This window comes from Littorina saxatilis, unplaced genomic scaffold (genome assembly GCF_037325665.1).
Source record: "Littorina saxatilis isolate snail1 unplaced genomic scaffold, US_GU_Lsax_2.0 scaffold_166, whole genome shotgun sequence".
NCBI lineage: Eukaryota > Metazoa > Mollusca > Gastropoda > Littorinimorpha > Littorinidae > Littorina > Littorina saxatilis.
The window spans coordinates 92,510-164,598 of record NW_027126670.1 but is presented as its reverse complement, the minus strand read 5'-3'; the positions used below and the strand labels follow the sequence as shown (position 1 = coordinate 164,598).

The 72,089-nt window shown below is 43.0% G+C and overlaps 1 protein-coding gene across 1 annotated transcript; it reads left to right on the top strand.

The window, feature by feature from the left end:
* The first annotated feature begins 28,384 nt into the window (after positions 1–28,384).
* On the top strand, positions 28,385–70,303 carry LOC138955164 (sodium- and chloride-dependent glycine transporter 2-like). The gene is made up of 13 exons (XM_070326828.1): positions 28,385–28,472; positions 29,350–29,574; positions 33,212–33,383; positions 33,757–33,889; positions 35,778–35,912; positions 36,537–36,640; positions 39,152–39,276; positions 39,846–39,958; positions 42,457–42,594; positions 50,059–50,158; positions 53,308–53,408; positions 66,561–66,740; positions 70,193–70,303. The coding sequence occupies exons 1-13, from the start codon at positions 28,385–28,387 to the stop codon at positions 70,301–70,303; spliced, it is 1,725 nt and encodes a 574-aa protein (XP_070182929.1).
* Positions 70,304–72,089: the final 1,786 nt, after the last annotated feature.

Here is a 72,089-nt window from a genome sequence, read left to right as displayed (position 1 = left end):
AACAAAAGTATAAGTTTCAGACGCCTGTTTATGTATAAACTCTCCACCTCCCTCGAGCCTTCACTCAAAATATGTTCCTTTTACGTTCTCAACACGTAAAAACCAGTGTTCACTGACAAAATGCCAGTACTATGTAGAAAATTATAGTAACACGCTGAACCCGTGTAAATACAGTCAAAATGAGAATGTTCTGTTCGAAAAGCTCTAGTTCGTGCAGGTGTCACACCCCACGTTGTCACTACTCCAATGAAATCATAGATACGAAAAGACAACGGTGGTCAACGGGGTGCGTACGACATGGTGCACTTAGCTTTATCTCTGCTGCTGCTGCTTAGCCGGTATGCTGGTTAGTCGGTTCGCTGGTTAGCCGGTCCGCTGGTTAGCCGGTTCGCTGGTTAGCCGGTCCGCTGGTTAGCCGGTCTCCTGGTTAGCGTAGCCTCAACAGTTCCCGCCAGAGTCAGCCGTGCCGATGTTACGGGAACGTAACGAACGAACGAAACGAACGAACGAAGGAAGGCTGCAAACAGAAAGCATCGGTGCACTAAACATGTCAGCTACCCCTCACCCACCACCTTAAAACATGTCATCTTTAAATATCTCATCGAGCACGTGGGCCTGCACAAAACTGACTTTTTACAACAACAAAACAGCCATTTTCCGTCCTTCTCTCCCTATCTGCAAAAACCATATACAGATTAGTATTTTAGCGTCACAGAGAGTAAATTATGCGCTAACCTGGAAAGAACAACAGAGAGTATTTCATTCCACAACACAGACTCATCAACAGCGTTAAATAATGATTTATTACCTCAAAAGCCTATGATTGTAACTCTCAATGGAAGCAAAGTCCGCCTCCTCCCTGGAACAGTCTCTGTTCGTCAACAGTGACCCAAAACGTCCAGAACCCCTTGTCGAATCCTTATGCGAAAGCCATCGCCGACGAAGGAAATGTGACGACTTGTCCTCAGCAAAATACGTGGCAGAGGAAAGGAATAACTTGTGGAAGTTCCCCTAGAGTGCCGAATATGATACTCGGTGAAAAACCATCATACTCTAGTAACTGTGTGTTAGGTCCTTCCCCTTCTGCCGCTGGGTGTCAAGTGTGTCGTCCTTGAGTCTCTGACAGACCACCTAGCCAAATACACGTGACTGACCTTGTCACCAAACCAGTCCAGCTATACACAGTTTTGCCTCCCCAAGCAGGAAAAAAGACACGAGAAACTCAATCCCTGAAAATCCCGTGCGCGCTGTCAGCGAAAAAAACCGTCAGCCCTATGACAGCAGAAACCTGCACTGTGAAGCTCGTGCGTTTCAAAACATCCGTGCTCGGGAGCACTGTCAGCAAAAACTCTGCTGTGTCCAATATCACGCACAGGCGCTTTCTATCATACATTGACCCAGAACAGGCACTCCACTGAGTGACGCTTTCTTGGTCTCTGTCACCCGATCGTGACACACCTCCCCTCTTCAAGACGAAACCTCGGTTTCGCTCACAGTCATGTTCTCCTCTACAGCCCGAGAGAGAAAGTCAGCTCCAACATTGTTGGCGCCCGGAATGACGCGTACCGTGAATTGGTACGGTTGGAGAATCAACGCCCAGCGCATAAGTCTGGCGTTTGCCAACCTTGCAACCTGAAGATATTGCAGAGGTTGATGGTCCGTCTCCAGACAGAAAGGTCGTCCGTACAGGTACGCTTCGAACTTCTGGATGCCCCAGACAATGGCGAGACACTCGCGTTCAACCGTTGCATACGCTGCCTCGGCCGAGGTCAGCTTACGGCTGGCGAAGCAAACAGGGTGCAAAAACCCCTCTGTCTCCTGAAGCAACACTGCCCCAAGTCCCTTCCCTGAAGCGTCTGTCCTCAGCACGAAGTCCTTGTTCAGGTCTGGTAGTCGGAGAATAGGCTGACTGGTGAGTCGCCTCTTCAGGGTGTTGAATGCGGAGCTACATTCCTCAGTCCACACTACAACGGTCGGTTGTAGTTTCTTGGTAAGGTTGGTCAGTGGTAGAGCGATTTCGGCAAAGTGCGGGATGAAGCGTCTATAGAAGCTGGCTAGGCCCAGGAAAGACCTGACTTCTTTCTTCGTGCGCGGTGGCTCCGCCTCCCGAATCTTCTGGATCTTGTCGTCCTCTGGAACGAGCAATCCCTCGCCGACAACATGACCCAGGAAAGACAATTCCCGGAATCCCAAGTAGCACTTGGACGGTTTAGCTCCCAGATTTCCGTCCTTCAACCTTCCGAACACGTCGCGCAGGGCGTCGAGATGTTCAGTCCATGTCTCTGTCGCGATCAGCACATCGTCGATGAAACTGCTGATGTCCTCGCGCTTCAATGGTTCCAAAAGTTTCCTCATCATGCGAGTGAAGACGGCACCTGCATTCTGTAGACCAAAAGGCATGACTGTCCACTGGAACTGGCCGAATGGAGTGGTAAATGCAGTCTTTGGGCGGTCTTCCTCGGCAACTGGGATTTGCCAGTATCCCTTGGTGAGGTCCAGTTTGGAAAAGTACTTGGCCTTGGCCAAGTGACTGAAGAGGTAGTCCACATCAGGCATGGGTTCCGCGTCAAACGCCGTAATCTTGTTCAGCTTCCGGTAGTCAACACAGAACCTGACGCGTCCATCCTTCTTCTTTACAAGCACAATTGGTGAACTGTAGGGAGAGTTCGCTGGCTCGATGACGCCCAACTTCGTCATGTCGGCGATTTCCTTCCTGACCACCTCCTTCTGGGCATGAGGCATGGGATACTGCTTCGTCCTCACTGGCTGTTTCTCCAGCAAGTCGAAGGTAAACTCCTCTAGATGCGTCTGAAGTGGTATGTCTGTAAGGACCCGTGCTGCATCCTTCAGGATCTCTTGCAGGTCCGCCTGCTGGTCGTCCCCAAGATCAGGTGAGATGTGCACGTCCGTGAGATCCTCACTAGCCTCCAGCGGACAAACTGGTACCCGTCCTCCTCCCTGTTCTTCCGTTGTCTCGTCCATCACGACAGCAACTGCTTCTGTCACTTTGTCCTTTTCCCCGTAGGCAGTCCTCTCTATGTAGGCGCGCAGCAGGTTGGCGTGGTACAGGCGTGCTTTCCCGTTCATGACGATCCTGTAGTCGTTTTGGCCCACTTTCGCTGTCACCTCAAAAGGTCCTTGCCACTGCAGTTGTAGCTTGTTGTGTTTGACAGGTAGAAGTAGCAACACCCGTTCTCCAATCTTGAAGCTGCGCGGCCGTGCCTTGCGGTCGAATCCTCGCGCGTAACGCTGTGCTGCTCTTCCCAGGTTCTCTTGAGCCAATTTGCAGGTCTCTTCAATCCTGTTCCTGAGTTCTACGATGTAGGTCGCTGTCGTCTGCACCTCCTCGTCAGCTTCTTCGTCCGTCCAAGCTTGACGCAGGATAGCCATGGGACCGCGTACCTGTCTGCCGTACAACAACTCAAATGGGGAAAAGCCCAAGCTCTCCTGAGGAACCTCGCGGTATGCAAAAAGCAATGCTGGGATGTACCTGTCCCACGTGCGTGGTTTCTCCTGAGCTAGTTTCCTCAGCATGGTCTTCAAGGTGCCATTGAACCTCTCCACCAGTCCGTTGCACTGAGCATGGTAAGGAGTGGTGAAGTGCTGCTCCAGTGATAGCAGTCGTGCTGCCTCCGCCATCACTCCTCCCGTGAACTGCGTGCCTCTGTCGGTGAGTACCTCTGATGGAATTCCCAGCCGGGACCACATAGTAACCAGAGCCTCAGCTACTCGCGTGGCTTCAATCGATTTCAGAGGGATCGCCTCTGGGTATCGAGTAGCGTAGTCCACCATGGTCAAAATGTATCTGTTTCCGTCCTCAGACGCAGGCAAGATGGGCCCGATGATGTCCACTGCCACCCGACGAAAGGGTTCGTCGATGAGCGGCATCTTCTCTAAGGGGACCTTCCTCACCCTTCCTTTGGCAACCACCTTCTGGCACTTATCGCAGGACGCACAGAAACGTCGGACATCCGTGCAGATGCCTGGCCAGTAAAAGTGGCGCCAGACACGATCCGTGGTCTTCTTGGTACCAAGATGACCTCCCAGAATCGAGTCGTGTGCCGTTGCCATGACACCCTCGCGAAACTCGCGAGGCACGACAACCTGTTTGAATGTACCTTCTTGGTTGCTGAACTCACGGTAGAGCAACTTCTTGTCCCTGAGGAACTTTGACCTCCCATGCTTCCCGCTCAGCTTCACCTTCCCCGACTTCGCGTGCTCCCGAGGAGTAGCTAAGGTCGGGTCAGAATCCTGAGCCTTCGCGAGAAGCGCGGGGGTCACGTTCCCCAGGGCAGCTCGTGCAGCAGGTAGGGGTTTGAGAGGTTTGTCCTCTCGCTCCGCCTGTGCCCGCGTGAGCACTGAAATGACGTCGGGAGACCGATAAACGGGAACCTCCCTGGTGACGCCGTCCACAAACTGAACCCGGTTTCCAATGAGCAGGTCGCATGGAGGATCGTCCATGACGACGGCCACAATGGTCCCCGTGAACAACGGGGTTACGACCTTGATCACTGCCGTGTTCAAGTCGTAAGCGTGAGATGCCTCGGCCATTCTCACCCTGATGCTGTCTCCTGTGTAGGCCATAGCTGGAACTAGACTCGCCCGAACCACTATCATGTCTGCCCCTGTGTCCCGCAGACCTTCGCCCTTCACTCCGTTAACGTAGACGTTGCAGTGGGGCTGGAAATGTTTCCTGGAGCACGGAACGCAGAGTTGTGGGATGGTGCATGAGCTCGTGACGTCCCTGAACTCCTCACTGCCAACGAAGTGAACGCCCTTCTGGTCAGCCTGTCTCTTGTGGCAGTCCTTCTTCACGTGGCCCCGCTTGTTGCAGTAGTAACACTGGATGTCAGTTCTGGAACTCGATCCCTTGTGTCCCTGATCGTCCTTCCCGTCCTTGGGTCCTGAAGAACCCGAATTTCCCGTTTTTCCTGGCCGTGAGCCTGAAGATTTGCCGGAGATCGCCTGGGCGTCCTCGTGCACTCTGATCCAGTCGGCTGCCTCCTGAGTAGTCTTGGGCTGGTGCTCCTGCACGAAGGTCACCACCTCAGGTCGCAGGCTGGACATCAGTTGTTCCATGACTATGAGGTCGGCAAGGTCGTTGACGGTCCAGTCCTTTTCGGCCATCTCCACCCAGCGCCGCAGGTAGAGATTAAGGCGTGCCACAAACTGATGGCTCAGCTCGCCGCTCAGTCTCTTGCTGTTACGCAGACGTCGTCTGTAGGCTTCCGCAGTCAGGTTGAAGCGCTGGAGTAACGCCTTCTTAAGTGCCTGATAGTCTCTCGCCTCGTCGTCATCCAAAGCGTTGTAGAGCTGCAATGCGCGTCCTTTCAAGCAGGTGCTAAGGCGGCTAGCCCACGTGGCCTCTTCCCACTTCTGGTCTGATGCAATGCGCTCAAACCGGCGTAAAAAGTCGTCGAGCTCGTCCTTGTCATCGTCGAACGTCGGCAGTCTCGTACGGTCGGCAACAAACGTCGGCGCGCTAGCCTGAGTAAGCGTACCCTTCTCGGCCTGTAGCCTAGCTAGCTCCAGCTGGTGTTCGCGATCCGCCTGCTCTTTCCGGTCTAGTCTGTCACGTTCGTCTCTCTTTTCCTGTCTGTCAAGTTCGTCTTTCTTTTCCTGTCTATCTCGTTCGTCTTTCCTTTCCTGTCTGTCACGTTCTTCTTTCCTTTCCTGTCTGTCTCGTTCAGCCTGTCGTTCCCTTTCTTGTCTGTCAAGTTCGTCCTTCTTGTCCTGTCTGTCACGTTCTTCTTTTCTTGTCAGTCGCTCAAATTCTTCCTTCCGTTCCACTTCTAAGCGTTTTAGAACGCTTCGGGCTCTAACGCGTGCGTCTCGCTCAGTCGGTTGCTCACTACCAGGAGTCTCGAAAGTTATTCTCCTCGTCGGAGATCCCCCTGTGGCCATGGTTAGTTTTAGCAAAGCTTTATCACAAAAGTAAGTCTAACGCAGCTATAGCTAGAATACGCGGTGACGAAAGCGGTGGATACAAAAATCCAGCAACCGGAAAATGCAGAAGAAAAATCCAAACGGTGTAGAACAAATCGCGTAGCCTACTTTATGGCTGCTTTTTGCGGTGAAACAAAGTGTTTCCCACAGCCGTGGCCTACTTTATCGGCTGCTTTTTGCGGTGAGACAGAGTGTCTCCCACAGCCTTGGTTAGGACAGAAGTCCTCGGACCCTTCCCCCCCAAAATTCCAACAAAGTCAAAATATGGAGAACAATCCAAGTAAAACAAGACGGTAGAAATGTAACCTGTTACAGAATGCGAAACAACAATGTAGAGAAAACTGAGTAAAACGAATAACAAATCCGCTAACCCCGCTCAGCTCTCTGCAACGGAAAACTCTGAACGTACAACAACAAAGATTCACAAACAAAGGAAAGGGAGATAATCACAGTTAGCCTATACAATAACTCACAAATTACAATTTACATTTCCTGCAAGATGTGAATCGCTTAAGGTGTGGTATATGATCAAAACTATACAAAAAAGGGTAGCACCAAGCAGAAAATAAGTCGAGCACTGACGAGATTATCTGCTCTTAGTTATCCTTAATTGGTGGGTCTTTATCAGTTGGAAATTAACTGAGTAAATCCCGGCTTGGCCCCCACGTGTCACGTTTCAATATATCACTCAAGGTGATTATGAACCGGTTAATTACTACTAATTAACTAACCACACCACGATCCACTCTCGCAGGCATACAATTAAATAGAGTCAACAAAAGTATAAGTTTCAGACGCCTGTTTATGTATAAACTCTCCACCTCCCTCGAGCCTTCACTCAAAATATGTTCCTTTTACGTTCTCAACACGTAAAAACCAGTGTTCACTGACAAAATGCCAGTACTATGTAGAAAATTATAGTAACACGCTGAACCCGTGTAAATACAGTCAAAATGAGAATGTTCTGTTCGAAAAGCTCTAGTTCGTGCAGGTGTCACACCCCACGTTGTCACTACTCCAATAATAATAATAAAGTGTATTTATATTGCGCCTATCCCTTACAAAAAACAAAAATATTTGGCTCTAAGCGCATTACAACATGTGAAGGACTTGGTACAATCAAGTCTGACAAGTACAACAGCACAATATACAGTCGGTCTCTTAGGTAAAAGCAGCTTCGACAGTTAAACACTTCTACTAAAAGATCCTCTAACAATTTACAAACATAGTTAAAGAACATCGAGTTAATAGGAATTAAAAAAAAAAGGTTCTTATAATAAAACTATCTAGCGAACGACGAAGAAGAAGAAGAATAAAACTATCAATGTCAATGTATAACAAGTCATTCAACGTAAATGGCCAAAGAACAACAATAAAACAATGGTGATAAAACAGTTATACTCAATGGCTAATAACGAGGCAGAGTTAAATAGTATCGACACAAGATTAAAACAAAACATATTTCTGGAGACGAATTAACAACAATAAAGCAATGGTGATAAAACAGTTTTACTCAATGGCTAATAGCGAGGCAGAATTAAATAGTATCGACACAAGATTTAAACTAAACATATTCCTGGAGACGCATTTAATAATTATACATGTATCAAATAATCAATGTACAAAATACAGCCCTCGCAAGCAACCCGCCCCCAGCCGGCCCACAGCGCGCTACGATGGCAAGCGACCCCTCTCCTTAATGTGGCAAATACTGAACAGTGCACACAACCAATTACTCGCATATACTCGTGTCGCTCACTCGCACACACACACAAACACACACACGGACAACATCGAATCACTCGCACAGGCTAGGGGTTGAAGTATTCCCGGAAGAGGTGTGTTTTTAGAGAGGACTTGAAGGAAGGGAGAGAGGTAGAAAGGCGGACAGACATGGGCAGAGAGTTCCAAATAGAGGGAGCTGTGTAGGTAAAGGCGCGCTTGCCGAAAGCGTTCAGTTTGACGCGTGGGACAACAAGGTGCCCTGCGTCAGCGGATCTGAGGTTGCGTGTGGGGACGTGTGGCTTTAAGAGCGAAGACAGGTAAGAAGGGGCAGAGTCTTGAAGGCTACGGTAACACAGGGTAGCTATTTTATATGTAATGCGTGCTTTGATTGGTAGCCAGTGAAGGGTCATGAGGAGAGGGGTGACATGGTCGCGCTTGCGCTTGCGCAGCACAAGACGTGCTGCATTGTTCATGATGCGCTGTAGGCGGTCTAGCTTGGCGTCTGGGAGGCCGGCTAGGAGCGAGTTGCAGTAATCCAGTCTCGACAAAATAAAAGCCGAAACCAGTGTCTTGGTTGCGTCGAGGGAAAGAAGGTGTCTGATTTGGCTAATCCTCCGCATTTCAAGAAAGGCGGTTCTGCAGAGTGAGTTGATGTGGGCGTCCATTGACAGGTTACTGTCAAGGTGGACACCCAGGTTTTTTACTTTGGTGCTGAATGTGACTGTGGTATCAGAAAGGGTAAGACTGGATGTTTCTGAAAGAAGCTTTAACTTTGATTGTTTGCCAACTGGCATGATCTCTGTCTTATCATCATTCATCTTGAGCTTGTTGACTGTCATCCACTGTTTGATGGAATCGCTGCATGATTCTATTGACTGCACTAACTCTGTAAACTGTTTGGTGTGTGCGGATTTTTGTAGTTGAGTGTCGTCTGCGAACATGTGGTACAGGACATTGTGGTGCTTTATGACTTTGCTTAACGGCTGCATGTACATAGTGAATAACACTGGGCCTAACACAGATCCTTGTGGGACACCATACTTTAATATGGTGTCCTCGGAGTGCTTATTCTGGATCACAACAGCCTGAGTGCGTCCAGTCAGGTAGGAGCAGAACCACCCCAGAGCCGTGCCTGTTATGCCGAATGTGGTGTTCAACCTTGCCAGCAGTATATCGTGGTCAAGGGTGTCGAACGCTGCGGATAGGTCCAACAGGGCCAGAAGCGAAACAGAGCCGCTGTCACAAGCAGTGAGAAGATCATTCGCTACCTTAAGTAGGGCTGTTTCAGTGCTGTGATCTGCGCGGTAGGCGGACTGTAATGGTTCAACCGTACCTGTCTTAGCGAGATGCTCTGACAATTGGGCCAAAACAACTTTTTCAAGGACTTTCGAAACAAAAGGCAAATTGGAGACAGGGCGGTAGTTCTTGAAAGTGTTGATGTCAAGGTTAGCTTTTTTCAGGAGGGGAGTGACTACTGCATGCTTAAAAGAAGGGGGTACTTGACCGGATGTGAGGGATTGATTTATGATGTCAGTAATGACAGGGAGTAATTCCTCTAGACACTCATTTAATAGCTCTGAAGGAATTGGGTCGAGAATACAGGATTTGGGTGGAGCTTTTTCAATGATCTTCTTCACTTGTTCTTTAGTGACAGGAGAAAAATCGGTGAGGTGGGCGCCGTGAAATGGCGCATGCTCTGGATGCCCAGGAGCAGCATCAAGCTCGACTCGGATCTTCTCGATTTTTTCGGCAAAAAAGTCCCCAAACTTATCTGGAAGGTCGTCAAGAGGGACGGAGTTTGGTAGCTTTTTATTTTGAACTTTACCGAGGAGCTGCCCTGTGATCAGAAAGAGTTCTTTGCTGGAGGTGCTGTTCTCGATTTTCTGAGAAATAAACTGGTGTCTGTTCTTATCCACCATCTCTTTGACGGCCTCTCGGTGAAAAGTAAAGATTTGCCTGTGGACCGTGAGAGCCGATTTCCTCCAATGAAATCATAGATACGAAAAGACAACGGTGGTCAACGGGGTGCGTACGACATGGTGCACTTAGCTTTATCTCTGCTGCTGCTGCTTAGCCGGTATGCTGGTTAGTCGGTTCGCTGGTTAGCCGGTCCGCTGGTTAGCCGGTTCGCTGGTTAGCCGGTCCGCTGGTTAGCCGGTCTCCTGGTTAGCGTAGCCTCAACAGTTCCCGCCAGAGTCAGCCGTGCCGATGTTACGGGAACGTAACGAACGAACGAAACGAACGAACGAAGGAAGGCTGCAAACAGAAAGCATCGGTGCACTAAACATGTCAGCTACCCCTCACCCACCACCTTAAAACATGTCATCTTTAAATATCTCATCGAGCACGTGGGCCTGCACAAAACTGACTTTTTACAACAACAAAACAGCCATTTTCCGTCCTTCTCTCCCTATCTGCAAAAACCATATACAGATTAGTATTTTAGCGTCACAGAGAGTAAATTATGCGCTAACCTGGAAAGAACAACAGAGAGTATTTCATTCCACAACACAGACTCATCAACAGCGTTAAATAATGATTTATTACCTCAAAAGCCTATGATTGTAACTCTCAATGGAAGCAAAGTCCGCCTCCTCCCTGGAACAGTCTCTGTTCGTCAACAGTGACCCAAAACGTCCAGAACCCCTTGTCGAATCCTTATGCGAAAGCCATCGCCGACGAAGGAAATGTGACGACTTGTCCTCAGCAAAATACGTGGCAGAGGAAAGGAATAACTTGTGGAAGTTCCCCTAGAGTGCCGAATATGATACTCGGTGAAAAACCATCATACTCTAGTAACTGTGTGTTAGGTCCTTCCCCTTCTGCCGCTGGGTGTCAAGTGTGTCGTCCTTGAGTCTCTGACAGACCACCTAGCCAAATACACGTGACTGACCTTGTCACCAAACCAGTCCAGCTATACACAGTTTTGCCTCCCCAAGCAGGAAAAAAGACACGAGAAACTCAATCCCTGAAAATCCCGTGCGCGCTGTCAGCGAAAAAAACCGTCAGCCCTATGACAGCAGAAACCTGCACTGTGAAGCTCGTGCGTTTCAAAACATCCGTGCTCGGGAGCACTGTCAGCAAAAACTCTGCTGTGTCCAATATCACGCACAGGCGCTTTCTATCATACATTGACCCAGAACAGGCACTCCACTGAGTGACGCTTTCTTGGTCTCTGTCACCCGATCGTGACAGTGTGTGTGTGGGGGGGGGGGGGGGGGGGCGGTGCGAGGGTGCACTCGCCCATACGGCAAAAGTGTACCCGGGGGCCCGGTAGCTCAGTTGGTAGAGCACTGGACTTGTGATCGTAGGGTCGCAGGTTCGAATCCATGTTCCACCACCGTGTTGCCACTGTGGCACGAAAAAGACGTCGGTCATTCTAAAGAAATGAAAAGAAAAACAAAAATAATAGATCCCTTGACTTTGGGGTAGCGTGACTCTGTTGCTGCTAGCTTTCCACTGGGAGGAAGCGACCCGAATTTCCAAGCGATGGGACAATAAATAAATGAAAAAAAATCTAATAGATCCCTTGACTTTGGGGTAACGTGACTCTGTTGCTGCTAGCTTTCCACTGGGAGGAAGCGATCCGAATTTCCCAACGATGGGACAATAAAGTAATGAGAAGAAAAACATTATAATAGATCCCTTGACTTTGGGGTAGCGTGACTCTGTTGCTGCTAGCTTTCCACTGGGAGGAAGCGACCCGAATTTCGCAGCGATGGGACAATAAAGAAATGAAAAAAAATTCCCAAAAATCTAATAGATCCATTCAATTTTAAGGTAGCGTGACTCTGTTGCTGCTAGCTTTTCACTGGGAGGAAGCGACCCAAATTTCCCAGCGATGGGACTATAAAGAAATGAAGAAGAAAATCAAAAAAATCTAATAGATCCCTTGACTTTGGGGTAGCGTGACTCTGTTGCTGCTAGCTTTCCACTGGGAGGAAGCGACCCGAATTTCCCAGCGATGGGACTATAAAGAAATGAAAAAAATCCAAAACATCTAATAGATCCCTTCATTTTGGGGTAGCGTGACTTGTTGCTGCTAGCTTTCCACTGGGAGGAAGCGACCCGAATTTCCCAGCGATGGGACAATTATAAAGAAATGAAAAAAAATCTAATAGATCCCTTTACTTTGAGGTAGCGTGACTCTGTTGCTGCTAGCTTTTCACTGGGAGGAAGCGACCCAAATTTCCCAGCGATGGGACTTTAAAGAAACGAAGAAGAAAATCCAAAAAATCTAATAGATGTGGGGCGGGGATGTAGCTCAGTTGGTAGCGCGCTGGATTTGTATCCAGTTGGCCGCTGTCAGCGTGAGTTCGTCCCCACGTTCGGCGAGAGATTTATTTCTCAGAGTCAACTTTGTGTGCAGACTCTCCTCGGTGTCCGAACACCCCCGTGTGTACACGCAAGCACAAGACCAAGTGCGCACAAAAAAGATCATGTAATCCATGTCAGAGTTCAGTGGGTTATAGAAACACGAAAATACCCAGCATGCTTCCTCCGAAAACGGCGTATGGCTGCCTAAATGGCGGGGTAAAAAACGGTCATACACGTAAAATTCCACTCGTGCAAAAAACACTAGTGTACGTGGGAGTTTCAGCCCACGAACGCAGAAGAAGAAGAAGAAGAAATCTAATAGATCCATTCAATTTGGGGTAGCGTGACTCTGTTGCTGCTAGCTTTTCACTGGGAGGAAGCGACCCAAATTTCCCAGCGATGGGACAATAAAGTAATGAAGAAGAAAATATTCGAATAGATCCCTTGACTTTGGAGATGACAAGAAAAAATATCGCGGGCATTTACGTGATTTGTAAAACATTTTACAAATCGCGGCGCCCCGTGATCTGTAAAATGTTCTACATTTTTACAAATGACGGGTTAACAACTCGTCTTTGACACTGACTGGCCGTAAACGTTGGTTCTGCAGCTGATTACATTGTAGTTAATATCGCAAGTAATATCAAAACGTGTCACAAACACTTCGCCGCTTTGTCACGTTCCACATGTTTATGCAAGTTTAGATACGCCTGTCACGTTTCACTATATCACATAAGGTGATTATGAAACGGTTAGTTACTTCTAACTAACTAACCACACCACGATCCACTCTCGCAGTCATACAATTAAATAGAATCAACAAAAGTATAAGTTTCAGACGCCTGTTTATGTAATAACTCGCCACCTCCCTCGAGACTTCACTCCAAAATGTTCTTTTACGTTCAAAACGTAAAATACCAAGAGGTCACTGACAAAAATACCAGTTAAAGTATAGAAAATTATAGTAACACGCTGATCCCGTGTATAGCTAGGAAAGTTAGCTGATCTGCTAAAAGCGCTGGTTAAAGCAGGTGTCACACACCCCACGTTGTCACTACTCAATTGAAATCACTAATACACAAGATGACAACGGTGGTAAAAGGGCGCTATGACATGGTACACTTAGCTTTTTGCCACTGAGTGGGCGACCCGTACACAGTTCAAAGTCTCCTCAACTGCTCCGTCGAACGTAGTGCCAGTTAGCGTGACAACGAAGCAGGGAATAGTGGAGACATCGGACGCCACACCCAGTCGCTGAAGATCCTGTCCGTAGTCTACCAGAAGATAGAAGTGTAGATTGGCAGGATGACAACAGCGACAGCAACCACCAGTACACCAGATCACCAGGTTAGCAGGTTACAGCTCCGACGTAGACGTAGAACGTAGGAATACGTAGGAGAAGAAGGCTGCAACAAAAAGCATTGGTGCACTAAACATGCCACGCTACCCCTCACACTCCACCTTTAAACATGTCATCTTTACATATTTCATCGAGCACGTGGGCCTGCACAAACGAACTTTTATAACAACAAATCAGCTATTTTCCTTCCTTCTCTCCATATCTGCAAAAACCATATACAGATTAATATTTTAGCGTCACAAAGAGCAAATTATGCGCTAACCTGGAAAGAACAACAGAGAGTATTTCATTCCACAAACACAGACTCGTCAACAGCGTTAAATAATGATTTATTACCTCAAAAGCCTATGAATGTAGCACTCTCATGGAAGCAAAAACCGCTTCCTCCTTTGAATGGCCTCTGTTCGTCAACAGCGACACACCATTCACCCTCTTGCCGAATACTTTATGTGGTGAAGAACCATCCCCGCACAGCGAAGAGAATTTGACGACCCGTCATGTCAGCCAGCATGTACAACAGAGAGAAAGTGGTATCTAACTGAAGTTTCCTGAAGCCCTACTGTACTTTAGCAGAACGGCACGTTGACAAACAGTGCAGAAGTCAACGCGTTGAAGACCATCAAACTTGCAGGAGAAATGAGACACCGACCGCTCTCAAGAGCCGCTGAGTTTCCGAGTGTGTCAATCCTTGTCTCACACAGACAACCTTGACAGAATCACGTGACTAACCTTGTCACATATCAAGTTCAGCTATCCAGTTCTGCCTGACAGCAGAAATCACCCCCGTGAAATTCGTGCAACACAAAATACCAGTGTTCGCTAAAGCGCTGTCAGCAAAACCCACAACCGTTGACAGAAATTACAACAGGCGCTTTCCGTCGCAATTCGAGAAAGGCACCCGACAGAGTTACACTTCCTCGAACCATGTCACTAAATCGTGACCATGTCACTAAATCGTGACAACGCCCTTACGGGACAGTTTTGACTATTGACAAACCATAACAATACATTTAGCTTAAAAAAATCCACTAATTTGTTCTGGTTATAAACCCGCCTGCTTCTGCATAAAAAAACATGCGCCGAAAAGATCCATCTCCGAACATTTCTTTTTGATTCACGAGTTCTGTTGAATCTGTGTCTGATTTTGTCCCACAAAAGCCACGTATGTCGAAATAAGTGGTTTTTGCTGACCATTGCGAGTTAGTTGCAGTCAGAAAGGCTCCAGCCAGAATCCCGTATCTCAAGATACAGGGTTCTGGCAGGGAATGTTGTATGATTCTAAATGCAGTAATGCCAGCCAGAATCTCGTATCTCAAGATACAGGGTTCTGGCAGGGAACGTTCTATGATTCTTACCGCAGTAATGCCAGCCAGAATCCCGTATCTCAAGATACAGGGTTCTGGCAGGGAACGTTCTATGATCCTCACCGAAGTAATGCCAGCCAGAACCCCGTATCTCACTATACAGGGTTTTGGCACGGATGGTTTGTGTACAACAAACGATACTTGGTTTCGGCACTGATCAATAAATCGATCCTTTTTTAGTTTTTGGTTCAAACTCAATATTTACATTGAAGAGGAAGTCATTAACTATATTTTGGTGTAAAAAAAATGAAATCACCAAAAAGTCGAGATACTGGGTTCTGGCAGGGAACCCTCGGTATGATACATGTGCATCTTTGTGCCAAATATTAGGAATTTCTGATGTATGATGTCGCTGTTAAACTGTTTCCTAGAAATCCAATGTAACGACTGTTTCCATAGCAACGGCACTCTATGTCGATCAGTATTCACAATCCTCCGAAAGCGGCGTATGGCTGCCTAAATGGCGGGGTAAAAACGGTCATACACGTAAAAATCCACTCGTGCAAAAACATGAGTGTACGTGAGAGTTTCAGCCCACGAACACAGAAGAAGAAGAAGAAGTATTCACAATTGTTCTATTATTTTTATGTCACTTCCCAGAAAACCAGGTTATTCCATGTATTCTCCAAATTCAATTTTACTGCCGCACATTTCCTTAACAAAATGTAAGATTTACTGTACTTTGACCGAGCAGTTTTTGTAAGTGGACAGGCCTTAGTTTTATTTCGGTGGCATAATTCAATGCGCTTCGTCAAAATGTCTCGAACTGAAACCAAAAGCAGACGCAAGACTTATGGTCAGTTGGAGTTGTCTCCCGTACTCCTAACTTTAATGTGCTGCAGACAGGTGTACCCAAACAGCCCATATCACAAACGGTTTGGAATTCCCGAAAACACAAGATCCGCACTGCACAACTTCAGTGCACATGTACGCGAGAGTGCTCGGTCGCTTTTTGAAAATGTGTATCTTGAGAGAAAAATATAGAATAGTGCGCTGTCCAAAGGAATGGAGTTCTTATCGGACAATGACAGCGCTCAGTTCAAAATGATAGGACATCTGACCGCCATGCGGCTATGTGAATCAGACATTTGAGCCTTTCAATCCGTCTATGTCGGACGCCTGACGACATCCCCGAGGCTTTTACATGAAATAAGACCATACGGGCACTAATAGTTGCATACCAAAAATGAACTGCCTCAAGGCTCTCTATGCAGAGTGGTATCTTTTTAAAGAATAAATTCAGGTACAGCTTCTTCTGAAGAAAAAAAAATCACCGAAACCACCAAAACATCTACCTCACTACAGAAAGCAGTCAAAGTGTTGATTTTTGGTGGAGGGACGGTCTTATCCCATGTTAAAGGTGAGGACAACTTTTTAAATGAGGCGTAATGGGCCTTTAAAACATTGACACACATTTACAATAGCAACAAGTTGTAATGCTCAGTACAACCAATACTGAGTGGACATTTACTGCCACTGTTGCTGTAGTTTCCCTATCGATCACAGCTGGACTTGGATAGCACTGCTTTTCATCCACATTCACTGGCCAGGTCTTCGCCATCTTCTGTCCCTACTGACAAATGAATGACAAAGGAACTGATCTTAAATCCAAACACAATGACAAGAACAAGTTTTAAGTATGAGTAAGGAGTAAATTGTGTTTGTAACTGACACACACACACACACACTAAACCCACATAAATGCCAAGAGCGTAAACATTCTAATTCCCTGGTAGACAAGTTCTAATGCCTACTTTTTAACATATATGAAATATAGAAGACACATTCCCTGTCAGCGCTTGCTATCAAATTCAAAAAGCAAAGCAAAGGTGTGTAACATCAATCTGCAGGGCTAGAAAAATCTGCAGGTATTATTACTATTAATGTCTGACAGCTCTCCTGACTGACCAGGGAAAATCAAACACACACACACGCACACACACTGACACACACACACACACACACACACACACACACACACACACACACACACACACACACACACACACACACACACACACACTTCGGTTCTCACACACAAACACACACCAACAGTCAGAATGTAACCAGAACTTGAGACTGAGAGGGAGGATAAAACACAATATGATCATGTAGCAAAACTCTTACCTGAATTGCCATTAGCATGAAATATTTCCCATTTGAGTCTTGACAGCCTCCGGATCATGAAGGAATCAATCTGCTTCTTCCACTGTGCCGGATCGATGCCAACCTGTAATATATAATATTGGCTGAAGTAACATTCCTCTGAGCACCAAATTTAAAACAGTTAGTTGACAGGACAAGTAGTACTAGGAGCTACATGCAGTATGGTATTTACCTATGTGGAGGAACAACAAACACACTGTCCACAGAACCAGATGAATTTACACACTTCACCCTCCCCCATAAAACAACAACAACAAAAAACAACAACAGACGACCAAACCAACATTAACGCTTGATTCTTATGATACTGTGGGACAGTGGCATTGATATTTTTCCAGAATATAACATTTTATAAGTCCTTTTACATTTAGTGAAGTTTTGACTGAATCAGTGAACTGAATGCGTTCACATAGACTGATAGAGTGACAGACATACAATGTAGACAAGTTGATGTGTGCATATACATATGTATATTATATTACCCGCTATTACGAGCTAGTCGTGTGACAGAGAGTTTTCTTGCACACGAGACTGTAGATGTTTCACGACGGCTTTAGCCGGAGTGAAACAGCAGCAGTCGAGTGTGCAAGAACACTCTCTGTCACACGACTAGCTCGTAATGGCGATTATGTCTCACAGCTTCAACAGAGGAGAGAACAAACACGTTTTGCGTACTCACGCTTGATAAACCTAAACACAGGAGCAGCCATTGTGGAGAGATCTACTTTTTGACGAAAGTGAACGAACAACTATGAATGACGTCTCGGTATATGTGAATGACGTCACAGTCATCGTCACAGTCTGTATCTTTTGAAGCATTCCATTCTTCATGACGTCTTTCTGTGTCTGCATCCGCGAAATGTTTGTTCTTTCCGGGGTCTTTGTCATCTATGTTCAGAACTCTGTCCTTCTAGTTTCAGACTAACAGGCCTCCTGAGCGAGCCACTTTCCAAGGGAAGCTAAACTCGCGTATGGAAACAGTACTGTAGTCTGGGATGCCGTTTTCAGTATTCTCAGCGTTGAAGAATTTGTAAAGAGAAGACACGACAACAGCAGGAGAAATAAAAGTCGTGTGTGCATTTTGGGGCTTTTGGAGGGACGATTTCGAGTTTGAATCCGTTCTTGCACATGCTCCAAAGCGTGTAACATACAATCTTGCACACGTTTGCTTTAGTAGTGGCAAAGAAGGAAAGCGTGTGACATATATATATATATCCCATGACCTCCCTTCTTTGTCTCTGTTACTTCAGTATGGGTATATATGTTGTATTTTTATAGCTCAATAAATACATCATGGACTCCAAAAAATATATGATAGTGCAGATTCCGATTTGGGCAAAGGACTACTTTCCTCCCGACCTTTGACCTCGCGACGAACAATGTGACACATTTGTATGAAGTTCTAAAATCGTATTGCACGGCTCAGAAAACCATATCAGTTGCACGCAAAAATGAATCTCAGATCTGATCTGATGTATGAGATGCAATAAGCAAAAGTTTCTTTCATTATGAAAGCAATGCAGGTCGAAAAAAACGAACATTCAACTTACAAGATAACCAGATGCTAGCGAACCAAAACAAAAACACGAGTACCCTCCCCTTGCATCGTTAGCAGACGACTTTTGAGAATCTGTCGGTAGTGTGTTTTGGTGTGCGCCTTCAGCTATCAAACATCGGCTGTTTCACGTGTTTTGCGAGCAAGTCTACTCTTTTGCCTGGCTCTGCAGGTCCACATATTTTTCCGTAATCCAGTCATATTCCTTCAAAATGCAATCAATCGGCGGTGACAGACGTGTCGGTCGCGTTTTACCCATACCAGTTTAAGTTCATCCATGCAAACACACTCGCAAAACAGTATATCACGTAGATACATTTCAAATAGGGAGCAAATGGTTAAATCTAAACCTACATATTTGTTCCCTAAAATTTGCTTCTCTGTCAATAGGCCTAATTACACACGTTCGAGAAAAACAACGTGGAATCGATTCTGAATCGGGTAAGCCAAATGGGTCCCAAACCCGTTTTGCCCGTTCTGCCGACCTGAAACGCAAAACAAAAGAATTGTGCGCTTCAACTAAATTAATTTCTATTCGACTTCATAACTTTCTTGCAACTTATGAACCTTTACTTAAAGCTTTTAAATGGTCTGAAAGTAGTGTTACCGCGTACTTATCGATGCACTCATTCGTTTTATTTTTTCAGCGACGGTCACTTAGTTTAAGGTTGCAAAAGGGCTAAGTCTCGCTGGCAACAGTTTTACCCTGCACAGATCGCAACAGTGCCGCTAGTAGTCTACACTTTGTGTTTGATGGTAGAATGGGATATACAGATTACAACACTCGTGTTTTTTTATATGGCTTGTATTTCAGTCAAGACCCAGCGGGAATATCAATCGAGAGCCACTCGCCAGAGGCTCGTGTCTCCCGATGATATTCATCCGCTGGGTCTTGACTGAAATACAAGCCATATAAAAAACCACTCGTGTTGTAACCTATACGTATAACATGTATGCATGTGTGTAGAGCACAAAGGATAAAAATAATAGAACTTGACACACAGTTTCACTGAGAATGAGATATATCCTGAAAGTGAGTGAGTGAGTGACTGTTTACAGCAATACATTGTACTTTATTAAACTTAAAGGTACACACTGAAAATCATGCGCTTCTAGTATTAGTAATGATTCTAATACTGGAGGAACTGCATGATCATCAAACTGGTGAAATAAAGCTAAGAGGTTCGAGCAGTTCTGTGGTTTGGACTCTAAGTCAGTAGGTGTTCATTATTTTATTATTATCCTTGAACATGAATTATAAACATAAAATGAAAACACTCTCTCAGTCTTGCTCACAGTCACACACACACACACACACACACACACACACACACACACACACACACACACACACACCTCCATATGAGTTATTCTGACCAGAACTTGAGTATGTGACTCGTGAGGGAGGGGAAGGAAAAACACACTGTACATCATAACACTGACAGTTGTACATAATAAAACTCTTCGCCTTACTCTTACCTGATTTGCGGCAGTGGCATCAAATAGTTTACTTCTGTCAGTGACAGCCTCAAGATCATGCAGCAATCGGTTGTTTTTTTCAGCTGAGAGGAGACCTTGAAGTTGAACATACTAGCTCTAGGCAGGTTTCACAATCTTCAATCACAGACTTCCTTTTTTTTCAACAAAATCAATCTTGACAGAGATCTTTGAAATAGTGTTTTTATTAAAGCCTTACATCCTCCTGGATGGAATCAAGACAAAAACTTGTATGGAGACGCATTCTTGTCGACATAATGTGATAGCTTGTTACAGTACTCTATCAAACAAAGGGATAGACGTAAACAGAATTGGGTAACGATTTATTCAAAGAATATTGTCCAGAGGCTTTAATAAATTAAGCAATAACAATGCAAGCAAAATATCATTTCCGAGCTCAGTGAAAAAAGCAGCAAATAAGGACTAATTATGGGAATTCCGTTCTTCTGAACTGCTATTTCGCTGTGATGCACGTCATGAGCATACCTTCAAAAGTAACAATGTTAATTGCACTCCATTTCTCACTTTAAAAAAAAAGTAGAATCATTGACCAATAGAAAAAAACGAGTTTGGAATTTTTTTTGCATATTCTTGGGGAATAAATACCTGAAAATGTAACCCTACCCTCTAAATGGTGACATCATGACAGCGAAAAAAAATATACAGAACAAGTCATGTGAAGCGATAATAAAACATTAAGTTGGTTTGAAACTAAAAGATCAACATTGGAATCAGGGACGAGTCATTAACAATGCTAGTGAGATTTGGCTAGCCGAAACCAGAAGACCGAGACGGGTTGCCTCCGCGAAGCATATGAACAAAACGGGCGATTTTTCTCATTTGAGCAGATTTTCACACTAAGCATGACATATCTGTTTATACATTGGGATCCAGGAAATGCAAAGGATACAATGCAATAACTTTTGAATCTGTAATCAAAAGTGTTATTGTTATTTGCAATTTTTAGAATGTTATGTACCAAATTTTATAATACATTTCATAACTTGACGAAATGTAAAACAAGTCGCGTAAAGCGATATAAAAACATGTAGTCAATCTATAGGCATCAAATTGAAGGATAAACTAAAAAAAAAAACAGTCCGATCGGCGAGACTAAATTCAGATAGTCTCGGCTAACCATACCCGAAAACCGTCACGGATCACACTCATCTCCGCGAAGCATACTCAACCTGTTTTCTTTAATTCTGAACGCGTTTTTAAAGTAAACATAACATATGTATATATATATTTTAAATCAGGAGAAGATAAGAAGTACAATGCTGTAGTGTTTGAATCTGTAATGAAATATTCGTTTTTGATGACAATTTCCTAGTATATCCACTACTGACTGAACTGTGGCATAGTACCTGGACGCAGTCCCAGTATATCCACTACAGACTGAACTGTGGCATAGTACATGGACGCTGTCCCAGTATATCCACTACAGACTGAACCTTAATGTCTTGCATTTTCTACAACTACTCTGCACACATAAGAAAACCCAACCCCTCTCGCACGCACACATGCAAGTACGCACGCATCAACACTCACGCATCAACACTCACACACACACACACACACACACACACACACACACACACACACACACACACACACACACACACACACACACACACATAAGCTAACACAAACGAACACGTGCGCACAACGCTCGCGCGCACGCTTACACACACACACACACACACACACACACACACACACGCACGCACGCACGCACACACACACACACACACACACACACACACACAAACGAACACGTGCGCGCAACGCTCGGCCGCACGCACACACACACACACACAGCTAGATAATACATCATCTGATATGTTTCCTTGTTCATATGCTTTTTTCAAGTCATAAACGTAAACAATGAATGGTTTTACTGGGATTTTGTGCAGCGTTTTGTATTATCTGCGTTGTTGTCGGATTTAAATACTCTCTCAAAAACTGGGTATCTAATCACGACCGATAAGATTTTCCCCTTTTCGATTAAAAAGTACAATGAGATTTAGTCAGAACCATAACATTATTCTTCCAAAAACACTTATTAACATCCATGTAAAAGAAACACAACTCTGTTCATCAAATTATCTCACCCTTTGCAAGAAACGTATGGCGAAGGCACATTTCGCGCCGCGGTGCAGATGACGCAATTAACTCTCGTGACGAAACGATTGGTTCGTGACGTCGCGTCATCAACCGTTCATGAATGGCCCTTGTATGAATGGCATTCTTTCTGTTGGGATGACGTGTGAACCTCATCATTAGTGACTTGGAAAATCGGTCGGATTTAGGTATCCCCGAAGTCGGTCGGAATTGGATACACTTACCCTACACTCTTCCACACTGACAGGCGTGCGCGCACGTACGCACGCACATATGCAACAATAACAATGACAAAAATCAAACTTTTAAAAGCACTTGAAAGTAATAAACAAAGCAACTATTGATTCCCTACGATTATATGATCGTGACTGGCTCTCTTTCCAAGTTGGAACGTTTTCAATCTGCTGTCTGACGTCATCAAAGTGTTGAAAAACGTACGGCGATGTCTATAAAACTCTCACTTGACCACAACATTCACAATGCAGTGCATTCAAGGATTGAAAAAAAACCCACTGGCGTTGATCAGACACAGTCACTGAATGTTGTTATTTTACAAATGAATCTGCTTAACATTTGGTAAGAAATGACCGTCAATAGTGCCGGGCGGTCGTGAGAATTCAAGGTTTTCAGAGACAGACAGTAAATAACGTGCTCTGAAATAAACACATGCCGAAAAATTCTTTAGTCAGCCAGTTGATCATCTGCCTGACAACGGATAGGAAGTATAAAATTGGTCGCATCATGGCAATTTGCTGTGTATGGCGGTCATAGCAGACGATTTGTCTTCAGGACGGTCGTGAGAAAAAATGAGACAGACACCTTGCCCGAGTGACTAGACAGTAAATAACGTGCTCTGAAATAAACACATGCCGAAAAATTCTTTAGTCAGCCAGTTGATCATCTGCCTGACAACGGATAGGAAGTGTAAAATTGGTTGCATCATGACAATTTGCTGTGTATGGCGGTTATAGCAGACGATTTGTCTGCAGGGCGGTCGTGAGAAAAAATGAGACAGACACCTTGCCCGAGTTACTAGACAGTAAATAACGTGCTCTGAAATAAACACATGCCGAAAAATTCTTTAGTCAGCCAGTTGATTATCTGCCTGACAACGGATAGGAAGTGTAAAATTGGTTGCATCATGACAATTTGCTGTGTATGGCGGTTATAACAGACGATTTGTCTGCAGGGCGGTCGTGAGAAAAAATGAGACAGACACCTTGCCCGAGTGACAAAATGACCAAGCGCAAGTAGAATAAGCCGTAGTTAGCCTTTCAAAACCCTTTCATGTCGTGATTTGATGGAAATTGCTACTTATTAAAAGCATGTTACGTCCAAACCTTTTAACAGCCATTCCAACTGAACAGATTTGTAATTAACGTTTTTGAGACAGACACATTTAGAAAAAAGACCGTTTACTTCACATGCGATTGTATCGACTAAACATAAACACATTCATTGGTTTTTTTAACTAAGTGTGTTCATCTATCTCTGTTCTTTGGTTTCTAATGTACTTTCACTGGATTTCTTTGTGTGTTTTTGTACTGGTGCCTTTGTCTATTGCAATGTGGCTAAAAAGGGAAATCGTGTCTGTCTCATTTCTCACGACCGACCTACCTTTTTCGCTGGTGGGGAATACAAACTTGACTTAAATTCGATCAAAGTTTATTTTTCATATGTAAATTCCGAAGACATTCGACACAGACCAGTGAAAATTCACGACTAAACAAAACGAAACATTTTATTTAATATCAAAGTCAGGGACATACCCGACTCTGAAGACTGTGAAACAGATAGCTCTCTTCTGATTGATGCCAACCTGCAATAACATAATTGGGAACCGATCAGAAGGTTACCTATTTGAGTATTTCAAGTTAGACTCAATCTTTAAAAACAAAAGGAATTTATAAAATATTATCATTGATCATGCACCTTGAAAAGAGGTTGCAAAAACGTGGTAGTGGTAATCTTCTTCAAATTAATGAGAAAATCCCTGTTCAGGGCAACTATCTACGTGTTGGTTCAGTGAACGATACCTTGCGCCTGTGGACTGACACGGTGACACTGAGTGACTGACAGTGACTCGAGTGAGTCGAAATGACACATGTTGCAACACATACTACCATAAACCCACTCTCAGTTATGAAACGAAACATGGAAACTTACCTCTGGTTAATATGCAAAGGTTCGCCCGTCCCAATTCTCTCGCATTAGCAAACATCATTGCCATTGGAGATTCTGTCCAGAGATCTGTAGCAAGCGCCTTCGATCCGCCATTAACTAAAAACCGAAACGCAGTAGGTCTGAAAACCGCGCTGAACGTCCAAAATAAGAAGGAAAAAAAAGAGCCCAAAACATTTGTTGGGGCAAAAACACTGTTTAAGCCCCACAAATATTTGTCCTTTTTTTTATGAAGCTTAATTTGTGCCCCTTATTTTATGCTCCACAAATATAGTTTGTGGCCCACAAAACCAAAATGTGTCCCATAAAAATAAGCCCAACAAATTGTGAGGCACATTTGCAGTTTGTGGGCCACAAATATGTGCCCTTATTTTGTTGGATTAATGACAACGAATGCCAAGGATATATATACCTGTTGAGACGTGTTTCTTTAAAAGCATAGCATATTACAGTATTCATCAAAACAGCTCAGCTATATGACAAGTGATGTCCAATCCAGCTGTTTGTATTGCTCACAGCATGCAGAGGGAGGGGGAGGAGGACAGGGACCGTATCCTGGAGTGACAGTGCTACACTAACCCTTGTCCCTGAAAACCAATGCATATGTACATCAAACAACTCTTCTAAACAAATCACACATTCACCAGCTGGCATCCAACCCCATTTTTACCAGCTTCCATACCGAAACTGAGAATCTATAGTTTGTCTGAGTAAATCGAAACTGTATTGTGGACAGGCAGGGTAGACTACTAGTTATGTTGCCACGCAGTGGCCTGAGTACAAAATCCAACTTGAGGCCAGCTATACAAATGGTCGCGAAAGCCCTTTTTGAAAACCAGATCTAAAAACGTGCGACAACGTTGAGCAAGTCTACTGAATACAATCAGCGCAAACGTTTACATCCAAACAAGCACTTGTCGATGCTAAGAAATCAGAGAGAGAGAAGATGCATTAGCAGAAGAAGCTAAAAGCATTATTGGCCAGAAACATCGTCATTGTTGCTGGTTGTACCTAATCGCTCCCATATATCTTAGTTACAGCTCATGTTTGTGTACAATGAAAATGTACATTACAGTTTTCTTATCGTATCTTATCTTAAGCTGTCAAGTGTTTTTTTAGCTTTCAAAAACTTGTCCGAACTCATAGTTGTGAGACAATGACAGCAAGTGAAGAACTCAGCGCACGTTCTGAAATAAGATGGCGTCAAAGACAACATTCACTGCATGAAATATGTAAAGCCTTCTTTATTCCAAAATAGCAAGATGATTCTTACCATTCAAAACATAATCGACCATGAAAATCGGTCTAATGCGGGAGTCACACATACACGACGGACGGCCCGCGCACTGATAAAAATCACGAACAATTGCAATGCTGGCCAGTGCGTTGTCGTTTGCTGGGTGTGCGTCAATATTTGTTACTCGTTTGTCGAGCGCGCTTGACCAACGCCATGCATTCGTTGTCATCCGCTGTGTGCGTTGGGAAATTTTCAGCATGCACAACAAAGTGCGCGGAGCTAAACGCATGAATGTACACGCCAGAAGGACTCCAGACACGAGCAGAGCGCGCTAGACCAACGCCAAACACACGCGCAGCACACGCTGGGTATTCGTTGTATGTTCGTCGGCTGCAGTCTACCGAACACCTGGCGCACACCTAGCGTGCTGCTAACGCATGTCCAGCGAACATGCCGCGGGCAGAACGAGTGCTAAACGAGCCTCTAGCGCGCTCAGCTTTCTTCGAACGTGTTCCTAGCGTGTACATGACGTGTACACAGCGTGTAGCCATGGGGCATATAAACGAGTCCCGCTCGCAACATCCACTGGAGCATCATCATCCAACATCCTCAGCAATTCTCATCAAACCCTAATGGGTGATGACAGGCAGATGTTCCTGCTGATCGTGACAAGATGAACTACCTCAGAAGATGGAGAATCCCGACAGGCTGCGACTACAATACGAAATCTCGGTTTTTCAACATCAGCAGAACCCCATGGAACTGGCACTTCACCAAGTCCAAGTTATCAGGAGAAGTAGAAAGAGAAGAGGTCAACGGAGGTTCTGGGTCCGAACTCCGTCAAACTCCGTAACGAAGACCAGGCAGCCTTCAAGAACTTCATGCGGATACCCCCCCCCCCCCCCCGAGATGTTCGACGAGCTGTTAACCAGAGTGGGTCCGAGGTTCACCAGGCAGAATACAACTAACAGTGAGGCCCTCGACCCTGGCCTGAAGCTTGCCCTCACTCTGCGGCATCTTGCCTCTGGGACACAGTATCATTTAATGGCCTATGAGTGGAGGATACCGTCCAATACTGTATCCCTGTTCATCCCATAAGTGTGCCATGCCATCATCGATGAGTACAAGGATGAGGTGATGAAGTGTCCCACCACTCCTGAGGAATGGCCATAGCTGACAGGTTCATGGAGAGGTAGAACTCCCCCCGTACATGTGATGCACTTGATGGCAAGCACGTCAACTGCAAGTGTCCTCCAAACAATATTTCCCTATACTACAAATATAAAGGGTTCTACTCCGTTGTCCCCATGGCGCTCGTTGATGCTGATTACAAATTTGACTTGGCAGACATCGGCAGTATGGGATCAGTATCAGACGCTCAGATCTACAATGCCTCTGAGCTGAAGGAATGCGTTGAAGATGGTAGCTAGTCTGGGCTTCCCTGATCCCGATCCTCTTCCAAACGACAACCAGGATGTGCCCTTCTTTTTCGTCGGCGACGATGCCTTCGCCCTACGATCCAACATAATGAAGGCATACAGCCGCCGGGGTATGACGCAGCCGGAGCGCATCTTCAACTACAGGATTTCCCGAGCCTGGCGAAGTTGTCTCTCTTGCCCTTGAACCTCTCTTCTACATGAGATACTTCCTTCGACATGGTTTCTGCCTGCTTCTGCCATGCAGCGTTCTTCTTTGTTCCACATAATTTCGTTCTACCCCAAGAAGGCGACCATCAACTCCTCCTCGTAATCGGACAGCTTGTTGTCCTTCTTATCCTTCTTCTTGTTCTTGGTCACAGTCGATGCCTGCGATAACAGCAATTCACGACTGTCTACTGACCCAGAGCGTGAATGAGTATGAGAGCCCTGGGGGAATGAGGATGGAGAGCGTGTAGCATCGTCGACAGCATCCTCGACGACAGCAGCAGGGTCCAGGCTGGGCAGCTCGTTGCCTCTGCCTCCACGAGCTCTGCCTCCACGACCGCTGCCACCGGCAACAGGTGCAGGAGGAGTCTTCTTGGTGTTCGGGGACGTCGGATTCATTTTCTTGGGTGGCATCTTCAAGATCTCAGTGGTTCACTCGTCGCTGCTCTACTTTGAAACGACGGCAAGTCACGTGACCGCTGCCGTTCGCTGGTTTGTGTGTTGAGCGCGCGGTGCATTCGTTCTGGGCGCTAGCAACTCGCTATGCATTCGTTGGATGTGCGCTCTGTATGCGCTATGTATACGCGCAGCGCGCTAGCAACACGATGTGCATTCGTTGTCAACTCGCTAGCTTATTATGCAAAACCCCGGGCACACAACGAAGCACTGATCATTAGTTTCCATGTTTAGTTAATTGTTAATGCGCGGGCCACGCGTCGTGTGTGTGACTACCCCCGAATCGCTCGGCACTTTGGGATGTTTACATGAGGTACTGTCGACACAGTGCAGCTGAACACAATGACATGGCACGATTTCTACTGTCTCTGTTTAATAATTGCTTCGTGCATTTTGTGAAAAGTGTTAGCATATTCAAATACAGTTCACACAACAATTTTGACTAGCAGCTACAGAAATGTGTCAATTGTTGTCGCGTGCTTTCTTACTAAAAACACGACTCTCTCTCTCTCTCTGTCTGTCTATCCTTTTGAGAAAGACTTCAAACATAATCCAATTAAATGGATGCAACATGCTCTCCTTCTGAAAAAAACACCTATGCCTTATCTTTGCAAAATAACAGGGTTAATTGATTACTGCAACCAATAATCCGCCCACACACTTGTTTACGAGCGTCCGCTATTCTTGATGAGTGGAAGATAACCCAAGCCACTACCTCAGTACGCATGTTATGTAGTAAATACTCCATGGTGTTTTGCAGGTGTTGGATGGGCAATGTTCGTGGTATCGACCCTTGTTGCCATATATTACAACATGATTATTGCCTGGACTCTCTACTTTCTGTTTGCCTCTTTTGCTGAGCAGCTTCCCTGGAAAACGTGTGGAGCATTTACAACCGAAGGTACTCCCAGTTGTCAGCTTTTTGCTTGTCTGCGGTTATACTTACTTTGATGTTTAAATTGATATGGTATGTTTGTGTGCGCAAAGAATGCTGCGTCATGGTTTTGTTAGCCAAGCAATGTTGAGGACTGAGTGAAGCTCGTGTATATATATATATATATATGTGTGTGTGTGTGTGTGTGTGTGTGTGTGTGTGTGTCGGTTTAAAAAAAAAACTTGTTTGTACCTGTTTGTGTGTGAATAGGCTGACCCACACATTTAAGTATATCTCTGTCCCTGTCTCTCTCTCTCTCTCTCTCTCTCTCTCTCTCTCTCTCTCTCTCTCTCTCTCTCTCTCTCTCTCTCTCTCTTTTCTCTCTCTTTTTCTCTCTCTCTCCTTTTCTCTCTCTCTCACTCTCATTTATATTTCTCTTTCTTTCTCTCTCGCTCTCTCTCTGTATCTAACTCTCTCTCTTTCTCTCTCTCCCCCTCTCTCTCTCGGTAACCTCGGCCCCTTACCAAAACCTAAAAAGAAAAACACCCACAATATACGAAGCAACAATCCCACTAGCAGACTATGTTCAACCGATATTACAAGAAAGTGGGGTGAACCCAGGTAGGATGGCCCAAATACCCATTAACCCCTTCCCCTTTTGGTTCATGGAGTCCCCCATTATCATCCCTGATCATGATCTGGGTATAACAAAGAAAGATAACCCTGTGCTTGTCTCATCAATAGTAAGAGAAAAAAATCTCAAACAGTTACAAAGATCACCTACAAATATTTACTGACGGCTCAAAACAAAATGATGGCCAAGCCGGCTGTGCTTTTGTCATCCCTGACCTCAAAATAACTAAAAAATTCAAACTCAACCAGGATGTGTCCATTTTCACTGCAGAAATGTACGCCATCTTAAGAGCATGCCACTATATCAATGACCTCCCTCAACCCCCAACAAGAGTCGTGATCTTCTCCGACTCAAAATCAGCTCTGACTGCTCTCCAAAATGGTTCCAGAAACCGGGAAGAGCTTCAGACGGAAATACTGTTCCTCTGTCACCAGATCATTGCCTCTGGAACAGAATTGACCCTTATGTACATCCCCTCACACACGGGGATCAGAGGCAATGATATGGCTGACAGAGCAGCAAAAGAATCTGTCACAGATCAAGCAGAATTTCATGACCTCAAATTAACAAAGACGGAAGCAAAACACAAAATGGCCAAAGTTGCCTGGCGTCACTGGGAAACAGAATTAAAAACAGAAGGCGATGCCCATGGTTGGCTTATTCTGCCCCGACAAACAAAACAAAACAGGCCTACACTCCCCACCCCCCTCCTTAAAATACTTCGCAGAATTCGCACGGATGGATGCGCTCACAAGTTCTTTCCCCGTCTCTGTGAATGTGGAAAGCTAATATCTTTTTTACACCTCTTTGACCGCTGCCAATCACTCCAACAAGATTTCCGCAACCTACACACCCTTGTCAAAGAACACAAACTGAAACCCCATGAGTTTTTAGATAAACATTGCACGCTTCAATGGAAGCCAGCATACACCCTGTGTCTCTCAATACATAATGCTGAAATATGACATCTGTTTTGAAAACTTCATACCCTCTCCTCCTTCCCACCCCTGAACCCTCTCTCCCACCGACCCTCCCCCCTCCCACGCCCAACAACCAAAGCGCCTACAACACCTATCACATAGCTCTATTCAAACAAGGCTAAATCACATACACCGCCCTCCTACCTGAACTTAAGTTCCCCATTCTGATATATTATTTTAGCAAGTTATATTTAATATTCTTATTTGGCTAATAATTATTTTTATGTTTCTAGTTACGTATTTATTTACTTATTCAGCCAGTTCTTTATTACATTATTTTGGCATTATCCAAAAGTCTAAAAAATATTTTACATAAATAAAAAGCAAATAAGCCCACAAAACCGCTCCACTTCAACTATATTTCGCGTACACTATGGCAACAACCCCAACAAAATCTTTACTTCCATCCCCATTTTGAAATATCGCAACAACAGACTTCCAGATCTATAACACGATCATATGTGTTCTCTGTTTGCATGTCTGTCCAGTGTCTTGTCCCCCCATAAAGCATATCAACACTACCTGTCCCAAGATAGGCCAATTGGTTCTAAGAGGACGTTAAAACTAATTATCATCATCTCTCTCTCTACCTACCTCTCTCTCTCTACCTCTCTCTCTCACTCTCTCTCTCTCAGTCTCTCTCTCTCTCTCTCTCTCTCTCTCTCTCTCTCACTCTCTCTCTCTCTCTCTCTCTCTCTCTCTCTCGCTCTCTGTCTTTAAGGCGTAGCTTCTAAATGTATGTTAAATTGTAGTGTGTAACATTGTTTTTTACATTTAGTCAAGTTTTGACTAAATGGTTTAACATAGACGAGGAATCGAGACGAGGGTCGTGATGTGTGTGTGTGTGTGTGTGTATGTGTGTGTGTGTGTGTGTGTGTGTGTGTGTGTGTGTATGTGTGTGTGTGTGTGTGTGTGTATGTCTGTCTGTGTGTGTGTCTGTCTGTGCGAGTGTGTGTGTGTAGAGCGATTCAGACTAAACTACTGGACCAATCTTTATGAAATTTGACATGAAAGTTCCTAGGAATGATATCCCCGGACTTTTTTTAATTTTTTCGATAAATACCGTTAATGACGTCATATCCGGCTTTTTGTAAAAGTTGAGGCGGCACTGTCACACCCTCATTTTTCAATCAAATTGATTGAAAGTTTGGCAAAGCAATCTTCGACAAAGGCCGGACTTTGGTATTGCATTTCAGCTTGGTGGCTTAAGAACTAATGAGTGAGTTCGGTCATTAAAAATCTTAAACTTGTAATTAAAATTATTTTTTTATTAAACGATCCAAAAACAATTTCATCTTATTTTTCGTCATTACATTTAGTCAAGTTTTGACTAAATGTTTTAACGTAGAGGGGGGAATCGAGACGAGGGTCGTGGTGTATGTGTGTCTGTGTGTGTAGAGCGATTCAGACTAAACTACTGGACCGATCTTTATGAAATTTGACATGAGAGTTCCTGGGTATGAAATCCCCAAACGTTTTTTTTCAATTTGTCGATAAATGTCTTTTATGACGTCATATCCGGCTTTTCGTGAAAGTTTGGGCGGCACTGTCACGCTCTCATTTTTCAACCAAATTGGTTGAAATTGTGGTCAAGTAATCTTCGACGAAGCCCGGAGTTTGGTATTGCATTTCAGCTTGGTGGCTTAAAAATTAATTAATGACTTTGGTCATTAAAAATCTGAAAATTGTAAAAAAAATATGTTTTTTATAAAACGATCCAAATTTACGTTCATCTTATTTCCCATCATTTTCTGATTCCAAAAACATATACATATGTTATATTTGGATTAAAAACAAGCTCTGAAAATTAAAAATATAACAATTATTATCAAAATTAAATTGTCCAAATCAATTTAAAAACACTTTCATCTTATTCCTTGTCGGTTCCTGATTCCAAAAACATATATATATATGATATGTTTGGTATCAATCAATCAATCAATGACGCTTATATCGCGCATATTCCGTGGGTACAGTTCTAGGCGCTCTGCAGTGATGCCGTGTGAGATGAAATTTTATACGGCCAGTAGATTGCAGCCATTTCGGCGCATATTTACCTTTCACGGCCTATTATTCCAAGTCACACGGGTATAGGTAGACAATTATTAACTGTGCCCAAGCAATTTTGCCAGGAAAGACCCTTTTGTCAATCGTGGGATCTTTAACGTGCACACCCAATGTAGTGTACACGGGGGGGGAGGGTTCGGACACCGAAGAGAGTCTGCACACAAAGTTGACTCTGAAATAAATTTCCGCCGAACCTGGGATCGAACTCACGCTGACAGCGGCCAACTGAATACAAATCCAGCGCGCTACCAACTGAGCTATATCCCCGCTCTTCTTGTCAATTTCACTGCCTTTGCCGTGAGCGGTGGACTGACGATGTTACGAGTATACGGTCTTGCTGCGTTGCATTGCGTTTAGTTTCATTCTGTGAGTTCGACAGCTACTTGACTAAATGTTGTATTTTCGCCTTACGCGACTTGTTTTCTGATTCCAAAAACATATACATATGTTATATTGGGATTAAAACCAAGCTCTGAAAATTAAAAATATAAAAATTATGATCAAATTTAAATTTCCGAAATTGATTTAAAAACAATTTCGTCTTATTTCTTGTCGGTTCCTGATTCCAAAAACATATAGATATGATATGTTTGGATTAAAAACACGCTCAGAAAGTTAAAACGAAGAGAGGTACAGAAAAGCGTGCTATGCAGCACAGCGAAACCACTACAGCGCTGAACAGGCTTGTCAGTTTCACTCCGTTATGCACAAGCGGCGGACTACGGTCATTGTGAAAAAATGCAGCGCGTTCAGTTTCATTCTGTGAGTTCCACAGCTTGACTAAATGTGACCCTCCACCACGAAATGAGTCGCATGTCACCTTTGCATGATTTTCATATTTTTACATTTTCATAAAGAGTTTTTTATGCTCTATCCAGTGGTGAAAACCGTTTTAGAAAAGAGCGAAAACTGTTTGAGTTATAAGCCTGTGACTAAGGTGACCCTCACACTGTTACAAGGCACTCCCCGGACTTATATTAAGCCTAGCGCAGAACCGCGCGAGGTGACATGCGACTCATTTCGTGGTGGAGGGTCACAGATGTTGTTATTTCGCATTACGCGACTTGTTTTTATTTACTGAACAGGGTGTTTTGAGGACACATCAGTTATCACCAAGTGCACGTCGTTTGACGGTGTGTGGTTCAACAGCTCATGTGTCATTAACGGTTCTGTTAGTACTGACTGGACTCTTGAGACAAACAACACCTCAAACAGAACAGCATTTGGAAACCATTTAACCAACGCTGACTACTTCACGTAAGTCTAATATTAATCGCCTATCCGGAACTCAAGCTACGAAGGTTGCATTTTGGCTGCGCAATTGATGTATTACCATCACAAGTTTATTATATTGTCAATACACTTGATCTTCATTTAATGTTAATGCACTACCTCCTTTCAACTATATACTTTGTTGTTTATGAAAGTCTAAACTAAACAATGACATGCAATCTCTCTTTCCTGCCTTAAAATACTAAAGACGTAAAAACTTCCATGTGAAGCACATACGTGATGCTGAGCTCTGAATGCAAATGTTAAATGATAAATGAGTTATACATTACACTTTTCTTTTTAACTTTAAATGCAAATATAACAATATTGCCAATGTTGCTGCATTGTTCCTGTACAGGTCAAATGTGCTGGACATCACAAAAGGCATAGACGATATGGGAACAATGCGCTGGAAATCAGCATTATGTCTTTTACTGGCCTGGATTCTCGTAAGCATGTGTATGGCCAAGGGCATCAAAACATCTGGCAAGGTTTGTGCAGTTAAGGAATAAGACAATGGGTATAAATGCCACATACACAGATGCTACATGTAATACATAGTACATTTCAAACCCAAATTGGAAACCAGCTTACCGATATCCGATCATGACACGTCAGTTAAGCAATTCACATAATACTCAAAAGTGCTTTAATTTTATTTCCTACCGCATTAATATTTTACCCACCAAAGTGCTTTTTTCTCCTGGTTAACTATACTCCTCGCCGTAAAAAAAACTCGACCTTCTCGTTTTGTGGGAAGGTTGTACAATTTGTGCATACAATTGGTCAAATTTGATAATTGCTCTGCCAATGGTATTCACTGTTTGGCTCCCAGCAAGCAGTCAACCTCAATCACAGAAACGTTAAGGGTTTGTAAATAAATACGGCATGCATATTGTTTTTTGTTTTTTTTATCACAGAAGATAATATATATGGTCAGTTTGAAATACATCTTATCAGATATGATGATACCTAAATGAGCATACAATTTCGTGTCACACCAAAGTAAACACAAGTAATTATATGACTCATTACGCACCACAGCCTCCATTTCTGACAGCGTAATCTGCAGATCCGTCTCTATATAATGTAAGTGTTGCTGTGATAGCGATCCTGGAGCATCTCCAGTGTAAACGCTTGTTTGGGGTGCTGGTGCCTGTGTTCCTTTCGCCGCCAGTCTTGGTACGTCTGTTTTGATTTCTGGAAGGGTCTTCCTTGGTGCCCAGGCAATTGGCGTGAGCCTCTTACATTGCCCGGGGTTTGTTTCCAGAATATATGCATGTACTGTAATGCTTGGTCCTTCATTTGATGCTTTAGACTTGTTCGTTTCAGACGGTTCTTGCGTACGTTTTGAAAGAAATAGATGTGACGTCAGCCTTTTCATTTGTTTTAATTGGAGAGCAATTTTGTGCTCACGTCTGGTTTCCAGTGGTTGAAGGTCTGCTGCTCTCTCCATTTCCTGGATGTATGTGTTCTTCATGGCTCCCTTACTCGTTCTGAGTGCCATATGTTTTGCACTTGCTTGTATTTGTTTGTTTTGGAGGCAGTGTTCCAAGTTGTTGAGACATACCCATTGACTAGTCGTATATGGCGCCTGTATTTAAACACTTGTCTCAATATGCCCGAATTTGCGCCCCACGTGTAGCTTTGGCCAGTTTCTCCATCAGTACGAGTCTTGTCATCGCTTTTGCTTCTGTGGCTTCAATGTGTGGCTTCCACGTCAAGCGTGTGTCTAGGGTTACTCCTAGAAACGTTGGCGTTTTAACCTGTGGGACGGCTTCGTACTTCAGTCTCAGCAAGACACTTTCCTTGGATGTCATATGTAAACAATAGTGTTTTGTTGCCCAGCTTGTTGGGAACAAACAGTTGTAGACATGATGACACCATATCCAGTAATGGTATTTTTAAAATCATTTTTCTGTTTTCCTTGCTCATTTACCCTTTTTACATGTAGTCAAGTTTTGACTAAATGCTTCAACTCTAACACGTTCATGGTATTTCATGCCTTTGTCTTCTGCTTTCGGTTCGCCAAGCCTCTCTAGACTTGACTATGGCTCGTCCTGGGTTTAAAGTGTTGATTTTGGTTTAATTTGAGGTTGACAGGTCGACTGATTGTTTTGATCGATATTACTTCACCCGAAATCTGTATCATGCATTTATTGCATAATCGGTAATGAATGGTTTTGCAGTGTTGCCTTTGTTATAACTTAGTCGCTGTTATGTGTGATATTCATGCCATGTCCGAACCAGATGCATGCACAGATTCCAATGAAAATATGACGTTATTAAATTCATGCCAGTTCCCTCTATAAACCTATGTGACTAACTACACATCAGTGCAGCCTTTGAATAAATGGATATCATCTGCTTTGTCTACAGGCGATGTATTTTATGGCGATCTTCCCCTACATTGCGCTGACAATTTTACTGATTCGGGGTTTGACTTTGGACGGCTCTGTGGATGGTATAGCCTTTTTTTTCTTGCCTGACTGGAATCAGCTACTAAACACAAAGGTAACGTAATTGACTCACTAGAAATTTCATTGTCTGTCATTCTTAAAATTAGCACACACACAAACCACACACACACACACACACACACACACACACACACACACACACACAAACACACCAAAACACACACATTCACACACACACACACACACACACACACACACACACACACACACACAATTGCACCCATTTGCGTTTCTCTGCTGAAACATTCATTCCAATGTCATTTTATTCACATTATCTATGCCAATAAAGACTATCTTAAACACTTTTCGGATCAAATATTCATTTACCAGGGTTCATGTGAGCACTTTCCATATGAGGGTACGTCCATAACCGACCTGGCACAAACGTAAGGTACCAATTGAGAAATGCACAATAGGCATACATTGGCAACGTTCGAAGCAAGATAAACCCAAACCAATTATTTATCCAGACCATGTCGGTTTTTGTTTGCTGTCTTGCGTATTTGTTGTGTTATGCCATTCCGTATCATGTGTTTATTGCATGACTGGTTGAAAACGGGAGGTGTTTGCTTCACATGTTAAGGGATACCATGATGCAAAGCGTTGTTTAGGATCCCATGCTTACTAGTGTAGTTTTAATGGGTTGTATTCTGTTCAGGTGTGGTGTGACGCAGCCGTGCAGATCTTCTACTCACTGGCGCCTTGTACAGGCGGTCTCATTACGCTGTCGAGTTATAACAAGTTTAAGAACAATTGTCTGCTGTAAGTATGGAATGATCACCACCATTTGGATTGAAGACAAATGTATAAATTATGTATTAATGATATTAATAGAACAAATGAGCACATTACAATCAATACATTACAATCAATATATAATCTATACGTGTACATGGAATTTACATCAGGTACAGTCGAACCCACTTATAAGAAAATCACTTATAAAAAACATCCCTTACAAGAAATGACTTTTTTATTTTCCTGCCAAATGCCCTCTTTCTTCCACTTAACATTATCCGGATAAGAAAAACTCCTGTATAAGAAGGAACCAGTTAAAAGAAAGGAGTTTTTATTTCCTTTCACGCAATTTCCTCTGATATAAGAAAGAAACTCATTTTAGATGTACAGTTTTTGCAATGCTTGCACCAGATGTGATCCAGACTGACACCTGACTGAAAATGTCTTGTGTTCAAATTTATCATGTGTATGTTGTTAAATTAATATGCAAAATAATCGCAACATTTAAACGTTAAGCAAGTGTTCCCTTCAAGTGTATGTTACTTTTTGCATCGTCAGAGCCAAAGCGCAATCCTCATGCCGTTGAAGGTCAACCAGCAAAGAAACCGAGAACCATTGCCAAGGACTTTCCAATAATAGCTTGATAGCTAGCATTCCCCAAGGGTCGATTGTCATGTATTCTGGAGCCTCTGGCTGGGTAAACCCATCACTCACCTGATGTGATGAATATCAACAGATGAAATTAGCTCCCACAACAATCTCACGAGATAAACCATGTGCAACTTGGATTCAGCTGCTTCGATTTGTTCAACAGAGAGCAACAGATTTAGAATTAACACCAGACAGGACGGAAACAGTATTATAAGATGTTTGATAGGTTGTTGTCAGACAAGCTTTTTTGTCGGTCCGAGGGGGAGCATATCATCTTTTGTTTCATTTTATTGACCAAGGCCGAAGGCCGCGGTCAGTAAGTATGAAACAAAAGTCGATATGCCCCCCGAGGACCGACACAAGAACTAGTCTGGCAACAAACCACCAAACATCGTTTTTGTCATCATTTTGGTAGTGAGAAAGTAAGTGCAAAGTCAACACAGGGAGCCATGCTTTAAAACACGAGTTCCGTTTTAATAATACATGTTTTGGGGCCCCAGCACGTTGTTGCAATCAAAGCTGCGTGTGAAAGTAACTTTCTTTGTGTTTTGAGTTCATAAGTCGGTCAGGTTTGGGGGTGCACAATTCTGTAGGTTCCTCTCAGTATTCCTCCGCCTCGTTTTCAGTTGTAAATATTATAAGCTTAGTGATCGAATGTGGAAGCTACTTTGGGTCAAAGGTCAAAGAAGATTTGCATCGTGCAGTATTGCACGTTGGGTCAAAGGTCACAGAAGATTTGCGTCGTGCAGCGAAGGAAAGAATCGCGATCTTGTTTCCAACTCATTGCCTCTTTGTTTTTCATTAAAGCTGTAATTCTGCTTGCTCGGCTTTGTTAGATGTTTCCATTTCTTGTTGCTATGTTTTTTGCTTTTATTAGTATTTCTTATTTGCGCTTCGTTTATCAATACAACATCTTGCGCATGGGTCAAAATGTGTGTGTCAGGGATCAATTGGTTTGACGTTCGTGTTTCTTCGAACGTCGAAACACAGATACACGCACTCCTTGACTTTGTAAGAAGAAAAAACATATCGCTAGGTTTCATTTGTTTGTGATGAATGTATGACCTTTCATGAAGTAGCTTTGTATCTTGTTTACGTTTGCCAGTTTGCCTGTTCGTTTTTGCAACTTTGCAAAGCAGTGTCGTCTGTTTAGGTCTGGGAAAATGCCAATGAAAAGAGCCGAAGAATCCCCGAGCGTTTCGATTGGGTTTGCTTTTGATTATCCATAGCTTCCTTCAACTATGGGAACCGGGTATTAATTGCATGGGGAACATGAGATTTATTTTCCAGCTGGCTGTGAATGAAAACTTGTGAAAATGATGACAAAAAGATACGTTCTGACGGTAATTGAGTGACGCAATTTTACTTGATTCTTCAGAACTTTGACACAGGCATTAAGTGGATCACCCAAAATCAGACCTGATTGGTCATATGGCTGTGGTATACTGAAATGGTAATACCATAATATTATTCCAGCAAATGGTTATGACAAATCCGGAAATAAAGTGTTTGATTTTCTGCGTGCATGACTATTTTCATTTGGTTAAAAACAATACATATTTTTTACAGTATCGCGGGAGCAGTTCATCAAGACACCATGTGATTTCCTGTATACTCAAGTTACCCTTATGCCTCTTAATGAAAATGGTATTTGTTCACAGCAAGCAAATCATTTGCATTTACGAAAGAGCAACACATTTATTTTAAAAGTGTGTATTTCTTGTCAATGCAGCTGTGCTCTTCTCGTTGAATCTGTAAAACATATTTAAATTGTCAGAACAATCTCTGTTATCAGAGTGTCGGGTTGGCGCTGTTTTGTTGACCAAATATCTAGCGAATCTTGCATTTTACCTAGATAAAATCAGGTTTATTTCCTATTTCCAGAGACGCCATCCTGATTTCCATCATAGATAGTGTGACTAGCATCTTCTCGGGCCTCGTCATTTTTGCTGTCCTGGGATATATGGCGCAGGAGCTGCAAGTTGACATCAAGGACGTGGCAGCACAAGGTACAATGTCTGTCAACGCCCGTTAGCCTGCTTTTTGCCGCTTGCTTCCATTTATATAATGAACCTGCCATAGGGCATCATCATCCCAAAATATATCTTCATAATCCCGAAAACCTTTTGGAATTATGGGAAGAAAAATCCTTTTGTCAAATGTCGTCAGCGCCTTTCGGTAATTGCTCAATGCATTTCCTAGCTGGGGTACCAACATAATGTCGTTCCCACTTGAAATTAACGCTATTCGATTTGCTATTGAAACGGGGACAGTGAGATCGACAAAACGTACAGCACACAAAATAATACGAATGGAGCGACTCCTAAACTGATAAGTCGATGTTGATCCCCATGCTCGATACCTCAAGTGGAAGACTCGAAAATAAATGTATCTTTTTACCCCCGAAAACAGTGAGCCGGGTTACGCGATTTCACATAAGTATCCGTTCTATTTTCAGTAACCTTTTACTTTTTGAGAAAAGCCAAATGGACCATTGTATCACCGCGCGTCGACTGCAGGTATTGGATGTTAACCACTTCTTATTAATGTGCATGAATGTTGTGTTTGTATCCGCCAGGTGCAGGTCTTGCTTTTGTGGTGTACCCTGAAGTCATGACCAAAATGCCAATCTCGCAGCTGTGGGCCGTTATCTTCTTTGCCATGCTAGCAAGTGTTGGTCTTGGCTCCCAGGCATGTGGTTTACTTCCTATATGTGTTTACATGTGTCTGTGAGTGTGTGTTTATGTATGTAGAGCGATTCAGAGAAATTTACTGAACCAATCTTCATGAAAATGTTACTGAGAGTTCTTGAGAATGATATCCCTAGAATGTGTTTATCAATGTTTGATCAATGTCTTTGATGACGTCATATTCGGCATTTTGTGATAGTTGAAGTGGTACTGCTACACCCGCAATTTTCGATTAAATTAATTGACATTCTGGTCAGGTAATCTTGGACAAATACCAGACTTTGGAATTGCATTTGAGATTGAAAGCTTAAACATTAATTGATGAGTTAAGTCATTATACAAACTAAACATTCTAATTAAAATTAAAATGTGAGTAGTCGATCATCAATTGATTTCATCTTATTCTTCATCTTGTCGTGATTCCAATTACATATAGCTATGCAATGTTTGGATGTAAAACAATCTCAGAAAATCAAACATTAACAGAGATAAGCGCCAATCGCTACTGCGCTGTCCCGGTTTGTCAATGTCAGTGCGTTTAACATCAATGTCCTTGCTGCGGGGAATCGAAGAAGCTATATTGTTTTGGTGAGAAAAAAATGCAGTGCGTTCATTAATTCTGGGAGTTCTACAGATAGACTAAATGTAGTCATTTCGCTTTACGCGACTTTTTTTGTTTGTCAGTAGCATCACTCCCAAGATAAAACAAAAAAGATCAAATGTACTTGCATGTATGATATCATCTCCAAAACAAAATGCAGCACTTGGATGATATCAGAACAATATTATATTTCTACAATTCAAGTAGAGTGTGTGTGTATGTGTGTGTGTGTGTGTGTGTAAGTGTGCATGTGTAAGTGTGTGTGTGTGTGTGTGTGTGTATGTGTGTGCGTGTGTGTGTGTGTGTGTGTGTGTGTGTGTGTGTACGTGTGTGTGTGTGTGTATTTTTTAGCCTGTTTGCACAGCACCTCCTCGTGTAAATAGCTTTAAACAGCAATAACGTGCATTGTCGATAAAAACACATCTCTTAGATAGAATATGTATTTGTTAAAGAAAAAGAAAAAAAAACTAAAAAGCCTGACTGCACACAATGCCGATTGTGCATGTCCACAAGTGGATAAAATACTACAAGTAGATAACATTGTTCATTGGCTCTATCGACGCCCGTTTTTAACTAATTGCTTCCCTTTATATGATAAACCGTCAATAGATCGTCGTTCTCCCGAACTAACACCTTAGTATGTCATCGAGAATAGAGGATTTTGGGATATCCTTTCATGCGCATTTCGGCGATTAGTCAATGCATTTCGTATCAATAATGTCGGTCTCGCTTGAAATTATGGCTACTTGATATTGATTTCCAAACGTATACGAAGTGACCGTAGGGTCAGTTACTAAAATAGCCCAAAACAGTGAGATATGGAGAACAGTACACAACGAACGGAGAGACTCGGAAACTCGAGTACGGTTTTACGGTGATAGAGTAATGAAAATGGTTGGGAGGTATAATTATCTGGGATTGTATTTTTCAAGCAAGTTGAGTTCTAGTACGGCTGTACAGAATTTGTGTGGTAAGGCAAAACACGTTGTTGTTCGTGTGCTTAGCACTTTATATAGGTTATGGTCTAAAATAAAACATTCCTGAGTCATGAGTCCTGAGTCACTGAGTCGTCGCCACGCTCGAGAACTCAAGTGTAATATTTGAAGTTAAAATCTCCCTCGACTACAGCGCGACAAAATAGCTCAGTCGGTAGAGTCCCCGATTGACGGTGCGCTAGTCCTTACTTTTGTGGTTCCGGGTTCGATTCGCTTCCAAGGCAATTTTATTTGTATTGTTTTCTGAACTTGTAGTTCTTGTATTTTATTAATTTGCTTCATTCAAAACGGGTTTCAACTTTTTCTTGTTTTCTTAACTCTGTGTACTTGTATTTTTTTTCATTTTGATGTATCCTACAGATTTGAATGAGAAATGCCAGAAAAATTGCATAGGCATAAATAAAAAATGTCCACCAAAATACCCGTGTGACTTGGAATAATAGGCCGTGCGTGAAAAGTAGGATATGCGCCGAAATGGCTGCGATCTGCCGATGTGAATGCGTGATGTATTGTGTAAACAATTCCATCTCACACGGCATAAATAGATCCCTGCGCCTTGAGTCCGAGTCTGGAGATACGCGCGCGATATAAGACTTCATATAACATTTTGAGTCGTGTATTGAAAATCGAATATAGTGCATGAGTGCCATTGAACATCTCTCACAATCCAGTATTCTATTTTTAGTAATGGATATTCCCAAGAAAAGGTCAAATGGCATATGTATCATCGCTTGTCGACTGCTGCTTCTGTTATGATAGGCTTCTGGCTTTTCTCATTCAAGTTTTGATTTGTATCCAAGTTGGACAATGTTTTCATGCTTCCCAATGTGAAGGCTTGTGACATGCATGCCAAGACATTTAGTACAGAAATAGGTTCGATCATTGCTTGTATTCCCTTTTCAGATTGCCAATGTTACAACAATTCAAACGACCTTGGTGGACCAGTTCCCACATCTGTTTCAAACAGGTCGTCGTTCATGGATGCTGTTGGGACTTATTGCTGTGTTCTGCTACTTAATTGGTTTGGTGTTTTGCTTCAGGGTGAGTTATGTGCCTGATTAACATTTAAATATTGCTTTGAAATGAAAATGGTAAGAGAATGAGTATAATGATACTGCTTGACCAAACGAAAAGCAGGCCTGACACTTAATCTGAAACCTAATATTTAGAAATTAATCCAAATCAAATGAACTGCCGATATTAATGTGTATTTGCAGTAAGCAGGCATACATGGTTCTGTAATGTTTGACCTAACTTTGGCTGCCAAGAGAATGTGGTCATTACAAATATGAAAATTGTAATTGTAATTATTATTTTGTATACAACGATCCAAAATAGGGTCATCTTATTTGCCATTATTTCCTGATCCCAAAAACATATAAATATGTTATATTCGGAATAAAACAAGCTCTGAAAATTAAAAAAAATATGAACATTATGATTACAACTAAATGTCCGAAATCGATTTAAAAACAATTTCATCTTAGGCCCAAAAGAAAAATATGTCTGTTTCCGGTAACCCGACCGACACTATTTTTAAGCGCCGACCCTAAAGGTTTGTTTCGCTTTTCGTACACACAAAAAAAACCACAAAAAAAAAACAACAACTTCACAATCCGTCGTCACGCGAAAAAAAACCATGGCAGCCAATGACGCCTGGAATCCCTCTGAAGGGTCTGTGGCAAGATTTCCTCTTGCAGTTATTCTAGGAAAATGCGACCACACGCCTGACAAGAAAGTCATACTCATAGCAACATTTTTGGCCAATCTCACCGTAGCTGCTATATGTTTACATTATTTTAGTCAAGGTTTGACTAAATGTTTTAACATTGAGGGGGAATCGAGACGAGGGTCGTGGTGTATGTGTGTCTGTGTTTGTGTGTGTGTCTGTGTGTGTGTTTGTGTATGTGTGTGTGTGTGTGTGTCTCTGTGCGTGTGTGTGTGTAGAGCGATTCAGAGTAAACTACTGTACCGATCTATATGAAATTGTACATGAGAGTTCCTGGATATGATATCCCCAGACAGTGTTTTTCATGTGTTCGATAAATGTCTTTTATGACGTCATATCCGGCTTTTTGTAAAAGTTGAGGCGGCACTGTCACACTTTCAATTTTCAATCAAATTGATTGAAATTTTGGCCAAGCAATATTTGACGAAGGCCGGACTTCGGTATTGCATTTCAGCATGGAGGCTTACAAATTAATTAATGACTTTGGTCATTAAAATTTGAAAATTGTAAATACAATTATTTATGTATAAAGCAATCCAAAATGATTTTTATGTTATTCTTCATCATTTTCTGATTCAAAAAACATATAAATTAATATGTTATATTCGGATTAAAAACAAGCTCTGAAAATAAAAAAATATAAAAATTATGATTAAAATTCAATTTCCGAAATCGTTTTAAAAACTATTTGATCTTATTCCTTGTCGGTTCCTGATTCCAAAAACATATAGATATGATATGTTTGGATTAAAAACACGCTCAGAAAGTTAAAAACGAAGAGAGGTACAGTAAAGCGTGCTATGCAGCACAGCGCAACCGCTACCGCGCTGAACAGGCTCGTCACTTTCACTGCCTTTTGCACTAGCGGCGGACTACGGTCATTGTGAACAAATGCAGTGCGTTCAGTTTCATTCTGTGAGTTTCACAGCTTGACTAAATGTAGTATTTGTGCCTTACGCGACTTGTTTGACATTCACGGCCTGCCTTAACCCCAAAGTGTACTCTGCTCAACAAAACAAAAAAATAAAAATTAAAAAAATTAAAAAAACGACCGACCGACCCTATTTTTTTCGGCGATGTTACCGGAAACAGACATGTGTTTCTGTTTGGCCTTATTCCTGTTCGGTTCCTGAGGAGGACCATTGTTTTTGTACCTAGCCCAGACACGTGCTCCGACACTATCGTGTCTCATCAATGGTCAGGTGGTACTGATGGCGAGTTGTCAACCCATGGTATCCAACTAAGAAGCAAACCACTCTCTGAATGGTAGCTTCTGTTGGCATGGGAGACTACCCTCATCTGACAACCCCAAGGGGATATCTGTGAAGGGAAACACTTTGATTTAAGGCCAAAGTGTGGAATTGAAATTTATTAAGAAATAATTTAGAACTTTAGACAAGTTTTAACCAAGAAATTAGGTTAAAATGAGTGCACATTCTGCTTCCTCCAGTCATGTTGATGTTCCCACTGATTGTTCTTTTCCATCATTTCAGCCAATCAGTGAAAAAGACCTTAAATCCATTATTCTGAAGTCCAAACCAACCACTTGTCCACTTGATGCCATACCCACACCACTGCTTTTTGAGAATCTTGATGTGTTGTTGCCAACTCTTACTCAATTGTCAATGATAGTCTGTTATCTGGTGTTTTTCCATCATTGTTCAAAACTGCACTTGTCAAACCACTTCTCAAAAAACCTAGTCTTGATGTCAATATTTTGAAGAATTATCGTCCTGTATCTAATTTATCATTCTTGTCCAAAGTTTTTGAAAAGGTAGTTTTGAAGCAGCTGTTGTCATATTTGAACACCCATGATTTGATCTCGCACTCTCAGTCCGCTTATCGCCCTTCTCACTGTACTGAAACAGCCCTACTTAAAGTAATCAGTGACATTCTGTCTGCTCTGGATGGTGGTGATGTGTCAGTGCTTACCCTACTTGACCTTTCTGCAGCGTTCGACACGATTGACCATGTCACGCTTCTCCATAGACTTCAGACTCTGTACGGCATCTCCGGTCCACCGCTAGCATGGCTTGATTCCTTTCTTATTGGCAGTACTAAGGATGTGCTTGTCGATGGCCAGATGTCTGCTCCAGCCCCACTTTCTTTCGGCGTTCCTCAAGGTTCAGTACTCGGTCCCATCCTTTTCATCATGTACACTAAGCCCCTCTCCACACTGATTCAAAACCATTCTGTTTTAAATCAGTCTTTTGCTGCTGACACCCAGCTGTATAAACCCAGTCCCCCTGCAGAGACACATTCCGCCATCCAGACCATTCAGACATGCATCACTGATGTTAAATCTTGGATGGTCAATAACAAACTCAAGCTGAATAATGATAAGACTGAAGTCTTACTGCGCAAAAAGAAGAACACTACATTTCCCTCTCCCCAACCTGTTTCTGTTCAAATAGGCAATACCGACATTCTTTTCTCACCATCAGCTAGAAACCTTGGATTCACCCTTTCATCTGACATGACCCTTAACAAACATATATCTTTAGTCTGTAGAGCAGCTTATTTTGAGCTTCGTAAGATCAGCACCATTCGCCACACACTCTCCTCTCAAACAACTAACACTCTTGTCTGTGCCTTTGTTCTTTCTAAACTTGACTACTGCAACTCTCTTCTCTCTGGCTGTCCTCTGTACCTCCTGCATAAACTACAAAAAGTCCAAAACTCGGCAGCACGCCTCATTCTCAAAGCACGAAAACGAGATTACACAACACCACTTCTTCACACACTGCACTGGTTACCTATTCAAGCCCGCATTGACTATACAAACTGTCCACCCTCTGCTTTAACTTCTGTTCTGGCTCGTCTCCTGCTTACTTCTCTGAACTCCTCACCGTCTATTCTCCAGCAAGACAACTCCGTGCCTCTTCTGACTGTCGCATCCTTACCATTCCACACACCAAAACCAAAACCTACGGACAACGCACTTTTACTTTCTGCGCACCCACACAATGGAATTTGGCCCTTTCACATCCGCCACTCTCAGTCACCCCAAGCATTCAAACGAGCACTTAAAACGCACCTCTTCAAGAAATACAACCCCTGATTTTGTTTTCTCAGTCCATCAGTAGGCTACATGTAGTGTATTTGTTGTTTTAGTGATAATGTATATAAACATCTAGGACTGTTTTCAGCATTGTTGATAACATGTTCTGTTTGATTAAGGGTATTCAGCTGGTATTTCCTTGGTTTTTATATTTAGTCAAGTTTTGACTAAATATTTTAACATCGAGGGGAATCGAAACGAGGGTCGTGGTGTATGTGCGTGCGTGTGTGCGTGCGTGCGTGTGTGTGTGTGTCTGTAGAGCGATTCAGACTAAACTACTGGACCGATCTTTATGAAATTTGACATGAGAGTTCCTGGGTATGAAATCCCCGAACGTTTTTTTCATTTTTTTGATAAATGTCTTTGATGACGTCATATCCGACTTTTCGTGAAAGTTGAGGCGGCACTGTCACGCCCTCATTTTTCAACCAAATTGGTTGAAATTTTGGTCAAGTAATCTTCGACAAAGCCCGGACTTCGGTATTGCATTTCAGCTTGGTGGCTTAAAAATTAATTAATGACTTTGGTCATTAAAAATCTGAAAATTGTAAAAAAAAATAAAAATTTATAAAACGATCCAAATTTACGTTTATCTTATTTTTCATCATTTGCTGATTCCAAAAACATATAAATATGTTATATTCGGATTAAAAACAAGCTCTGAAAATGAAATATATAAAAATTATTATCAAATTTTTTTTTTCGAAATCAATTTAAAAACACTTTCATCTTATTCCTTGTCGGTTCCTGATTCCAAAAATATATAGATATGATATGTTTGGATTAAAAACACGCTCAGAAAGTTAAAACGAAGAGAGGTACAGAAAAGCGTGCTAACCTTCTCAGCGCTACGAATACCCCGCTCTTCTTGTCAATTCCACGGGCACTGCCTTTGCCACGGGCGGTGGAGTGACGATGCTACGAGTATACGGTCTTGCTGCGTTGCGTTGCGTTCAGTTTCATTCTGTGAGTTCGACAGCTACTTGACTAAATATTGTATTTTCGCCTTACGCGACTTGTTACTACCTATTTTATTCATGTTTTTATTACTTAGTTAGTGGAAGAATCTTTTGTAATGTATGTTTGATGGTGTATGCTTTTAATTAAGCGTTGTTGACTATGAATGTAGATGTAAATGCTTGTATAACTGTGTTTTAATTTTAAATGTGTCAAGCGCAAAGAGCATAATTGTAAAGTTATGATGTTGCGCTATATAAATGCTCATTTATTATTATTATTATTATTATTATAAAACAAGGGAAATTTGAAAAAAGCCTAAAGGGAGGTAACTCTGTACCAGCCTGCAGATCCAGAAATGGATACGCGAACAAGTTAGATCTAATTTTGAAAAGGTTAAACAGGAAAAGCGGTCAACTTTTCACTGCTGTTCAACACAGGACTTGGAAAAGAAGAAGTTTTCTGCAAGACTTGTTCAATTGGATCGCTTTAAAGGCGATGTAACTTTCACTGTGACCACATTATAAAACATCAGAAATTGTGAAAGAAACAACTGAAAGTCAGCAGAGACTTTCTTCCAAGATTTAAAAAATCTCTTATCAGAGAAAGAGAGAGAAATAAGTATCCTTTCACAGACAGCCTATTGGGAGCATCAGATCCTCCTCAAGGGGGACCGAGATTTACAAAGCAAAGTCCCTTTGTGGGGGACGTATAACAAGGTAATCTAGTCCTGAGGAGGACCATTGTTTTTGTACCTAGACCAGACACGTGTTTCGACACCATTGTGTCTCATCAGTGGTCAGGTGGTACTGATGGCGAGAGTTGTCAACCCATGGTATCCAACTAAGAAGCAAACCACTCTCTGAATGGTAGCTTCTGTTGGCATGGGAACATATATGTATAGGTTACAACACGAGTGGTTTTTTATATGGCTTGTATTTCAGTCAAGACCCAGCGGATGAATATCATCGGGAGACACGAGCCTTTGGCGAGTGGCTCTCGATTGATATTCCCGCTGGGTCTTGACTGAAATACAAGCCATATAAAAAACCACGAGTGTTGTAATCTGTATATCCCATTCTACCATCAAACACAAAGTGTAGACTACTAGCGGCACTGTTGCGATCCGTGTGGAGTGTGAAACAGTGTTTTCAGCGAGACATGGCCTTTTTGCAACCTTAAACTAAGTGACCGTCGCTGAAAAAATAAAACGAATGAGTGCATCTATAAGTACGCGGTAACACTACTTTCAGACCGTTTAAAAGCTTTAAGTAAAGGTTCATAAGTTGCAAGAAAGTAATGAAGTCGTATAGAAATCCATTTAGTTGAAGCGCACAATTCTTTTGCGTTTCAGGTCGGCGGAACGGGGAAACCGGTTTGGCCCCCATTTGGCTTACTCGACTCGATTCAGAATCGATTCCACGTTGTTTTTTTCGAACGCATTATTATACAATTAGTCTTATTGACAGAGAAGCAAATTTTAGGGAACACATATGTAGATTTAACCATTTGCTCCCTATTTGAAATGTATCTACATGATAAACTGTTTTGCGAGTGTGTTTGCATGAACCTAAACTGGTATGGGTGCGAGGAAAACAGGACCCAAGTCTGTCACCGCCGCTTGATTGCATTTTGAAAGAATATGACTGGATTACGGAAAAATACACACATGTTAAGTTCTTAGATACCTTCATCGCCAATGTGGACTTACTGCAGAGCCAGGCAAAAGAGTAGACTTGCTCGCAAAACACGTGAAACAGCTGATGATAGCGAAGCCCAACCGTGCCAGGTAAGGACGGTCTGACAGATTCTCAAAAGTCGTCTGCTAACGAAGCAAGGGGAGGGTACTCGTGTTTTTGTTTTGGTTCGCTAGCATCTGGTTATCTTGTAAGTTGAATGTTCGTTTTTTCCCACCTGCATTGCTTTCATAATGAAAGAAACGTTTGCTTATTGCATCTCATACATCAGATCAGTTCTGAGATTCATTTTTGCGTGCAACTGATATGGTTTTCTGAGCCGTGCAATACGATTTTGGAACTTCATACAAATGTGTCACATTGTTCGGCGCGAGGTCAAAGGTCGGGAGCAAAGTAGTTCTTCGCCCAAATCGGAATCTGCACTATCATATATTTTTTTGAGTCCATGATGTATTTATTGAGCTATAAAAATACAACATATATACCCATACTGAAGTAACAGAGACAAAGAAGGGAGGTCATGGGATATATATATATATATTATGTTTGGATTGAACACAAGCTCAGAAAGTTAAAAAAGATTAGAGGTACAGAAAAGCGTGCTATCCCCCTCAGCGCAACCACTATTGCGCTATACTGAATTGTCAATTTCACTGCCTTTTCCGCGAGCGGGTGACTGACGATGATATACGGTCTTGGTGAACAAATGCAGTGCGTTCAGTTTTATTATCTGAGTTCGACAGCTTGACTAAATGTTGTAGCTTTGCCTTACGCGACTTGTTTCTTTTTAAATTGTGAGGCACAATCACAATTCAAACTGTGTCGCGTGAAATATATTTTTCTGGCACGCTCGACTGCTCCTGGTAATCTAACTCTGACTACGCCGTTGCGAAAACAACTCCAAACTCGTATACTCGTACAAGATAACTATCTGTCCGACGACAAGGTCTATACAGCTGGTAGTCATCAATGTTTTGGCAACTACTGTTATTATGTATACGGCATCACAGTTAAAAGTCTGCAATGTCAACAAATGCGATGACGAAAGCTGTATGTTTCAGGGAGGTATGTACGTACTGCAACTCTTTGACAACTATGCAGCATCATATTCGGTTCTCTTCATTGGTCTAGTGGAATGTGTTGCGCTGTCCTGGATCTACGGTAAGACAGATGACATATTTTGTTGAAGTAAATATTACATATTCACTATGTACGATGTGTCTGTCTGTCTGCCTGTTGGTATATCTGTGTCGATGTCTTTGTGGCTTTCTGTTTGTTTAGCAGCATGTCAGATGCGTGCGCGCTTGTGTATATGTCTTTCTGTGACGATTGGAGTACAGGAAAGTAGGCACTCATACCAAAAATATCAGTAAGCTGAAAAAAGTAATGAATTTTAGAAAACATAGAGTGAGACCAAATCGTATAGTGTATGTATGTATACATGTTTGTGGACATGTGTGTCTGCGTGCATGCATCTGTCTGCCTGTTTGTGACCATGGGACTACAGGCATCCACAACAATCGTTTAGCTTTGAAAGGTTGTGGATTAAAAACACGTTGTGTTGCGAGATATGTCAGCTGAAACTAAACTATAAACACTGATAATCAGTCAGTATTTAGACTCGATATTGATAGGGTTCGCTAGTTCAAGACGGGTCAAAAATCAAAACACAAATAGACTGCCATGGCAACGTTCCAGAATTCAGAATAAAAAAACGAGAAAGTTATGTTGTTGAAACGTTTAATTGATGAAGAAAAAAACCCGTTACGTTCACGGATCTTCGACCCATCGACCCTTTAATTGGACAGACAGACATACACTTATTTTACTTAAAATACACTTATATGACAGCAACTCGCACGGAAGACACAAGTAAGACAAAACAAGGCGAGACGGGTTAAGCTCGTTTCCGCAATGAAAGCGAACGTGTATTACCTTCATAACCCGATTTATTTCATTGCGAGAACATGTTCATGGTAAACGTGACATTATAACGTGTTTGATGGTATGTTGTCAGACCAGTTTCATTATTTGGTCCAAGGGCAGCCTAGTAATCGTCTTTTGTATCATTGTTATCGTCAGAGCTCGAAGGCAAGGTCAGACGCAAAATGCTGGTCTGCCACAAAAGTATCAAACATCGTTGGTATCATCAGTTTGGTATTTCAAAAATAAGCAAAGTAATTTACAGAGAGACACATTGATATTGTGCAGGTATGAAATTTAGAACGTAACCAATGCATGGCCCCAACGCTGTTAACAAGTGTAATATATCAAGTCATACTTGTGATGTCAAGCGTAACCTAGCTGTGTGTTACTTTTCTTCTATATAAAACATGACAGAACTGCTATTATATTTGCAAGTTCAATAAGTTTCTGGAAGTGCAACTTGCGATTGCACAGCTTAGTTTTCAATTGAAAATGAATCGTCGTGTTGATCATCAACATTGATTGGGTCTTTGAGCGTAAATGTTTACAGTTGTTGTCTTCAAAAACGCGAACCCAAAGTTGGGATGGTTCCACATATAAAAAAAAAACAGCCAGACTAAAAACAAATTTGACAATCTATGTTTCACCTGGAGCTCAAACCCAGTTACTCCATGGATGTGTCACGTATGTGCATTGCATGTGTTGCCCTGTTTGTAATACAACATTAACAAAAAAATAGGGGAAATGAAGACACATTCATTGATGTAATCATTTTAGCGCACCCGGCCATACGACTGTTTGGCCAGTCAGGGCTGAATCTAGGTTACCTGCTAAATACTATAGCTGTAAGGTCTGGAACTCGTTTGGTTACCACTCTTGTTATAGCAATGACAAACTTAAATTCTGAATACAAAAATGGCAGATAGTGAATAGGTTTTCAGCAGAAAATGTTAACGTCCCTATTTAGGGACGGTGGGATTAAATGGGTAGCGGTTGTTTCACGTCACCGCACAACACAAACGCAAGCTGCCTTCTTTACATTTTAAAAATGGTATTGTTATATAATGAACTGAAGTTGCAGCAGTGAATTTCATTTGATGTGATCCGTAATATGAACACACATAAACATAAGCTTGATGTTCTGCCAATGCGCCGACAACCCCCAAATTCACTCAAAGGAAGTAAAATGTTCCCAAATAAGATTTAAGACAGTTTTATATTATTTTTGTTTGATGTCTTTGCTGTTGTTGTGTTTTTACACAAGGCATTCAGATGTAACCCATACGCATTTATATTTTAGTTTGAAATATGTCCAATGTCTGCTTTATTGTAAAACGTTTAAAATTATGCACGTGAATAACACAAACAGGCCTTAAAATCGTAAAAATACATTTACTGTGCAAGTCCGATGTCACATTCCGTGCAACTGATGCACATTCACGGTTTACAATGGACACGTCTGGGTCAGTAGCTTTTATTAAGTCTTGTCAATATGGTCAATATCTGGAGGCATGTGATTGTTCTTTGCCAGGGGTATAGTTACTATGGGGCAACCAGTGGGAGATGCTTGACTGCTTGTCTTGCTCGGGCACCTTAAACCCTGGATATGGAATGCCAGATGGCAAGGTGATCCACATGTTTGTCGGATCGTATAGCTCTCCGTGTGTTCTTGAGCAAGTTTGAAAACAAAGCGAGGTAGATTTATTTCCAAGACTGAGATCCAATTGCTAGCAGTGCATTCATAAACACATATTCTATGTTTATTTGGTGTGTGCGATGTTTTCCTCCATTGCTTCGCTGGATCTGTCTGCATGAGCACTGTGTTCGTTCACAGCTGAAATATCCCGACAAACTATTGTGCCAGCAACCAGAGCATTTTCGATCAACACCTTTGCCGGGCACAACAACATCTGCATCGGGTTCAAGCCTCATTTGTGATTTTGTTCCTGCGTGAAACTGGCATTGCTGCCGGCACCAAACTAAGCTAACGACTACAATCAGTGTCTAGGGTGCGCACGATGACGAATATCTGGTGCGTCCCGGGGCCCGATCTGTTTAGGTCTAGTGCGTCCCAGGACCCTCTCCGTGAATGCCTAGTACGTGTGTTCGGCTTCTAGTGCATCTAGGACGCAGGACGAACACGTTTGGGAGCCCTGAAATATGATATGCAACATGTGTTGTGTTTTAGCTTTTCTAATTGTGCATCGATGTTTACGCGGGAATTAAACCTTGCTTTTGAGAATTTGATTTTGGTAGTGCCCGTGTTGTAGGCTCCCCTGGATTGACACTACCGTATGTGAAAATGTAACCGTCTATTCGTTTGATATGTGTTTGATACGAATACATTCGTAAATTGCTTTAGTATGTGAACATTTAATCAACAGGGACTGATCGGATCTTGGACAACATGGAATCAATGCTTGGTAGGAGACCTTCAAAGATTTGGACATTCAGCTGGAAGTATTTCGCTCCCATCGGTCTTGCTGTACGTATTTTTGTAACTCTCTCTACATCCTAAGATGCTACTCAATTGCCGTCTCTCATTTTTTAAAATGTTCGTATCCAAGGATTACACAGAGTCCGTCGTTAATACTCCTTTTTTTAATACAAGATGGAACATGATAATGCTGCTGCTGCTGCTGCTGCTGCTGATGATGATGATGATGCCGATGGTGATGATCACTTCAACCGCGCGTATCACTCTGCCATTGAAGTCTTTGTAATGCATATATACTCCCGCCACAAATTACAGTGACACCCACACCAACAATCCCGCATATACATACATGCACATCAACACAAGCATGCACACACGCACAGAGAAGGAGACAACATAATGCTTCCCTCCTCTCTCCATTCATAATTGCATAATGATAATCAGGAATGGGAATTGAAAATTGGAAGCGCCTAGCCTTACTAGGGGGGTCCGGGGGCATGCCCCCCCGGACATGTTTCTTTCCAAAGAACCCAGATGGTGCAATCTGGTGTCATCTGAGCTCCAAATTTGCATTTAAATTCTGTTTTTAGAATCAGAGTTTTTAGTACCAATTTATCGTTCCTCTAAACTGACACTTAAACTTCCGCTCCTTGACGTACCCCACCCCCCCTCTCACCATTTAGCAAATTGCCATGGGGGTAGATAGCGGTTGGTTGGTGGGACAAATAATGTTCACTTGCTGACGCGCGCACTCCAATGCTGCTGCTGCTGCTGCTTTGCCGCTAATGCAAGAGCGTGTATCCTCTGGCACTCACTTGCCAGAACGTTTGGCGCCAAACCTCCACTACAACACCCTCCCCCCTCCCTCCTTACTTCTAGGTCCCGCCCACATCCGCTATCTCCATTCCTTCCTCTTTTTCTCTCCATCCTTGTCCAGTCCTAAATACCATCGCCTCACCTTCAGTTTAAAAACAATTTATCGTTCCTCTAAATTGACACTTAAACTTCCGTTCCTTGACGCACCCCCCCCCTCACCTCCCCTCATCTCCCCCCTCCGCCCTTGTGGGCCACTCCCTATCCACACACACAATCACACTACGGCCACACACAGACTCTCACCCCATAGAGATGTACTAAGTGACTCTCCCTCCATTCTCTCGCAGACATTCCAAGAGATAACGACTGTTCACGAGTCTCGTACATTGGGCAAAACCAGGGGGGCCATTTACTGTCCTCTTTTTCATACAGGTCAACAGACACATACATACATTTGATATCACTTTAACGGACATCAACAATACAGTTGTCTGTGGACTTCTCCCAACCAAGGAAGCCCTTCCTTTGCCCAATAGACGAGAATCGGTAATCAGTGTTTAGGTAATTTATCGGAGAAAAGATATCTGTACTTGTCTATAACATTATTTGGTATTTGGTCTAAGTACCTTAAGTAACAGGTGCTTGCCCAGTCTCCCATGAGTTTAACTATTTCCCCCGGGACTCCACAAGACACAGCCCACGTTGCGCCGCCCCTTCTAAACCTGTGACTACTAAAATTCCCCGCAGCAGCTGCAGTAAAAAGACGCAAGCGTTTATTAAATTTGGAACCTTTGAGTGGAAAGGCTTGGGACTTCGAGGGTGCCGCGCCCAAGATCCGAAACATTGCAGTTACCGCAGTAACGGGGCACAGAGGATGATCCAATAACACAGGTAATTTCATAGCTAGTGTTTTTTCTTTGCGTTGGATCGTTTTTCCAAGTCACCACAATTGTAACACAGTCATGTTCGGTCATAATGGAAGCTGTCTCTAATCAGCTGTTTTGTCGGGTCAAAAGTGCCATCGTCTTGAAAGAGGTTTGACTTCCTCAACAGTCCAAAGAAAAGAACCAAACAAGCGGCCCAAAACACACAGTCTTCAACATACAAAAAGTTAAGGTCTTTGCGAATAGATAGTAGCACTTCAGGAGTAATCGGCGTCTTTCTCGTAGGTGGACACCCCATGCATTTGTCAATTCCCTTCAAGGTGGTTTTGACATACCAAGAGTCTCTATATGGGTGCTGTTTGCCACATTCCAAATGAAGAATGCGAATTATGTTGAGGTACTGTTTCACTGACGCTGGTTTGATGCGCCTCGCAAGGAACGCAGCATACTGTGACGCTGTGTTTGCTCTGCTGTGTTTGCTCTGACGCTGGCACTGGAAGAATGTACATAGAGTCACAGAACTGTAGGTAGGAATTTAACTGAGTCTGGTAAGTCTTTTTGTTACTTTCCGCAAAGTTCAGGGCGCGATAACCTGCCACCCCTCTCTTCAGTTCCGCACCCAGACTAGCCGTAGCCGCACCTGCGACCAAGAAAGGCAAGCGTCGCACTTGACATATGATCTTCCCAAAAGATTGCGGGTCTGCGTCCGTGGTGGTACCATGATAACAAGTCCACTAATTGGTCCAACTTCCCTTCGTGGAGGCGTGATATACTGTCAGAAATAATATTAACTGATCCTGCCACATGCACCGCAGAAATATTACAATTTATCTTAGCACATTCCCACGCCACTTTTCGTAACAGACAATTAACGTAAGTGTTCGTCGATCGCCCTTTGTTTATGACACCTTTAGCAACAGTACTATCAGTGTGGAAAACCACGCTTTTTCCTCCTCACAAGTGCGACCAGCGTTCAACTGCTTTCACGACGGCAATGATTTCCTTGAAATTTATGTGCAGGGTTTTTGCTGCGGGAATGGCATTTTCAAAACAAGTATAAACCCAGTCACGTTGGTAAAAGGCTCCTGCTGCTGTGTTGCACGCATCGACATACAAATACACGGTACCATTGAACACTGTAAGAAAAGACAACCACCATTGCAAGTCTTCATGAAAGGCTTTTGTAAGTCTAGTTTTGTGCTTTTGCTGCTGCAAAGGTTTTTGTGCGTCAAGTATGCGACGGAGAAAAAATCTGCCTCCCCGAACCACACATGACGCCCAGTTGAGAGAGCCTGCGAGGCTCTGTAGCGGGGACACCCCGAAGCGTCCCGGTACCAAAGCGTCCCGGTACCGAAGCGTCCCACTATAACGCGTCACAGGACTTAGACTTTTTTTTTTTTTTTAAACCTTGACCAAGGGCGGATCAATTCACTTTGGAGGGGGGGGGGGTCAAAATGACTGCGAAGATACAAGTTGACGGCGCCGAAGGCGCCTAAGCCTCTAGGGGGGTCCGGGGACATGCCCCCCGGAAATTTTTTTTTATCCAAAGAAGCAAAATAGAGCTATCTGGTGCATCCTGAGCCAATAAATTACCTCTTTTTTGGGGTGGGTGGGGGGGCTACGTAACCCGTGTAACCCCCCCCCCCCCCCAGATCCGCCCTTGTTGACCTTGATTTGACCTTGACTTGACTAACCATATTTATTTTTTTTTAAATTTAATCTTGACCTTGATTTGATCTTGACTTCACTGATTTTTTAAATCTTGCACAGACCTTGATTTGCTTTCGGTAAAAAAAAAATCACTTTTTGTCCAACTTTTCCCCAACTTTACTTTAGATCTGTACTCACAACACACCAATTTGGATATACTGTACCCGTGTGAACAAGTTTGGGGGAAAAGTCCGTTGGCTTCCGTTCACAAGAGGGATATGTCTATTATAACGGTTACAACTCGCTATTGCCGCGGCCCGTTGTTGCCGCGGCCCGTTCTTGCCGCGGCCCGTTATTGCCGCAACCCGCTATTGCCGCAACCCGTTATTGCCGCAACCCGCTATTGCCGCGGAACTTTCCCGCAAGAAAGATCCCCTGATTCCGGTTTTGTTAAAAACAATTTTGCGCCAGTTAGATGCCATCAAACAACAGAGTTGGTAACTCTGCCGTGTGTTACGCGTGATTGTTCTGAAAAGTGACTATTACATGATTGTTCTGAAAGTCTATTATTTATTTCATCGTAAACATGTAAGCCCTCATACGTGATTGTTCTGAAAGCTTACTAATTTACATGATTGTTCTGAAACTCTACTAAAGGTAAACTTGCTTCACCCGTGAAATGTTGTCAGATATGGAACAATATGTATACCCCAGCCCAACGAAGTTGGAGGGGGGTATACTGGATTCACTTTGTCCATCTGTCTGTGTGTATGTCTGTATGTATATGGAACAATATTTTGATACAATGATACTAAATCTTTAGTGATATTGATATTTATACCCCAGCCCAATGAATACAAACTCAACAAGTAATACGTTTCATACATTGAACATGTCTTCTTTATTGTTCTCAACTCAAAATTCAAATTAAATGTCCAAAGACAAAAATTATTTATAATCTTCAAAAATGTAATGATTCTTCTTGAGTATTCCCAACTCAAAATTCTAATTACAGGTTTAAAGGGACACATAGAAACTTTTGATTTTCCCTCTTTGCCATGCTTAGGTGGCTAGGTCACCATAATGGATCGAAAGGCATGGCAAAGAGGGAAAATGGAAGCTAATTTTTGCCCCTTTAAAGACGAAAGGCACAACAAATAATTTTCACAAATGAAACTTCTTTTTTTTTTATGAACTAAAAATTCAAGTGGAGAGGGGATGAGAGACGTGAGGAGATGTCCGGGGTTGCGAGATGGGTGGGGAGTCTGGGCTATAAAGTTCTTGCACGCGAGACAATATACTTCTTTTGTGTGTGTGTGTGTGTGTGGGGGGGGTATTTTGTTTATCAACTCTCTCTCTCTCTCTCTCTCTCTCTCTCTCTCTCTCTCTCACACACTCTCTCTCTCTCTCTCTCTTCTCTCCCTCTCTCTCTCTCTCTCTCTCTTCTCTCTCTCTCTCTCACACACTCTCTCTCTCTTCTCTCTCTCACTCTCTCTCTCACACTCTCTCTCTCTCTCTCTCTCTCTTCCCCCCTCTCTCTCTCTCTCTCTCTCTCTCTCTCTCTCTTCTCTCTCTCTCTCTCTGTGAATATTTTTGTCATCCTAAATATTGGGGGGGGGGCAAAAAGACATGTTTGCCCCCCCCCCCACACCCCAGGAACAGCAGCTGCCCCCCCCCTTCCCAGTTTCCGACGCCAGTGCACTGAGTACATACGCACACACACACACCACACATACACACACATGAAAGCTAAATGTATTAGCACATCTCTGTTTTCAGTGACACTTGTTTTTTTTATTACACAGCAACCACCAGAATTTTGTATATGAATTATTCAAATGGTTTGATAAAGTGTCAGTTGATATGAACAAACCTCCCCCACCCCCTACACCTAAAAAAAGGGAGTGGAGAGACGGATCAACTCAAACACACATCTGAAGCTGTCGCGCACACAGAAGACGGATCAACTCAAACACACTTCGTTGGGCAGGGGTATACATATAATATATTGTTCCATATCTGACTACATTTCACGGGTGAAGCAAGTTTACCTTTAGTAGAGTTTCAAAACAATCATGTAAATTAGTAAGCTTTCAGAACAATCACGTATGAGGGCTTACATGATTACGATGAAATGAATAGTAGACTTTCAGAACAATCATGTAATAGTCACTTTTCAGAACAATCACGCGTAACAGCCGTGTGTTACGCGTGATTGTTCTGAAAAGTGACTATTACATGATTGTTCTGAAAGTAGACTATTTATTTCATCGTAATCGTGTGTGTGTGTGTGTGTGTGTGTGTGTGTGTGACTCTCTGTGTCACGAGGGGGGGGGTGCACAGGGTGCAGGTGCACCTCCAGCAAAAAAAAAAAAAAAAAAAAATTGGAAAGCTGATTCTATGACCATTTCAAAGTTCAAATGGCACCAGATGGCACCATTTTGCTTCTTTGGGCAAACACTTTTTCCGGGGGGGGGCATGCCCCCGGACCCCCCTAGCAAATTCGGGCGCGAGCGCCCATCACATTCACTTTCGATTCAAAGTGCACCCCCCCTTACAAAGCAACTGATCCGCCCCTGAAGCCCTCATGCGTGATTGTTCTGAAAGCTTACTAATTTACATGATTGTTCTGAAACTATACTAAAAGTAAACTTGCTTCACCCGTGAAATGTTGTCAGATATGGAACAATTATATGTATACCCCTGCCCAACGAAGTTGGAGGAGGGCATACTGGATTCACTTTGTCCATCTGTCTGTGTGTATGTCTGTACGTATATGGAACAATATGTGTGTGTCTGTTTCAGTGTGTATATATATATATATATATATGTGTGTGTGTGTGTGTGTGTGTGTGTGTGTGTGTGTGTGTGTGTGTGTGTGTGTGTGTGTGACTCTCTGTGTCTTTCTCTTGCTCACTCGCTCGCTCACTCACTCAGTCTCTCTCTCTCTCTCTCTCTCTCTCTCTCTCTCTCTCTCTCTCTCTCTCTCTCTCTCTCTCTCTCTCTCTCTCTCTCTCCGTTAGGCCTTAATACAATAAACCATTCTGAGCAGGGCCGGACTACCGGGGGCGTTATAGGGGTTGCGCAACCCCCCCCCCCCCCCTAGCCTAAACATGTACCTCACTTATTAAAAACATTTTTTATTATTGTTTATTTTATGCCGTTTCATGCAAGGAGCGACCATTTTCCTATCTCAGAATAGGACCTACCCATCAGCCACCGCCAGGGGGAAGATCCCCCTGGACCACCACTGGCAACCCCCCCCCCCCTCCTCTTAGCCTAGTCCGGCCCTGCTGAGTACTCTCTCTCTCTCTCCTCCCTCTCTCACTCTCTCTCTCTCTCTCTTTATATATATATATCTCTCTCTCTCTCCCTGTACCTCTTATTCACTCTTTCTCTGTACCTCTTTAAAATCGCTTACTCCTTGTCTCTTCCCCCCCCCCCCCCCTCTCTCTCTCCATCTGTCTTTTCTTGCTCTTTCTTTCTCGCTCGCTCTTTCCCCCTCACCTCTCTCACTCGCATTATACCATTACCGTATCTATATACACGACTAGTGTCTGTCTGTCTGTCTGTCTGTTCGCGATGCACGGCCAAAGTTATCGGTGGATCTTTTTCAAATTTGGACACCGTATTCAGCTACACCCCGGACACAACCTCATCGATGAGATATTTCAACACGTGCTCTCAGCGCGCAGCGCTGTGCGCGCTGAACCGATTTTGTTGTTGTTGTTGTTGTTGTTGTTGTCGGGATCCACTACCAGTAACTCTTCCTTATCTTCTCCAGTGTTTTCAGCCGCGATTATCTCCCTTCCTCCGTGTGGCGTCAATTCATATTCCCGTTACTAGGTTACTATTTTTAGAAGGTCACTTCACGTTACTATTTTTAGAAGGTCTCCAGTGTTTTGCGCGTGTATCTCCTTTCCTTCGTGCGCTAAGCCGGCGTACACCCGGCAAAGCCGGGTCCCAGGCACAGTCTGGTATTTGGCTCTACTTCTTCCCGGCGAAGCCGGTACCCGGCGAAACGGGTAATCATCTAGTATATATATATATGCACCGATGTTTTTCTGTGTGTGAGTTTGTTTGTACGATACCGGCTGTGCCGGCGTGTGCGTGTGTGAGAGAGAGAGAGAGAGAGAGAGAGAGAGAGAGAGAGAGAGAGAGAGAGAGAGAGAGAGAGAGTGTGAGAGAGAGAGAGAGAGAGAGAGAGAGAGAGAGAGAGAGAGAGAGAGAGAGAGAGAGAGAGAGAGAGAGAGAGAGAGAGAGAGAGAGAGAGAGAGAGAGAGAGAGAGAGCTGTACCTCTCTTCGTTTTAACTTTCTGAGCGTGTTTTTAATCCAAACATATCATATCTATATGTTTTTGGAATCAGGAACCGACAAGGAATAAGATGAAAGTGTTTTTAAATTGATTTGGACAATTTAATTTTGATAATAATTTTTATATATTTAATTTTCAGAGCTTATTTATCTCATATTTATCTGTTTTTGGAATCAGCGAATGATGGAGAATAAGATAAACGTAAATTTGGATCGTTTTATAAATTTTTATTTTTTTTTACAATTTTCAGATTTTTAATGACCAAAGTCATTAATTAATTTTTAAGCCACCAAGCTGAAATGCAATACCGAAGTCCGGGCTTCGTCGAACATTACTTGACCAAAATTTCAACCAATTTGGTTGAAAAATGAGGGCGTGACAGTGCCGCCTCAACTTTCACGAAAAGCCGGATATGACGTCATCAAAGACATTTATAAAAAAAATGAAAAAAACGTTCGGGGATTTCATACCCAGGAACTCTCATGTCAAATTTCATAAAGATCGGTCCAGTAGTTTAGTCTGAATCGCTCTACACACACACATAGACACACACACACACGCACACACACACGCACATACACCACGACCCTCGTTTCGATTCCCCCTCCATGTTAAAATATTTAGTCAAAACTTGACTAAATATAAAAAAAAGTCTAAGTCCTGTGACGCGTTATAGTGGGACGCTTCGGTACCGGGACGCTTCGGCACCGGGACACTTCGGCACCGGGACGCTTCGGCACCGGGACGCTTCGGCACCGGGACGCTTCGGTACCGGGACGCTTCGTGATGTACCCTCTGTAGCTGCTGCTTGCTTGCGCGTTGTTTCCGCTGAAACTGCTGTAGCTTCTGTCGTAGCTGTTGTATCTTGTCGTTGCCCAACGACAGTGTGCAGGCCTGGGTGTCAATGTCCACCCCCAGGAAGGTGATGCGCTGGGTAGGCCCCACCACTTTCTTCCAACTGATGTTAAACCCTAATTCTCTGAGTAATCTAATCAAGGTAAAAAGCATTTTTTCACACTCTTCTTTTGTTTCTGTTGCTAACAAAAGATCATCAATATAGGCCACTACTCCACTCATTCCTCGTCTAATCATACACCGTCTCACAGCCTGTGAAATCCTATGGAAATGAGCGGGACCTACGTTACTGCCAAACGGCAGTCTGCTGTCAAAAAGATAAGTAGGTGTTTTGTCATCACCAAAAAACCATTTGAGTCCAGTTACCTGATAGTTCTCTGGGTGGATACACACAGATCCGTATGCTACTTGAAGATCAACTTTAGCGCACCAATATCCGCTCTTTGCCAATTTACAGGCATCTCCTAATGTTTGAAATTTAACACTTTCCGGTATTGAGTAATCGTTCATTGCTTGTCCATAAGGTCTGCTGCCATCGTGAATGAGTCTAATTTCTTTATCGTTTTTTGGTATAGCTGCCAAGGCACTAACTATGGTAGGCTTCTTTGAAGCAATAACGTAGTTTCCTTTGTTTATCTGATCTATGAGTTCCTGCTCTACTGCTACTTTATGCTGTATCGCTGATCTGTGGTTCTTATGTTCTACTGGTGTTACTACACTGCCTCTTTCAATAATGCGAAAACCGTGTTCTATGCCATCCAACAAAAAGGTCTTATCGCTACAAGCTCATTTTGCCAAATATGAAGTTTTGCGCTAATGGAAGAACTACCACAGAGAAAGTTACGATTGTCAGGGTTCTGTGCTGCATAAGGACTAGAGTGGTTGGGGCCTACCTTGGCCGTAGAGGCAATATGCTGTGCTGGATCATATATCTGGGGGTGGCTGCCAGGGTTCGCTGAGTGCTGGGTTGTGGGATGGTCGTTGCCGCAGCTGCTGCACGCGTGCTCGTAGATACAACGTGGACCATAGGCGCATGACCCCTTGTTGTACTGCAGGCACACCTCTTTGCCCCCTGGTCCTGTCGGTCGCTGTCGGTGCGCGCCACTGGCTCCGCCGTTGCCGCCAGACTTCTTGGTGGCTGGCGTAGCCGGCTCCCGAAGCACAACTGTCGGCAATTTGTCGGCAGCCTGACGCTGTCGATATTCGTCATCGAAGATGAGCACAGACTGCCAGGTGAAACGGCAGCCTAACTCCCGCACCATCTCTGTGTAGCGTAAATAGGCCGCTACATCAAAGTATTTATCACGGGACAGGAGTGTGGCCATGATTCTGGCATTTGGGGCCCGGTAGCTCAGTTGGTAGAGCACTGGACTTGTGATCGAAAGATCGCAGGTTCGAATTCGGGCCGGGACGGACACGGGTCAACTTTATGTGCAGACCCAGAGACGGAAGCCATGTCCCACCCCCGTGTCATCACAATGGCACGTAAAAGACCTTGGTCATTCTGCCATAAGTGCAGGTGGCTGAATACACCTAAACACGCAGACACCTGGGTAGCGCGACTGCGTTGCTGCTAGCTTTCCACTGGGAGGAAGCGACCCGAATTTCCCAGCGATGGGACAATAAAGTAATGAAAAAAAAATGAAAATGAAAATGAAAAATGAAATTTGCAACAATCCAGGCGGAGGGTGACACCCGATCTAACTTCGGCTTTGTATTGGGTAATTTGATTGTCACCCCTCCGCCAAGAGACACCTCCTCCTCAACAGCCAACGAGGATGAAACGAAGTCGATGATCATCCGTTTGGTCTTGCCGGCGTCACTGGCGAACCGTCCATGTTGAGTCGCCCCAGCAATTCCGCCAAACCACTGGCACCTCTGGCGGTGTCGTTGCTCATGGGGCCTCCCCCATCTTTTGCTTGCAGGGTTTTAATCCCTGCCCGAAGCAGGGCAAGATGCCCCCTTTTTATGTTGGCACTCAGAGAGTCCAAATCCTCCGGCTCGACACATTTGAGGGCCGCCAACGAATCAAACCCCTCTTTGACGAGGACGCTGATCACCGCTGAAGGAAGGTTTGACTCCTTACACCATTGTTCTATTTCGGACATGATCACAAATAATGTTCACTTGCTGACGCGCGCACTTCAATGCTGCTGCTGCTGCTGCTTTGCCGCTAATGCAAGAGCGTGTATCCTCTGGCACTCACTTGCCAGAACGTTTGGCGCCAAACCTCCACTACAACACCCTCCACCCTCCCTCCTTTCTTCTAGGTCCCGCCCACATCCGCTATCTCCATTCCTTCCCCCTTTTCTCTCCATCCTTGTCCAGTCCTAAATACCATCGCCTCACCTTCAGTTTAAAAACAATTTATCGTTCCTCTTAATTGACACTTTTGATTTTTTGAAGAACAAAAATATATACATTTAATATATGGTTGAAATTTGTAAAACAATTGATCTTTTGAGACAAACAGGAAAATGTAACTTGTAACACAATCTGGTTTACTTTCAAACATAAAAGTTACAAAGACTCACCAATAAGAATTGCCTACTTAAGTTACTTTCCCATGATCTCTTACAATGATTTTTTAAAAAAAGTATAAAAAAAGAAGAAGAAAATAAGGCTCAACGCATAGATTTTTCTTCGATTTGTGGGTTAGCGGTTTGGGTACCAGCCCAGCTCCAACCCTTGCTTAAATTTGGTAAATATAGTTCGAAGATTACGAATACGATCAGCACAGTGACATTCGAATGGAGAAAAACTGAAACAGATGCGCAAAGTTCAGATCTAGAGTGGTGTTCTTCGCTTGACTTGAGCCAAAATCTTCTGCCGTATAAAATCGAAGGAAAATCAAACAATTCAGGAGCACTGTGCCTTACTTGAGCAGAAAAAAACCCACCTGGCAAACGTTGATTGTCCTTCAGAGAAGAGCACGTTTCAATGTGCTTCTTCCTGCGGAGATGGTCAGTAACAGTTAGTAGGTGTTGCAGACGATGCACTATGCTGAACCACAGACATCAATTTTTCTAAATCGGGTGCCGACGCGCTGTTTGTCTCTATTCACTTCACAGGAGCCTGATTCACTTTTACAACAGCCGACACCCACTCCCATTTCCATTTGTTCGCGCATCCAGTGTCATCGAATCTTTGACCACGTTTTACAACACGCGCGATCGACATTTTTCACTGGTACACTGCGTTCAATGCTGTCGCGTGCCCGCGAATCTTATAGTGTGCCAGCGAATCAACAGCGAGCTGTTTCACTCAAAGTTCAAGTAACTGAGGCGGGCGGTAGCAGCGCGTGAACAAAGTTTTCGCGGGCTTTTGCGCTAATGCAAAAGTAACCGGTGCGTGTTTTGTGTGCCTCCCCCCTTTATTTTGTAGGCGGGCACTTTTGCTTTTCCGGCGGAACAAACACAAATTTCGGCGGAAATCCGCCGTTCGGCGGACAATTCCCATGATGCTAAACACACACCCACACACACACACACATCCACACACATATACACAGATATACACACACACACATCTATATATATATACACACACACGCATGCACGCACGCACGCACACACACACACACACACACACACACACGCACATACACACACACACACACACACACACACACACACACACACACATACACAGTTTTTCGCATCGTTATGTGAGGGGAGAAATACATTGTGAGAAGGACTGGTGGTGCATAGGCATCTTGCTTTCTATTTTGACAAAGCACTAGTATAAGATGTGTGTTTAAAGAAATGTTTCACAAAGCAATTTAGACTGTTAGTACAGCTCGTTTGTTTAAGTGGTTGTGTCTCCATGCCGGGAAGCGCGGAACGAGGCTTTGGGGATCCATTGCTGAGGCCTTCGGTCGCTCATTGGATTGTTGATTTCGCACATCATTGCTACAATTGCAATAGTATCATAGTGTTGTAAACGGAGACAACACGTTTTGGTTTAATTTGCAAACAACTGTCATTCTTTGGTCTTGAACATTTTAAAGGGGAAGAATTTACTTATTTTGCATGTCTACGTGTTGTGAATTCTCCCTTTTCTTTAGCTGTCGCGAAAAAACCCGGTTAATAAACAATCTTGTTCTAGGTGAATCATTCGAACTGGTTCGTCCAAATTCATCTCAGTTAAGACACGAACCCGAGATCGGGGATCATTCCGAACCTTACTTCTGCGATCCAAAGGGTTCGCCCAGTTAAGACCAGGCTTGATGTTACCTTTGGCGCTCCAAGCACCAGTTACATACAGGCACACACCACCGCCTGACTTCTTGTCACTGACAGCACATTCTCTGTCCCAGCAACAGGGTACACCACAACCGTCAATGGCAACACTGTCTCATTTTATCACAACACAAGTTGTGTTTCCTGAGGCGAATCCAGTGAACATTTGACATGCTCAAGGCGGGGAGGGGTGGGTGGCACTTACTTTTACGCAGTCTCCCTTTTACTCCCCCTCTCTGCCTGTCCTAGTCTTTCTCTTCCTAGCTTTGGTCTCAGCACTCCTATCCACTAACAGTTCATCCGGAAAGTCCTGGAAACTGGTGTGTCATGTTTGCATGCTTGACTTAAACGGCTGATCACGCTTCTTCGTTCTTGCTTATTTTTGTTTTGATAAACTTGTTAATAACATCATTTGTCTTGTTTTGTTTAACATTTCAGGGTATCCTGATCTTTTCATGTGTCAATTTTGTGCCAACCAAGTATGGCGACTACATTTTCCCCGGTTGGGCGGAAGTTATTGGTCTCCTTCTTACTCTCAGCTCTGTCATGGCTGTTCTTGGTGTGGCTGTTTTTAAGATATTCAAGATGAAGCGAACCAACTCTGTATCGCTTTTGAAGGTAAGCGTTGCATTGTTTGGAACAAAATGCACAGTACATTCATGTCGCATGTATACTGGAACCCACTCATGAGGACCTAGCTTTTAGAAACGTTGCTTACAAGAAATAACATTTTATTTTCCTGCCAAATGTCTTCTTCCTTCCATTAAAAAGTATCCACTCAAGGAATACTCTGTTATAAAAAAAAAAGCCTCGGTATAAGTTTTTGTCTCCCTTAGCACGCCTGCCCTCGGATATATATAGCAAAGAAACGTTCAGTTATTATGAACGCGTGTTGCAATGCTTAAACCCGATCTCATCAAGACAGACTGCTACGACTAGACAGGCACCTGAATATGCAGTATAAAGCCTTGACAAAAAATGGACACATAACAAAACATGATCGGCAACATATTCAAACTGTGTACTGGACAAAAACATCCAAGTTAGCCTGTACCGCTTTACCCCTATTTACCGAAACGAAATGCAAATACAAATGTCAGCTGTTGTCTAACGTTCACACATATATTGTGCTGTTATATTGTGTACTAATGACGGGGTCACCCTGTCACAGATTCATCTCACATTCTTGCAGAATGTATATAATGTTTTGTATCGGAGGTCCTTATACATATCACATAATGTCAAATGTGCAAATGGTAATGTGCTCAGAACAGTATCGATGATAAATTCACTTTTCTCACAAACCTCGTCACTGACCGCTGCCGGTGTTCAATCAGAGTGTGCTGCGAGGGGACCAGGGAGAAAGGGCTTATTGCGACGTGTTAGAGAGAGAGAGAGAGAGAGAGAGAGAGAGAGAGAGAGAGAGAGAGAGAGAGAGAGAGAGAGAGAGAGAGAGAGAGAGAGAGAGAGAGAGAATATCTAATACGTTTGTCTCTCTAAATATTGACCCCTATTGCTATGCTGAAAACACAATAGCTGTTAATAGTTTGTGTTACGTAAGTCTTGTATGCACAGGTTTATCTCCTGGTAGATTCTCCTCTCATTGTAACTTGACTCTCTCGCTCTCTTTCTCTTTCTGTCTGCCTCTCTCTGTCTCCGTCTCTTTCTCTCTTTTACACACACACACACACACACACACACACACACACACACACACACACACACACACACACACATACACACACTCACACACACACACACACACGCACACACACACGCACACATACACACACACATACATATATATATATCAACAGACGTGCCTTTAGAATAATGTATGTGCAGAGGTGCCTCATCTGAACAGACAACTAAAGCTTGATGTTTCCGTCACACGTTGTCTTTTGGATCTTCATATATAATATACATAGGTGGGCGTCTTCAATCTTGGCACGGAGAGTGTGACATTTTGTAATTTAAAGTTGGATTGTCACAAAAATTGGCATAGTAGTCCGTTGTTCTTAATTAAACTGAAACACATACTTTTCAAGAGAAAAAAGCAATATTTTTGGCAGTTAAAAGTCCGTTAAATCTCATTTTTAAGCCGATTTTTGTGAAATTTGGTTAGTAGGTCTGTTGTTTCTAACTGAATATCATAACATACTTTTCAAGACAAAAACCAAAGTTTTGGCAGTTTGAAAAACCGTTAAACCCCATTTTTTCACCGATCTTAGTGAAATTTTGTAGGTAGATCTGTTGTCCCTAACTAAATTTCAATTCAAACTTTTGATGAAGAAAAGTAAACTTTTGTCCGTTAAAAACAGTTAAGGTTGGATATTTTTCTTTGATTTTGACGATGTTTGTTTGATAGGACCACAAACCCTGACTGGACAACAAACCCTGACTGAATTTAGATATACACCTTTTAAGAAGAAAAACAAACTTTTGTCAGTTAAAACCCGTTATATCTCATTTCTGCACCGATTGTGGTCATCAGACGTTGAGGTTAAGCAGACTGATATTTATAGCCTACTCCAACAGGATCAAGCCTGGTACAGGTTCACAGGTCAAATACATGAGTGTACCGGCTGAATAACAGTGTACGGGCCGAACAAAAATATGTACTAATGACGTCACGACGAAATTACGTATTGTAATGACGTTCAGCGTTCCATTTCGTCATTTTGAAGAATACATTGCATTGAATTTGCTTGTCAAAACCAGTAGCCATTTGGTGTGTACATCTATTTTGAGTTTTGAACAAAATTCAAACAAGCCTTGCAGCATTTCGATTATATACTTTTTTTTATTGATTTTACTGAATTTTAAATCGATTTTGTCATTCAAAATTCACTGTTTGGAGAGTAACATGCTTGTGGTGTGTTCTCAGGAGTGTTTTTTCCAAAGTCAAATGTCTCTTGAATCTTGGGGTATGGCAACATAATGATTTCATAAGAGACATCCATAGTGTGATTCGACTTGCTATTCACAGCACAAAGAAGCCAGTGAAAATGTGAGTTCTTGAGACCATTTGTTATTGAATATGCTGGCCTTAGATGATTCTACTCTCATATTTTCTTGAAAAATGGATGTACGCGACCGACTTTTTACCGTGCCTGTTTAGGCGAAATGCCTTGTCATTTATCAACTTTGCTTAGCATCATTTAACTTTCATCCTTTGTGGTATTTTCAACACCTGTATCGCATTTGAAAACTGTGTAATTTAAAAAAAAACGAGCACTTCAAAGTTGCGTGTTGACCGATGTCACACATTTCGTCGCCATTTTGACTCGCTCATCGGATTACAAAAATATATTATAAATTCACAAGAACAGATTTTTGTAATATTGAGCGTTCATTTTATTAGTAAAATGCCTCAGAAGGCAAATGAATAACATTTGGTTCTGTCATATTTGCAGCAATGTGTCCAAACACATCCCCAAAGTTGTACACCTATCAATTTTTGGTCTGTGCTCAGTATCAGAGACGCCCACATACATATAAATCTTAAGCCGACTTAGGTCGCCCAAATGTCGCCCTAAAGCCCCCATTTTACAACACTTTCGATTTAGGGCGACCAAAAGTCGGTCGCTCTAAGTTTTGGCATCCTTTCTCGAATTCTATTGGCCTGACAACATTGACCCCATGCGCTATCGAGGAGACAGTGCCTAACGTTTCTTGCTTGTAAATCGCACGAAGTTATTTTCTATTACTACGTGCTCTGCCCTTTCTAGTTAAACTGACTCTTTCACTCTGTGCACTACACACTTCGCACACATAATCTGGGAGGATACAGACTTATTATTTCCTCACAAATAACAATACAATTCTTCACATCAATACAGCAATACCAATCACCTCTCACGAACGCACAGTTCACATGGTGTGATTGCAATCACTCAATACATGTGAGTACATAGTATAACAATCTTTCTTAACCATACTATCTCAATATTAGGTTATTCCACAAGATAGGATGTTGACAGACACTCACGAGTTCGTAGTTCTCACTTCATGCCGTCCTTTACACACTCTTGTGCCACTGTAATCCATGCAGATACCGTTTTCCATAGCTCATGTTCCTCTCCGAGAAACACTACTTCGCCCTTAGCGAAAAGTACCGATTCGTCTCAACGTCCAGTGTTAATGGGGACTCCACCGTCCATCCACCTTCGCCGATGTGACTTCTTGTCCTGACATCGTCACGAACTCTCCAGTGTGGGTTCCAACCCCCGGACACCGTCATGGAAACTCCTAAAGAATAAACCGAAGTCTTAATATAACATTCTCTTAAACCATCTCTTCTTTCTAAACAGTCGTGTATCATCTCTCTTGTTCATTCTTCCCTTTCTCTCCCTCTTGGCCATATTTACTATATACCTAACGTAATCCAAACATAATAATGATCACACTCTCATTCTCCATTCTTCATTCAAAACTAAACATTACACACGTACTTCTGACATCATTCCATGTATGTCATTCCGTCCACAATCAATACCCAAGCTATACTTAACCCATGGATCACTTAATCCATTAATGACACTATATATAACAAAATCAAGGAAAATAAAAGCCAAACAACGAATTTTAAGTGGCAGCCTGTTGCCAGGCCTTCCTCAGGGGCGTGTAATTATATATAAATATATATATGTTTACATATTAACCAATAATTGGCGCTCTAAATTTCAATTGATTTTAAGTGTAAGCATAAATAAAATAGGTATTCTTGCATTTCACAATGTTTGTGGGAAACGACAAAGAATTTTCTTCAACCAATTGTCTGTTCACAGTGCATGAAACATTTGGTAAAGCCTCTACCAAGATGGTACGCAGTGTGTAGGGAGAGGACAGCACGGACGACTGATGGTGCTGACACGGAGTCCAACTTATCAGGATGCAGTGTTCATCTCACTGCTTCATCACACGACATTCCAATGAGTATTTCTGTTACCCCCAATACTTCGTAGTCATCTTCCTCGTGAAAGGATGACTGTTTGATGTATATCTAACTAAATCATAAAGCATCATACTGCCAATGCCTGTCAACTATGCATAGAGTTTCTGTTGTTGTTGTCGAAAGGTGATGTCATGATCTCCTGCTTTTCCAATATATGACTTCATTTGCGTGTTTCAAACTTAATATGACGTTTGTTTATCTTGATCCGCGAACAGATTGTACAAGCAATGCAGGCTGCAGACTGTTATATTATTGCCACTCGATCGGGGCACAGGAGTAAGCCAAGGGAGGCCACTCCTTTTTTGTTGTTGTTACTTCCTGTTTTCCTGAGATAAACCAAACGGTCACAAGGGACTTTTGTTTGTTATTCTTTCACACAATAGAGAAGTTATTTTACATGGTGGCAGCGGTGACCAAGTACCTAACAAACTTTTGCTTCCAAGAGACTGTAAGTTACCCCTCTGTTCTCACGTATGCTGCTCAAAGATCGTTTTTCTGCTTCTCCGCTTGAAGGAGCGGTTCCCAGTCTACAGTCCTGCTCATTTTTGATCTGCGTCTTTCACATGATTTAGCGTGTACGGAACATTTCTCTTTCTAGTCCATGATGCAAAACCAACAAGCACAACAACCACTGACCAATGGACCAAAGGTTGAACCCCCACCCCCCCTAAATGTGAAGAAAGGTGCAGCAGAATGGAAGTTGTTCAAGCAGATGTGGGAAAACTACTGCATTGTGGCTGGAATCAAACAGGAAGGCCCGGGAGCTGATAGTGCTTACACCAAAGCTCTGTTTTTGCACACATTAGGAATCGATGGTCTCGAGGTCTACAATGGACTGGAGCTACAGGCTGAGCACACAGTAAAAGACGTACTAGCTGCTTTTGACAAGCACTTCATTGGTGAAACTAATGAAACCTACGAAAGATTCACGTTCAACAAGAGAGATCAAAAGCAAGATGAGACCATCGAAGACTATATTGCAGCATTGAGAACACTTGCGAAGGCCTGCA

Bases quoted from the DNA above. Each gene is read 5' to 3' on its own strand.
- LOC138955164 (XM_070326828.1), top strand. From the start codon at position 28,385: ATGATTATTGCCTGGACTCTCTACTTTCTGTTTGCCTCTTTTGCTGAG. The intron at 33,384-33,756 runs GTAAGTCTAATA...GTTCCTGTACAG, and splicing joins ACCAACGCTGACTACTTCAC to GTCAAATGTGCTGGACATCA. The intron at 33,890-35,777 runs GTTTGTGCAGTT...CTTTGTCTACAG, and splicing joins GCATCAAAACATCTGGCAAG to GCGATGTATTTTATGGCGAT.